The sequence below is a fragment of the Ictidomys tridecemlineatus genome, chromosome 14, assembly GCF_052094955.1.
Source record: "Ictidomys tridecemlineatus isolate mIctTri1 chromosome 14, mIctTri1.hap1, whole genome shotgun sequence".
In the NCBI taxonomy this organism is placed as follows: Eukaryota; Metazoa; Chordata; class Mammalia; order Rodentia; family Sciuridae; genus Ictidomys; species Ictidomys tridecemlineatus.
The window spans coordinates 45,241,537-45,313,625 of record NC_135490.1 but is presented as its reverse complement, the minus strand read 5'-3'; the positions used below and the strand labels follow the sequence as shown (position 1 = coordinate 45,313,625).

The 72,089-nt window shown below is 41.6% G+C and overlaps 1 protein-coding gene across 1 annotated transcript; it reads right to left on the bottom strand.

Moving 5' to 3' along the window:
- Positions 1-48,296: 48,296 nt before the first annotated feature.
- Positions 48,297-71,325, bottom strand: LOC144370513 (disintegrin and metalloproteinase domain-containing protein 5-like). Its single transcript, XM_078031325.1, has 9 exons — positions 71,165-71,325; positions 58,680-58,843; positions 57,861-57,940; positions 56,897-56,952; positions 54,211-54,289; positions 54,025-54,101; positions 52,326-52,503; positions 51,496-51,564; positions 48,297-48,416 (listed from the first exon to the last, which is right to left on the bottom strand). The coding sequence occupies exons 1-9, from the start codon at positions 71,323-71,325 to the stop codon at positions 48,297-48,299; spliced, it is 984 nt and encodes a 327-aa protein (XP_077887451.1).
- Between the last annotated feature and the right edge of the window lie 764 nt (positions 71,326-72,089).

Genomic DNA, 72,089 nt, shown 5'->3' with positions numbered 1-72,089 from the left:
ACTCACTTTATATGCAATTTCAGCAGAGGATGGGTGCAGAAGGAAGACAGAATCCCAATATCAGTTTTCAAATGGTCTTAGGGAGAATCTGATTGCATCTGGTAGCATAAAATTATAAGTCATTCTCTTAGAGATGAGGAAGTGACACTGAGGGAAGTGTCCCAACTGAACTAGAAGACATGGGTCAGGCATAGGTCTCCTCAGTCCTGACTGTGCTGTTCTCACAACCTTTGCAGCAAGAACACACAGGCAAGCTATTTCTTAGGGAAGGAAGAGCCCCACCTCTGCTGGGAAATGGGGAAGGAAGCATCATTCAGAGTTCTTGCTACATTTAAGGGGAATCCATTTAATGTTGCTGGATGATGTATTAATTGCAGATCTGTTGTAATTTCCATAAAGAAAATAAATTCTTTATTCCATCTATGGTACATTCAACAAATACTAACACATTCTCTAAATTATTGGATTATGCTACAAGGATACAGAATGTATCTTGAAAACTTGAAATCAAATAACTAAAATCTTAATTGAGCAAATAAGATAATTTTTTTTCTTTAGAAATGTTTGTCATTGCTTTCAGTATTCTGACATTACTATTCTAGTTCATATAACAACCAAGTACTGGAAAATACCATTAGTATATTTTTGTAACACAGCCCTTCACTCTGCAAATGCTAACTGAACACCTATAATGTGCAAGCACTGTTTCATCAGGAATTACAAAAGAGTAAATGAATAAAACTTTGTTTTGGTCCTTAGGAATTAAGAATTTGTTTTGGTCCTTAGGAATTTAGGTCTTTAAGAATTTGGTCCTTAAGTTATTACTTAAATCTAGAAAGACGATTAAAAACAGACATGAAAAGCCTAGAAAAGGACTAATAGAGGTGTATATATTTTCAGAGCAGGGATGAATTCCCCCAATTTTCAACTAGGGACTTCATATTTAATAAAACCTTATGTGTTTATAAAGCAATATCCACCAAAATTAGAAACTTCTTAATTTCAAAATAAATGGACTGATTCCCTCTTAGATAATTAAGTTCACATTTACTTCTTCCAATACTCGCTTCCCTCTAGACCAAAGAATATGGTCAGCCCTCTGGATCTGTTGTTTCTGAATCTATTGAATAGATTCAACTAATCACAGGTCAAAAGAACTTGGGGGTGGGGGAAGCCAGGAATTTCCAAAAAGCAAAACTTGAATTTGCTACAAGATGAAACTATGTCAAATCCATACAAACAATGATATATACAGGCATTTTATGAAGTACTGGAATCAATCTAGTGATTACTTAAAGAAGCATACAGGAGCCAATGTATATATTTTATTGCAAGTATTACACTATTTTATATAAGGAACTTGAGCTTTGGCAGGTTCTGGTATCCACAGGGGGCCCTGTAAAACAATCTCCTGTGGACACTGAGGGAAACTGTATTAATGTTTGTTCATGCTGACTTTAAAAGTTTTCTCCAAAGAGCAAGTTTTATTTGGCTTCATCAAAATGGTTCTGCAAAGGAGTTAATAATGGCTAATAACATAATTGCATATTTAGAACATTTTTCACCTTCTAAAAATTTCTATTTCAATAGGTCTCATTTAGTCGCCACAAAACCCTGAGGAGAAAGCATAGTTATTATCTTTCTCTCTGTGTATTTATGTGTGTGTGTGTGTGTGTGTGTGTGTGTGTGTGTGTGTGTGTGTGTTATTGTTGTTTTCATGGTACACAGAAGAATCTGAGATCCATAGGAGTCTTGTGAATGACAGTGACAACCAGCATTTGACAGAATCATCACACAAAAAGAAAATTGCCCTCCAATCTAAAATTACTTACAAGCTGTTACACTTGAAAACTCACGTTCCCATTGTATATGGACTCTGAAAGACAGAATATACCCTGCAGCTCTCAGCATCCTGAGACCCCCCAGATTCTCCACCCATAGTACCTCATTCCTGCCTGAGACACAACAATCTCTCTTCTTTTCCCAATAAAGGATCAAAAAGCAGCTGTCATTTCTTCCATCCTAAAGAGCCAAAGCCCCTGTATTATGCCTTTTAAGAGTATCTGGGCTTTCCAACTTTGTTATAAAACTGCAGGAGATGTCTCCATTTTGAGCCACATATTTAGGGCATTAGTTACCAAGTGGAAGAAATTTGAGGGCATGAAGTGGGCTTCACTCCCACTATCTCCTTCCTCTGCCCTGCTTCCCTCTAGTGATTAACAACAGCCTTTGAGCTTATCTTCAGGGTCACTAGTGGAAAGAGGAGCTGGAACTAATGCACCCTGCTGCATATCCCTGGACAGAACATCAAGGATGAGCAATGACAGATAAAACAAGTAGAGAAAGCCCACAGAATCTCTAGGAGATGATATGACCATGAAAGAGACAGAGAGAAGGAAAGAAATCAATCAATCAATCAAGAAAGCAGCTATGGTCTGAGAATGATGTCCCTAACCCCTTACTCCCCACCCCATATAGACAAGTTTGGTCCACCACAGCCTGACCTTATAGGCTCACACCCTGTAGTTCTGAAAATCCACCTCAAGTGCAGAAGGGAGTATGACTCTGAGGCCTGAGTGGGTAAAGCTGTCCTTACCTCGTAATGGGCCACGCGCTGAGATTCGGATATCAGTTGTGCACTGCACACCTTGCAGTAACTGTCTGTAAATAAATCCTGATCGATATCGGAGGACTTCATCAGGCTAAAGGAAATCAATAGAAAAGAGAAGAAAAGTGAGTTCACTGCTTTGATGTTGATGCAGGACATTCTACATGTGTAGTATGGGTTTCTCCACACCTTGAAGTTACCTTATGGACGAACTATAATAAGAGTACAGTTTATACTCGTTTCATAAATTCCCAATAGGGTTGCTGGTACCTTAAAAAATAATAATCTAGTTTTAGTTTTCCTGTTCAAACACACTGGAACTGTATTTAATGCTTAGTCAAGAATTTATGTGAGAGAGTATTTATATATGTGAGGTATATTAAGAAAATATTATAAATCATCCAACATAAGCAACAATAGGAAATAGCTCAAAGGAATTTTGTTATATCCACACACTAAAACAAGATATGACTCCCAAATCCAAATTCAAGTCAAATCCCTCTTTAAGATAATATTAACTAATATAGAAAAAGTTTTATCATAAAAAAAGATTTACAGTAAGTGTGAACAGCATTATACTGAATTTGTTTTTAAATATAGGTGCAAGAAAAACATTCTAAGAAGTTCTAACAAAATTTTAATATGTTATATTTCTGAGATTATAGATAAATATGCTTTTGAAATTGTCTTTATTTTAAACATTTCTAGAATGCACACTTCTTGCTTTTTAGTTGAGAAACACTTTGTTTCTTAATCAACACCTTTATAAGTAACACAATATTTAATTTTGAGTTCAATAACTGCATTTATGAAATTAAAAATTACAGACTAACTATACCTTTCCTTGCAGCTTCGTACCTTGTTACATTAGGAGACTGATTTATGCTGACTTACACATTTAGGAGTGTTGAATGCTATCAAAGCCACCTTTACTAGTAATCCATACCACAACTGAACCCACATAGGTAAATAAACATATCCTCCAATTACAATCAAAATGCAGCCAAGGATCCCATGCTTGTGAAAGTGATCTGTCAGAACTGTCTTATAGCAATGAAGGGTCATATTACCACACAGAAACATACACCAGGGCATCAGAGTGGCCACAAACTCCACCTCATTTCACCTCCTACCTGCCAGGCAAAAATTAAGGTCTGTGCCAGACAGCAAGAGAGAGGCAAGAGAACCCTAGACAGTAGTAATGTGGCATGCACACTGGCATTCTCATTCCAGTGCTTTGTCCAAGATTGCATTGCTGGCTACTGGAATGGGAGGAAACACTGCCTCTCTTGCATGATTCCACTTTCCATATATCAACTTCATTCCAGGTCTAATGCTACCAGGTGATGTTTCGTGAGTCACTCAACTGTCCATGCCTCAGTTTTCCAACACAAAAATCAAGATAATAATAGTTTCCATGCCTCCTTAGAAATTGCAATGAAGATGAAAGACAGAAATATGTAAGAAGGCACTATATAAATTCTAAAATTCTCTGCATTTGTAAGAAATAATTGTCACATTTTTAATGACAATCATAATGTTGGTAAAATATTGACGAAGACCTATGCAATGCAACCCAATGAAGAACTGTGGTCCAGTTAAAGTGATTTTTAAAACCCTCTAAATAGCTAAGCCATATAAGTTCAGTATCTATCTGCAATAAAAGGCTGTTTTCCTCAACAACTGAAAACTCTCTTTCTTTCTATGACTTCATTATAATGTTCCATGCATAGGGCTTTTGTTTTCCAAGAGTCAAAAAGATTTAGTTTCTGCTCCTGAAAGACAATAGTAAGTACTTCTGTTTTTTTTTTTCAATACTCAGAGCAACCAATAATCATGCCAGATACTTAGAACTACTGAGTCTCACAGATAATGTGGGCCTGTTATTTCTGGAAGCATCATTGTTGGCAGATGGCTCAGCTGGCCTAGAGTCCAGCACCTGCCATGCCTGAGGGTCACTACTCCCTCACAAGGCAACCTGTTCCAGAGAGGCTGGAAGTTCTAGCTGTTAGTTTTTTCTTAGGTTGAGTCAAAATATTTCCCACTGTAGCTTTCATGAATTCATCTTAGATTCATCACAGAATGATTCTATTCTCCCTTTTTCATGAGATATCTTCTCTCAAGTTTTCAAAGATGACACTCTTCTCTCTATTCCCAAGTCCTGCTCTGTTTCATCATCTTTGTCTGTATTTCTCCATGGCTCATCTTCAAAAGCAGTATCTAGAAGACTCCAGAGAGGGACTACCTGGGGCAGAAGAGCACAGATCCAAATGACCGGCGAAACATCACTTGCCATTTGTTATGGTCTCTATTCACAGACCAGAATGAAAATGGAGAAGAGGAGTTTTGATGATAGGAAAATATAGTACAACATTTTGAAATGTCAAATGGGAAAGAAAACTTAGTAAGGTGTATTTTTAAAACCAAGTTTCTATAAGTGGTTGTGTTTAAATATGATCATATTCCCTGCTATTTCTAATAAAGAGGAACACGAAGATAAATTCATGGGTGACCTGGTTAATAGGAATCTCCAAACTCCCTGTACACTCCTTCCTCATTATACAACCAACTGCAGAAATCAAACACTGTGAAAGGATATTCAAGGTATGCAATGGGCCAAGTGAGGCCCATAGGAGTCTGTGTCTCGGTGAAGCAGCTGTGCTGCAGAAATAGCTTTAAAGGAAGAATATAAAATGTGTATACTAAAAAAAAAAAATCAGAGGTAGAGAAAATATCATGGCTTTTTCCACAGTTTTATATAAGAATATTGATTTGAACAAGTCTATATGTAATAAAAAAAAGGCAATAAAGGCCCTTCTGAAACCTGAGACATGAATGAAATACTTGAGTAAGTTGAATTCTAGTGGGAGGCAATTAGTGGACAAGTGTCAGCCTAGTTTGTGCGTGAGACCTTCCTCCAGGAAGAGAACTCTCTGCATGTAGGTCGTTTTAGACAACCAGAGTCCGATTTATGACTCAAAGCCGGGAGTTCTCCAGGGAAGGTTGCCACTGGCTTCCCTCCTGTGGTTTGTTTGGAATAGGATTCTCAACCTCTCTGGTCTTCAGCATAGGAAAAGTGGTAAGAAAAAGGAAGGCACAACACGCAGTGCTTCTGTCCGTGGTCCTGACGAGTCCATGTCTTCACCAGCAGCTGGTCAGTCTACACTGTCCCATCACCACCAATGTGTGTAACCTTCACCTTGGGAACATGCTTACTGTGTAATGCCATAAGGTCTTGGGACATGCACATGGAGACAAGAGTGGCAAAAGGAAGGAGTCTAATTCCCTGAGTCTGAACTTGATATGCAAAAAATGCTTCCTCATTGTTGTCCAATTCCAGAACATTCCAAAAGTGCATTCAAAAGCAACCGTGGATGGGCTGGGGATATACCTCAGTTGGTAGAGTGCTTGTCTTGAATGTACAAGGCCCTAAATTCAATCCCCAGCACCACAAAAAAAAGCAACCGTGGAGGACTTGAGTAACCTCTATGGTGCTCTTCAGAATTCACAGAGGACAGTGCCACCTGTAATTTAGTTAGGAGGTCTAGAACAGAGTGGAGACTATATTAGAGTCTGATCAGATTCTCTTTTTCTGTCCCAGGGGTTTATACTTCAATAGATCCATTTATGTGAGTAGCAGTGACAGTGTAAAAGTCAAATGTGCACCTAGATACAATAAATAAAGTAAATATAGAGGGCGAGAACTATTTATTCCATAATGGTTACTAAGAATCTATTATGATTAAGGTACAGGGATAATACAAGGCACAGCTGGACTCCAACTTTTCATGGGCTTGTAAATCACACACACAAACACACACACACGTAACTAAGATACAGTGTTTTAGTCAGCTTTTCATTGCTGTGACTAAAGGACCCAGACAGAACAACTGTAGAGGAGGAACAGATTATATTTAAGGGCTCATGGTTTCAGAGGTCTCAATCCATAGACAGCAGCTCTGTTTTGTGGGGCTTGAGTGAAGCAGAACATCACGGCAGAATAGTGTGGTGGAGGGAAGCAGCTCACATGATGATAAGGAAACAGAGACTTCACTCTCCAGGTACAAAATACATACCCCATACTCCCACCCCATGAATCATTTCCTCCAGCTACACCCCACCTGCCTCCAATACCACGCAGTTAATCCCACCAGGGATTAATTCACTGATTAGATTAAGACTATAACCCAATCATTTCTCCTCCAAACCTTCTTGCATTGTCTCACAAGTGAGCTTTTGGGGGACACCACATCTAAACCATAATAGCTAGTGAAATTTAACAGGTGAAAAGTGCTAGAAAATTGGAGAAGGAAGGGATTATTAAGGACTCTTCCTGTCTGTTGTATAAGAGTTGAAAATTTGAGGATAGGTAAGATTAGAAGGGAGGGAAATGGGTTTCAACTCAGAAGCTAATTCTCTTCTATGGCACAGAAAAAAAAATCTTACTACCAGTAAGCATAAGAAGTCATACAAGAAGGGCAGTGGGAGAGCTAGTTTGGGATAAAATACAACCTAAGGGGGAGAGAGAATGAAAAAAATCACAAGACCAATATGGAGGAAGGAGAGACTAGGGGAGAAGAGCCAGATCCGAAATGATTCTAATACATAACCTATGGCCTGTTTCAGGGTTCTCACTTTCCTCTTAGCTCCTCAAGAGAAACCTGGGGCTTGATCGAAAAGAGTAATGTTCTTCTTTCTTTTCCATTTCTGGTGTGAAAATAACTTTAAACCAGAGAATCTCAAAACCCATGCAGGGCTCTTCAGAGGACAAACACATTAATTCCCATCCAGGTCTGGTTGCTTACCAACTAGGTGGTTCGGCAAATCCCATTCCCTCTCTGAGTTTTGGTTCCCTGGTTTGTGAAATGGGTTAGAAGTCCTCACAAGGTTATTGTGAGGATTAGACATGATGTACGTGAAGCATCAAACAGACGGTGGCATATGGCAGATACTCAAGAAGCCAATATTACAACCATTCCGCCATTATTAGTAATATTATTAATTTCACTTTATCATTCTTATTTTCAGAAGGATGCTGTAAATATTTAAGAAGAGAAATAAATAGAACCATATTGGAGGCTAAGAGAGAAGATAACAGAGCCGGTGTACTGAAATCATAGCTTTTATTGCTATTATAGTCTTTTGTATTAACGATGTAATCCTCAGAAGCGGCCTGTTTCCACTGAAATGCAGCTGGCAATGCCTCCTGCCAGCTGATACGCATGCCTTGTGCCTGTGAAGACCCAGCACTTCATAAAATGCTTAAAATCTATTTTTGTTTTCAGAAGGTTCTTATATGAGCAGAGTTTGACAAAAACCTTTGTCCCACCCTCTACCCCCCGCCATTAGTGCTCATATCCCTGAGACCTGCACCCCAAGGGCACACAGGGGAAGCACATGTCATCCAAGTTTGACAGAGGCCCATGCATTATAGCAATGTGAGCAGTCACTCATGCTTCCCGAGTAGAATCTCCACTATCCCTGTCCCTAGTAGGGAGAAGACCCTGGCTTAGGGACCCTGCTGAGTGGGCCTTTGTCATAGGCTGGGACAACATTTTTTTCACTTGGAAGTTCATCCAGGAGCTCTAATAACCTGCCTTCCACCCATTCTCTCCCCTCATTATCCTTTTAGGGATAGGATTGAAAACTCACGTTATCCTCAACCAGAGTTCCTTTTGCCATTAGAACAGGTTTTCTGAATTTCCCAACTACCACTCATTGTGACAATGTGAGCTCTTCAGTATCAGGTTTGTGTATCCTCTCAAGATGGCCTCAGAAGCAAAAATTCCTGACCTGCAAGGCATGAAGACTTTTCTTGAGTGCTGCCTGAGCCAGTCTCTGTGCTAAGGGCCTTATTATATACATCACCTGGTTTAATTCCCTCAGTGAGGTGTATAGAAACACCAATCTCATTCTCTACATGACAAGACTAAGGTGTAGGAGCTGAGTTATTTGCCCAAAGGTCATTCAACTTCTATGTGGTTGTCAGTTTTTAAAGCCAGGGCTGAGTTGTATGCAAACAGGTTTAACCTCTGCCCTGGGCTGCCTTCCTCAGTGACAGGTAGGCCATCAGTCTGTTTTCTACTACCTCCATCTAGGGACACTAAAAACTACTTAAAATGAAATTCAAGAGTAGACATCCTACATAGACTAGGCTGGGGCCAGAAAAGCCTGACTCTCCAGGTGAACCCTTGCATTCTGATCTCAGTGCCCAGATTACCCTCTCTGTGTGTGACTGAACCAAGCTGGAACCCATCAACATCTTCCTGAACATTCTGCTTCTGCTTGCATTTCCATAAAGATTGGACTTCTGCAAGCTGACCACTCTCAGATACTTACTGCTACCCTTCCACATGGGCCAACACTCCAAGAAGTCTCTGCACTCCCTGATCAGGCAGCTCTCCTCTTGTCCCATCTGGGACCTTCCACTACATACCACATGCCCAACACCAAACAGTTGTCCCAGAACCCTCCTCATCATTGACACATAAAAAGATAGACTAAAAATACCACTAATTTAAATGAACCACCCCGATTATAAATGTGAAATAGATGTGAAGCATTTCACTGCTCTTTAAATTTAGCCATATCTTAAAATTATTAATATCCAAAAGGCTTTTGAAATAATTTCTGCTTTGATTTATTGGAGAGGATAAAACTGCTTGGAAAGAAAGAGGGCTGGTCCATCTTTAGCACCTAACAAATAAGCCTTAGTCTGCTCCTTTGTTTTCCTTTTGAGCTTTTTATTTCCTGAACCCTGGAGCATCTTTTAGTGCTTTCATGATTATGGCCTAATTTTTGCTCCTTTCCCCTTTTGGGTTCCTGCCACTATCTTTTCAAGGCAAGTAAAAAATTCTTCCTTGCTCAGAACAAAAATTCTTCCTTACTCCCACACAACAAAAGGAGGAAGATTTGGGAGGCAAACAGGTGGCTTCAGAATGCAGCTCTGCACTGCCCACCTACAGCCTCCACTCATGCCCAACCGCCTGAGTAGATGGGCTGGAAACAGGACCTGCTCAGGCCCCTTCACAACTCCCTCCAAGTGAAGGTGGGTAAAACAAGCTGGTTGCCGTGGCAGCAGACCAAGCAGAAAAAAATAACTATGAAAATTACTCAAGAAATGAAAGCATATTGGTCTTCTTTAAAATCAGGCCAGAGAAAGGAGGCAAGTACACACAAGGATGTCTGGACCCTGATCTCAGTGCTGTGGATACCAGCACACACACACAGGTCAACAGATAGGGGAGTCCTCCATGAAGGGGCTGAAAGCAGAGTGAGGGGTAAGTACATGACCAGCTGAAAGAACCTATTTGTTTCCATTTCTCGGGATGGGAGCCTTTTTTCTGGTCTGGTTCTGCCTCCCCTATTGCTGAAGTTGCTCAGATGAAGGAATTTGGCAGTGCAGGCCCCTCACCATACATCATCCAGATGCAGGTGCATGCTCTGCTTTCTAGCCTGAGCTTTGTTTAAAGAGAAAGAGAGAAAGACACTCCCCATACCACTCCCTTCCCTTGCTTGGCATTGCCAGGAGCTGCAGAGCTGACTCACACCACTTGAATAATTGCCTTTTAATGGCACCATTTTCTTCACTTGTAAAACCAGGCCTGTGATTCCTGACTCAGAAGCATTTGTCACTGCTGGGCACACACACATCACCCTCAGCCCCAGGGTAGGGGAATCATATCTGTCAGTCTTGCTCACATATGGCACAGGCTGGCCTGGTAGCATCTGGAAAGGAGGGCAGCAAACATAGCGCCATAGGAGGACACTCTGGGCCAACCTCTTTGAGCATACATATGTGCCTGGTTCCTTGCCACCTATCCACTCTCTGGTCTCTTGTCTTTTGTCTGAATGAGCAACTCTGAATCATAGATCCCAGATGGCATGAATACAGATGGTACTGACCAGCCCAGCCCAAGGCTTCAGACTTTCTATGTAATTCTGTATAGATTCCTCTGATATTCTATAGCACTCACCAAAAGGCCTCTGCCTAAGAAATTACACATCCTCACTTTGATTCCTGCTTTATTCATTAAATGGATTTTTATCAAGTGATTACTATGTGCCTGGTGCTGATCTGAGCATGGGATGTACAGCTGTGAACAAACTTACAAAGTCCTGATCTCATGGAGGAGGTTCACATACTGGGATCCAGTAAATTCCGTTCTACATAAACACGGACAGGCTTCCCCTCTCCTTCACATAAATAAAATTTTCACACCAACTGGAACACATGGCTTTGGCACTCCCACAAATGTCAGTCACATCATTCCAGAATCTCTTCTTGCTCCCTAGGTCCTGGCTAAGATTCCAGTACTGGATCTTTGCCTTCCCCTATCAGAAAGACTGGGGATGCAAGTCCCAAAGGCAAGCCAGGGCTAGCAGAAAATCCAAAAGATGAAAACCATTCCATCTGAATTTCCTAAAGGTTTTTTCAGCATCAGCTTTGGGGAGATCCTGAGGGGTCTGACAGTAACAAGCCTGACAGCACCCAGCTGTCTGGGTCTAGGTGGAGTGATGGGCTGCTGTCTCAGGGAAAGCATCCTTCGCATCTGTAGGACACTATTGGATAAACTCAAGCACCTTCGCCAATCACAGTGGAGAAGAAGCATTAGCTATCTCTTAGTTTCAGGGAGGGAATGAAGGTGGGGGGGTGGAGATCTTGAATTTTCAATTGGGTTACCATTTGGAGTCAGAGCAAAACAGAGCCCACATTACAGGAAGAAAGCCAGAGGCAGAGAAAAACAAAACAAAACAAAACAACAACAACAACAAGAAATCACTAACCCACAAAGAGAAAGAAGGGAGGGAAGGAGAAAATATGAGGGAGTAAAACATGCTTCTTATGTTTTCTGTCTCTCATTTCATCAAACTGAAAGGGCTGTGCACCCAGGTGGAAAAGCCACTCACATTTTACAGAATAGGCTCCCACTCTCCCCCAGTCAGAAGCAGAAAACTAACGTGGATTCCTCACTTTGCAATACATTAGCCACCTGAATAAAGCAGGTGTATGCTCAAGACAGGTAGAGCTTCCTAACAAGCTGAAAGACCATACAATCTTCTTTTTAACAGTGGATGAAAGCCTTCAAAAATGCAGTTTATAAATAAGTATTCCATTACTGTAACTTGTTTACATGATTTATCTTCACAAGACTGCCCCTACTGAACCAGACAGATTGAGGGCAGATTTAAATGCAGCTATCACATCCAGGGCTTGGGTAGGCACAGTTCTACACCTGTGTCCAATGCAGAGGGAGGCACAGAAAAGACAGACTAAGCTGCTGCAGGGAAAACTATTACTTTTATTTGAATCCATACTCTGAGGCTGCTGCATGGGCTGTCAGTCAACCAGCAAACATTTCCAGCTCCCTTCTTTATTACCACACACTAATTTGACATGGCTTCTCCAGAGAATCCAAACTGCTGGGTTCTAATTTGTCTACTGACCTTCCTAAAATCAGAAAACTTGGAGTGGCATCCTGGAGTGGCCAAAGTGCAAGATTCGGGAATTAAAACATTGCAAGTGAAAGGGAAGGGACTACCTATTAATGAATTGAAAAATGATTGTTTGCAAGTCTTTCTTTCCCTGAAATCCTTCAACCAGAACTTCATTTGGTTTGAGATCTTGTGACACTTCCTGCTTGGGGGTACAGCGAGAAGCGGTAAAAGTAATGAAGGACTTCAGCTACCATAGAATAATAAGACTGCAAACTTTATTGTATACATATTATGCTTATTAGTCAGCAATGAGGAGATTAGTGACAATTAGAATTTCTGGCTATTTAAGTGTTGGGGAAGGTCTGGACACAAGACCTTTTATAAATTTTTGAGAGGACAATAAGTTAAAAGTGAACCATAATCTTACCAAAATGAACAACCCAGCAACCGCATTCCTAGTTGCAGGCATGAAAAAAAACTCTTGTTCATGCACAACATGAGGCATGTAAAGGAAGATAATAGTAGCATTATTCAAATAGCAAAACCTGCAATCAGCCTGCATCCACAGCTACAGGAGAGTGAATGAATAAATTGAGGTAAAGTCACAACATGAATGAAACACAACAACACACCGGAGTGTGACTGATCACAGAAAACTAATATTCACATGAGAAAAGCAAGTGCAAATAATATATCTATAAGTCTTTGTTATAAAGTAAGAACAATTACAATAAAAAGTATATACATCTTGGGGAAACAGATAAAATACAACCGTAAAACTGTCAAACCATGAGGACAGAATTCAGGGTGATGACTATCTCGGGTGGGGAAACCAGAAGGATGAGAGAGAACCCCATGTCTAGAAGTAAGTTGCTGCTCACTGTGTTATTGAAGATGGTAAATGATGAGAGATGATTGACTGATAGATGACAGAGAGACACTGTTTGTTATGGTTTGAACAGGAAGTATCCCCTAAGAGCTCATGTATGTGACAATGCAGGAATGTTCAGAGATGAAATGATTAGATTATGAGCTGTGGCCTAATCAGTGGACTAATCCATTTGATGGATTAATTTGAAAAGACTACTGTACTGGATGGTAACTGTAGGCAGGTACAGTGTGGCTGGATGAAGGTCACTGAGGGCCTTTGGAGTTCATAGTTTGATCCTAGTACATCTCTCTCTTCTCTCCACCCCCCCATCTCTCTCTCTCTCTCTCTCTCTCTCTCTCTCTCTCTCTCTCTCTCTCTCTCTCTCTCTCTCTCCTGAATGCTACACGCTGAGCAGCTTTCTCCCACCATGCCCTTCTGCTGTAAAGTTCTGCTTCTCCTCGGGCTCAGAATAATAGAGTCAGCCCACCATGGACCTGAACCTTTGAAACCTTGGGTCCAAAATAAACTTCTCCTCCTCTGAGTTGCTCTTGCCAGGTATTCTGGTCTCAGAGACAAAAAGCTGACTAACACACCACACAAGTACCAATCACGAGAGATGATTTTCGAGAAATGAACCCTTCACCCTCTCTGTCTCAGAGATGCAGGATACAGGGTTTTGTTAATTTGTTTTCTTTCCCCCATCACAAAAGAGTAGACTGGATGTCTCAACCTCCCTAGCAGTTAGTGTGGCATATAACTGGCTTTTGGCCAATAGATTACAGGCCTAGCCCTTAAAATCTGCTGCGTGATCTTGCCTGCTCTCTCTCTTCTGCAGCCTGGACACCACTGACCTGGTCAAACAACTTGGAAGCCAACATGTTGAAGCTGTCATACTCTCTGAAAGTCTCAATCCCTGAACATGGAGGAGAGTCCTATGTCCCCACTCTTGGTGTCCACTAACTTTATATGACTGAGAAATAAACCCAATACCAAGCCACTCTGATTCCATATTTTACCAAGCATTATCTTAACTAACTCAATTTGAATGTAAGTAGCTTGACATGACTGGAGAAAATTACACAGAAGGGCACTTTTTACCTAGTTAAACCTCTTATGTGCTTTCTGGGGGAGTTGGAGAAAGCCTTTTAAGGGTCTTAAACTCCAGAGCTTAGACTCCTACACTTGCCTCTTTAACTCTGTGCTCTGGGAAATAGCACTCAACAGCCCAGACCTCACAGGAACTGTTTACTCAGGCAGAAGCAATCTACTCTTCCTTTGAACACAGTATAAGTTATGGGGTCTGAAATGAAATGACTTATGAAAATAGATGGAGGCGTCATTTTAGGGCAGACCTGCATCATGGTGAACTGACTAGGAGGAAGTTTCTAGGTTCCCGTGGTACCTTCCAGGAAGGCCGCTCTCTTTCTCTCTTGTTTTGAACAGATTGGTCCTACTCAGCCCCTGGCACGGTGGTGCTGGTGTCTTGTGAAATCTGCTTCGCCATCTTGTGAGGGGGCAAATGAAGCAGATGGTCGTGACCCCCGGGATGCCAGGTAATGAGCAAGTGCCTCCCATCCGAGTATCCGGGTCTTGTCACCCAGCCAGAAGTGACAGCTCGGCTGTCTGGCAACAGCCCTGATGTTGGGGAAGAGGCACGCGTCTCACCATCCTGTTCTTAATGTAGCTGCACTTTCAAGTTCTTTCCCCAAGTCAATTATTCTCTGCTTTTCAGTGGAGGTGGGCCAGGGTGGGGAAATGTTTCCAGGAAAGGAGATTGTATTCATGTGGATTCTCATCTGGCTGAGCAGGTTTTAGGTTTGGGGGAAAGAATGGGCACATAGATATGGGCTAGGCAATGCCCTTCCCCTGCCCCTGCTCCTTCTCCCCGTCATTGTGCTCTGGTTCTTCACCGGCCTCCTCCTGGACAGGGAATAGCCAGCAGCACCCCCAACCCACCCTGCCCACCTACCAATGCCAGACTGATCTTCAGTCCAAGCTGCCAATCCTGCTGGCCTCTTCCCCTGTCTGCACTTGCTAGAAGGGAAGGTGGAGCTTCTCTGAGGAGGAAAAGACCAGTGTCATGGAAGAGCTGGCAAGGAAACCGAGAACATGTGGGTTGGCAGGGGAAGAAGGAATGAAAGGTGACGCAGGGCAAAAGGGAAGGAGACCCTGGCAAGCTGGAACAGAGTGGAGAGAGAATGAGGTCACATCCCACGACAGAGACAGAAATTAAAAACATCACCACACCAGACAGGGCCTTAGGATTTGTCCAGCCTAATCCTTTTACATTCACAAATGTAAAAAAAAAAAAAAAAAAACACCCGAGGAGGATGGGACTTATCCACATTCTCCCTGTAGGTAAAAGGGAAAATAGGAAGACCTAACTCCTAAAACTACATTCCTTCCTTACAACTTACTGCCTCGTCCAAAATACTTACTCCTTGCGTTTTAGGGATCATTTGGGGCTTAGAGTAACAGAGTGTAACATTTTCAGCTTTGAGAAATAAGACCCATGGAACTCTGCCCAGTAGAGGACAAGGATGCAGAGATGCCTACCGAAGACCATCTTCCAGGTCCGATCCAGAGAAGCTGGGGAGGAGCTGAGAGCTGGAGGAGCATCTGGGCTGGGGTGTGTGGCATTTGTCTAGAAGAGTAAAGCCCAGATACCTCTGACATGTGAAGATGTCAGCTTGAGAGGAAGAAGTAACTTTAAGTACTGATTCCATCTAAAACAGAGCACAAGCAATGAATTCTTATTGTAAGCAGTAATCCCTGTTCCTCACCAACCAAACATCGGAGGCCGTTCTCTCAATTCAATGAGCTGTGACTTGCTTATTGACTGAGTGGCCAGGACCCACAATAAGATGAATACTCAGAACATCTCATGGTGGACAGGAAGATGCATAGCCCACAGGCCCATTCAAGAAAGAACTCCTTTCAGGGCTTAGTGGTACACACCTATAATCCCAGGAGTTTGGGGGTCTAAAGTTCAAAGCCAGGCAAGCTAGCAAGGCCCTAAGCAACTTAGAGAAACCTTGTCTCAAAATTTTAAAAAATTTTAAAAAGGGTTGGGGATGTGGTTCAGCCTCTGAATTGAAAGAGGGGGGGGTATGGAGGGAAAGAGGGAAGAAAGAAGGAAGGAAGAAAAAGAAGGAGGGAGGAACAGAGGAATTACTGCCCTAGCTGATGGGATTGCAGTTGGTATTCACCCTTCAGCATTCAGCCCCTTCAGGAATGGCCTCCGCTGCCCAGAGCTGCCTTACCCACAGTCACTCCCCTACCCCAGAAACTCCACAGCCACTGTCTGATGATGCAAAGGTGGAAGGCCCAGCCTCTGCAGCTCAGCATGGGTTAATACCAACAGTCCATCTCAGCTCCAGAATCGAATTTACGCTTAATCAAGGCTCCCATACCTGAAACCCAACTTCTCCCTCTGCTCACCCTCTCCTGTCCTGCTTCTTCCCTCCAAGAGGCATCCCTCCAAGAACGCTCATCACACTCTGCAGAATTCATTTCCTGGAAAGCCCAACTGTGGCATGACTTCTTGCCTCCCTTCTTATGGAACGAACTTCACATGGTATTCCCACAGCGAACCCCATCACATTAGAAATTAACAATATGCTAAACCCTTTAGCCAGAGACTAGATCAATTCCCAAAGCCCCAGAACTCCTCCAGGAGTTCACACACTTGTTCTTGGAGTCGCATTTATTCAATACAAGGTAAATAATTGTTTGGGGTGATGCTGTATCCTGAGATAAGTTCTGTACTATTTAATAACATGCAAAAGAGAGAGGAGGGAGAGAAAAATATGCCAGCCCTGAATCCTAATCCCCATTCTTTTGATCTCAGTCCCCAGTGGAGTTACAGTTACTATCATACCATCTGACTCCAACTGATGCTTCTAAGTTCCATAATGTCAAATAAGTCATATTTCAGTAACACTTCCTACTCACTGCTAAAAATATTGTTTCTTCCCACACAACTATTCCTAATGAGATATTTCAAGCCACCTGGCACCCGGGGGAGTTCCTTGGCTAATTTTCTATGGATCCCCATGAAACAGAAACTGTACATAACAGAACCCTCCTGGAAGCTGGTGTCAGGGGGCCAAAAGAGCAACCTCACAGGTTACCTTGTCCTAAAGGAAGAGATGTCCCTGAGAGATGTCATTGATCCACAGTCAGCTGGACCCTACAGTGAAACTTAGTACAGTATAATGTGTTTTTCAGTGAATATAGCAAGAGAGGAGCTGGCCCCACTTGCTGGTTGACTTTCCCCTGGGACTTTGAGGGCTCTTACAGTTTCTGGTAAGAACCAGTTTGAATGCTGAATGACTGCTAACTCCTACTGAATGGAAATGCATTCTTCGGGGTTGCACTGCCGACCCTGAAGATGTGCCCTTCTCTCTCTCTCTCCTCCAAGTCTCCTAAAACATGAGACTGTGTTTCTGTCTTGGTTACTCAGAAATCCACAGGTGAGGGGGCCTTTCCCAGGGGAGTTTTTCCTCTAATCTCCCAAAGGCTGGGCCAGGACCCCTTTCTAGGTGCCTAGCTCTGTGTGTACACTTATATCTTGTAAGGTGTAGTCAGTTCCTGCTTCACTTATTAACTGTGCGTCCCTTAGAGGCAGGAACTCTCTCTCCTCTCTGTAGCCAGTATCTGGCACCATTCTAAACACTTTAGCTGGATAATAATAAATGATAAAAATAAAAATAAAATAAAATCTAATAAAAATAATAAAAGAAAAAATAAAATGCACTGGTCAGGTCAACTATGCCTAATAATACTTTCTGTTCTTTGAGTTTTGTCCTGAAAAAATGTTAAAAAAAAATCCCAAAAGGCTGTCCTAAAGAGAATAACTCCAAAGGCACAAGAGGGCATATCTCTGGGCTCTCTGGTGCTGGGCCTTCCCTGGGAGAGCCCAGCAGAATTCACCTGCAGACAGACACATGCCAGTGCCCAGAGTCAAAGTAAGGGGTCTGGTCTCCAGTTAGAAGAGGATGTCTCTGTGACCAAGAGCAGGATTGGGAGGAGAGGTCAGCGTAAGGTCTTCCTTCCCCTACCATGAGAGGGTCTTACTGGGTCTTAGCTGGAACTGGAGGTAACATTAAGGGAAAGAAGCAAACGAGTTCCCTAATGGGTAGCAGTGGCAGCAACATTTGGGACATGGAGTGATCTCACCAACTCTTCCCACCAAGAGTACCTCTGCTCTGAGATACACTACTCCATGGCCTTAGCTTAACCACACCCACCATTTAGACCACACCTGTGGTCCTGGGAAGATGCTACTAGATGCTCATCTTCATGGTTGACATTTTTACCAACTCTTAAAAGTTAAGTTGTGTTTTCTAAAAATAAAAAAGAAAACACCAAGTTGAATCCTACCTCCTAGAACTTGTAAATGTAATGGAAATAGGGTCCTTGTTGATATGATGAAGATGAGGTACCCTCATAAGGAAAGGGAAATGTGAGCACTAGTACATGGGGGAGAAAGCCAAGTGAGGACAGAGGCCGTGACAGGAGTGATGAGTCAATTAGCCAAGGAATGCTGAGGACTGCCAGCCAGCAGGAAGAGCTAGCCATAAGAGACAAGGAAGGATCCTTTCCTACAGCTTTCCGAGAAATCTCGGCCCTGTCATCACCTCAATTTTGGACATCTCACTTCCAAACCTTTCAGATAATTTATTGATGTTAGGCCAAAGTAACCCAGGTATGACACTAATACACCAACCAACCATTTTATGCCACTTTCTATAGTTCCACATAATGATTTTATTCAATCCTCACAACTATCCTGAAAAAATAGTTCTTGTAGCCATGGAGGTCTATGTAACATGCCGAAGGAAAGGTCAGGGTAAGGCCCATGTGACTAGCATAAATAGGTCAGGGATTCAAACTCCAGTGTCTCCAACAGTTTTTCCAGAGTTTTAAAGTCAAATTGTTGTTTCAGCATTTGTTTTAAGGGTCTTCTAATCCTTATTAAAACATGTAAGTTGCCAGGCACAGTGGTGCATGCCTATAATCCCAGCAGCCTGGGAAGCTGAGACAGGAGGATCATGAGTTCAAAGCCCGCCTCAGCAATAGTGAGGCACTAAGCAACTTAGTGAGACCCTATCTTTAAATAAAATAGAAAATAGGGCTGGGGATGTGGCTCAGTGGTTGAGTGCCCCTGAGTTCAATCTCTGGTACAAAAAAATTAAGTTATCTTCTTTCTATAATTTACAGTTCTAACAAAATCCCAGATCACCCAGTCATGAAAGGCAAAGTCAGTTGCAGCTGCAGCCTGCCCAGCCCAGTCTCAGGGCTGGTTGGAGTTGCTGCACCTGATTTTGGGGTCAGACAAAAGCAGTCTTTAAAAGCAGTCTTCACCTGCCAGTGTCATAAAGGGAGTCCATAGCAATTAGACACTTATAATCACTTAATTCCACTTTAAATCTGTGCAAGAAGAAGATAATAATTATGGAGCACCACTCTGACTAGTCCTTGGCTGGTCTTCAATCAACCACAGTCCTACAGAATATTATAAACCTCCTCCAAAGTATGTGTAGACCCCAAATTCAAGCCCTGGGCAGAGACAAGACCAGGAAACACTTTAGGTTTCTTTCTCTGTCTCCCTTCTGCATTAAGTTGAATAGTTCCAACATGGCTCATTGCTAGGACCTTGATTCTAAATGCGAACCAGGCCCTTTATTTTATCCCAGTTCATGTTGTGTGACCCTCCAGTTACTGCTCAGGACCAGACTCCTTGACTGAGGTCCCAATGAACAACTGACCAAGTGCTGGCTGGATCAGAGGTGATATCTCCTGGACCCTGTGTCCAGCTCACTTCAAGGTGGAATTTGTATGCTGGGAAATAGAACAGTACTAGGAAGGTACTGGAGACAGTGAGATCTTGCTTTTCCAGGGAGCAGAAGGCTTACCAAGGAGGTGCACTCTCCCTCTACCTGCTGAACTAATCTCTCCTCTGATCTTTTCCAAGCAGCAGCTGCAAGCTCTAAATATTTCAGGCCCTTATCTCCAAGTCCTTGACATGCCCCCAGCCATCATCACCCACAATTGTTATTCCATAGAAGGGCATTATTTATTCAACAGGTGATGGATGGCTCTAGGTACTCAGGTGTCACACCAGAGACTGCTCCTTGTCTATTTGCTGGGAAATTTGTGTCTGTAAGTCATCAACACACACATCCTGGCAACATGAGAGGCTCACATGGAGACCACCCCAAGAACTGTCAGAGAAATGAAGACTGGCTAAATGGGTTTGAGACTAACTTTGATTTTTGGTTGGTTTGGCAATTTAGGGCATGATGAGAAAATAAATAAATCCAGCAGAGCAATGCACTAGTTTTTATGGTTTGACCCTTTCTTCTTTCCCTTACAGTTTGCAAGCTGAGTACAGAGTACATCCGGAAAATCTGAACTCATATAGTTAGAAATGGAACAATTTAGCAAAAGTTCAACCAATCATTCTGAACATCTTCATTAGTCTTGTCTGGGGGACTCTGAAAAGTGCCCAAGGATTCCATCAGCAGACCTAAAAACTGAAGAATGATAGAAGAGGGTTAAAGGAGCTAAATGAAGTAACAGTTTATTGTGTGTGATGATTAATTTTATGTGTCAAATTAACTGGTTTAAGGGATACCCAGATAGCTGGTCAAACATTATTTTTAGTATTTCCAGAAGAGAATAGCATTTGTATTTGTAAACTGAGTACAACAGATCTTCTAATCAACAATGTGGGTGGGATGTAATAGAATAAAAAAAGCAGAGAAAGGGTGAATTTCTTTTTTATTTTCTCCTAGAACTGGGACATCTATCTTCTCCTACCCGGGCATGCTGGCACTTTAAATTTTCAGGCCTTTAGTTTTAAACTGAATGACACCACTACCTTCCTGTTCTCCAGTGTAAAAAGGGAGGATTGTAGGCCTTCTCTTGGACTCCATAATCTCAAAAGCCAATTACTGAAATAAATCTCCTTATATATGTAAAGTATATGTTTGGAATTTATTTTGTGCTATAGGGGATTGAAACTGGGGCATTCTGAACAAGTTACATCCCCATCCCTTTTTATTGTTTGTTTTTGTTTTGAGACAGGGTCTCACTAAATTGCCTAGGCTAGCCTTGAACTTGTCACTCTCCTGCCTCAGCCTCCCAAGTAGCTTCAATTATACAATGCCCAGTTATGTACAATAAATGTACATATACATATCTCCATATATGTTTTGTTTGTGGGTTTTATATGTGTATATTCATGTATTTATACCTATGTACATGTATATATGTTTTGGTTCTCTTATGTCACATTAAACAGATGAAGAAACGGAGGCCTAGGAAAATGAAGTGACCTGCCAAAAGTCACAGTCTATGGCAGAGTCAGGGTAAGAACTAGGGCACCCATAGTATCAACGTGGGTGGCAACCACAAGGTTCTTCCAGGAAGGAAGGTGACCTCAGTGTCAAAGGCTGTACACACTCAAACATCTCCGAGATGAAAGCAGACACTCGGTCCTCTGTCTCTTGGGAGATTCAGTCTGGAATAACATGACTGCAGGGGCCCAGTGAGCCTCCAAGCAGAATATCAATCACCAATAAATCTGGCATTGAAAACCCTTACTGTCTCACGTTTCAATTAGCTTAGTTCCTCTATTTCCATGGGACTTGGATTTTCTCCTGAAAGAAGTGTGTCCATGCCCTGGGTGTGTTCTCATATCAATATGTCTAAACAACTCTAAAAAGAAAATTCTAAGAATCTTCATTATCATTTCCCACAGCTTTCCTTCTCCAGAGAAAATATTCTCATATTGAGATTTGACACCTTGTTGATTGCCCACAGAATAGGACAAAAAGTTAAAAGTTATTAATGGGCATCTCCAGGCAATTAAAAATACACTGCCCTCAGGTATCTGGTCTCCCTCAGACTCTGCATGCCAATTGATGGCTTTTCTGCTTCTGAAAGATAATGTGGGCTTCAGTGCAGTTGGTGAAATGGTCTATCAACTGGCAGGTTGTAGCAGCCTTCTAAAAAAAACATAGCAGTGTTCTGTAATTTGACTGCAGGCAAGACAGTTGCTTATGTTCAGGCAAGATAGTCCTAACACAGCGAGAACCCCAGGAGACCGCTGGGAGTACATGGTGGAAACCTGTGTTCACTGTCCCAAGGAATCACAAAGAGCCTGTTATGAAATGTTTCAACCTCACAAGCTAAATGCACCTGCTAGTTAGAAGGAGGAGGAGGAGGAGGAGGAGGAGGAGGAGGAGGAGGAGGAGGAGGAGGAGGAGGAGGAGAAAAACAACTACAGTTGGAGGAGGCATTGAGGGTAAAAATGTATTTAACAAACATAGAGCCAAGCATCAATTAGGACCAGCCCAAAAAGATGGCAAGATGTCAAGAGAAGGACCAGCCAACTAACAGATGGGCTCCAAGCAGGGAGGAAGCAAGATTTTTCCCGGTCTGTGAACCCTGGAATTCAGGGGTTTGGACTTGGGCCTCTTTCAAACCCCATGAAGACCAGCTCCACAATAGCCTTCCTGAGGCATTAGGAGAAAGAGCAGCCAGATCTGTCAACATTTCACTAAACAGTCTGCAGACCAGTCAGCTAGTAATTACATATGAGGTTGCTCCAAATGGAGTTCCCCAAGTCACACTTAATGTTTTTCTTTTCTTATACCTTTTTATGTATTTCTCCCCCCCACCCCATCCATTCCACCATTGCTTCCTCAACTCAACACCAGCCCTGGAGAAAGACATGGCTTTCCCCTCTTTCCATGTATCCTGGAACATGCAAGGAGAACACAGGTCCTGGAACTGGTGCATAGGGACAGTGGAACCCTGCTCCACTGAGGGTGTGGACACCCTGAGCCAGGTGGCAGCCACTACTCAGCTCCTGGAGGCACCTCTGAGCTGCCTGGCTCTGGATTCAATAATTAAAGTCTGGATGTTTGATCACCTCCTCGATGCAGAATAATTGAAATTTCTGTACTGTTTTTTTTTTTCATTTCCTTTGATAAATGGCGAAAACCATTAAGGAGCCAAACCAGCCTTGTTGACTGAATCAAGAAATGCAGATGTAGGGGCGGCACAGAGGGAGGGTGGAGATTTGGCATCACTCACCCAAAGAGCTCTGTTGGAGGATGACCTCCCAGGGAGACCTGACACTGTGCTCTCAACTATTCCAGGACAGAAGAGGTCCAGGCAGACCTTGGTTTTACAGGAAAAACTGAAAGTGTTAAGTTCTAGCGGTTCTATTTGGCCTTTAAAGACGAAGTGTCCTTCCAAGTCCTGTGACAAAGAACTGGGGACAATCAAGTCCCCTTGGAGAAAACAGCCTCTCTGTTTCAGTCTCTCCATCTGTAAAATGGGATACATGCTCTACTTGCCACACTAAGTTGTTATGAGAGTTAATGTGTTTTACATGAAGATTCCCCTCTAACTGCAACAGAGTGTAGGCTGTCCGTCAGTAGCTGGCATGTTTTGCCCTCCCAGCCTCCTAAGACTGCAGAAACAGCAAGCTTGGCTGGTTCCCAAAGCACTTTGGTCTCTCCAGTTAAAGCAAGGAACACTGAAGAAGGACAGGGAAGAGGAGGACATGGAAGGGTAAGGGGTGTTCCAGGGAAATTTCCACACCTTCCTCTCCAGCACACAAGATGCTCCTGAAGGCCTCAGGCCATGGACAAGCCTTCCCAAGGGTCTCCCCTTATTAGCAAGTGTAAGTAAAATGCCCTCCCCTTAACTGATGTGTTCCCTCCACCTGGGCTGTGAGGGACAGGAAGACACCTGCAGAAGTGACCTCTGTCGGAGGAGTTTTCTCTGAATTCCTGTGTGGCAACTCCAGCCCATGCACCGAATGTGGACTGAATGTGCTTCATTCAAGCCATGCCTGCAGGGCTCTGCCAGGAGAACTGAGGTCAGCCCTCCTCTGCCTCCAGAGAGTAGTGCTCACATACCCGTGGATTATGTGAAATCGTTTCAGAACCACACATGATGCGGCCTCTAATTTTAAGCCTCAGTCTTTGTCTCAGACCCACGGGGACCAGGCATCATTCCAGTAGTGGATAATTTTGAAAATGATGAGAGGAACTCCACTGGAACTCTGGATTTAGTTTCCCCTCTGTCTACCTGCTCGTGCCATTAGCTCTTCTGGGTACCAGCTAGTAATCCTAATAGAAGAAAATGAAATCCAAAGGACTAGAGAAACCAGGAGAAAGGACTTCAAGTGGTAGAAATAACTCTTTAAGAAAAAAAAAAGAAATCTGTCTCAAAGCAACAATGACCACAAGGAAAAACGCAGCCCTGATAGTAACATGTCCCCTCTTCTCTATCTGGATGTCATACTTTCTACTCTCTGACCCTGAGTCTGAACTTGTGTCCAGTGATTCCTATACTGTACTACATTTGCAACTTTTCTTTAAATGTAAATTATCTTAAAATAAAAGCTTTATTTTTAAGAGTATATTTTTTAAATAGTAAGAAGAATGACTTTTTTTTTTTTTTTTTTTTTTAGATTTATAAGTCTCTTCTCTGCCTGGTTTAGTAAACAAGAGCTGGATTTTCATACAATCTGTTGAGCTGTCATGTTTTAGTTGAAGTAAATGAAGAAAATCCATCCCCACCTAGAAAAATACTTGGAAAAGAGAATATTTAATAGGTTTTTCAGATAATTATGAATATTTTTTCTTTGCTACTAAACCAAAATTTAAAAAGAGATTTCTTCTTAAAAGTTAGCTGTTACATGCTATCTGAAACCATACTAGCAAACTTACTGCACTCTGATAAAGTAATTTTTGATGGCCCATGTTGCACTTTGGATGGATCTTTTACCTATATACGATTTTGTACCATTATATACTGATCATGTAGGAAACTGTTCACTGAGTCATATAGATCTTCTAAATGTTGAGACATTTTCATATTTAAAAAGTACATTCATTATTGGTGGGAAAACTGTCACACTCATCATAATGGATACAGATTTTCTAAAATTCTAATTTTTGCTTGAATGCTGAAATAGATACATATAGATATGTAGATATTAATATAATATATTAAGTAATATATATAAGATATATAGATATTAATATAATATATTAAGTAATATATATATTAATATATTAAGTTTTAAAAAATATCTCCCGACTTTGTAAGTCTGAGTAGCCATAGTTTACCTACAAGTTAAAATCAGAATATTAAAAAGACACTCAGTCCCTCACAATCCGTGCCACTCAGAATATTAAAAAGACATGTGTTTACTGAAGGGTTGACATACAATGCAATAATTTCTGCAACTTTAGCAAGGAAATCTCTCTCCCCCCACCTTTTCCCCTCCCCTCCCACTTCTCCTCTCCTCTCCTCTCCCCTCCCCTCCCCTCCCTCCTCCCTCCTCCTCCTCCTCCTCCTCTTCTCCTTCTCCTTCTCCTTCTCCTTCTCCTTCTCCTTCTCCTTCTCCTTCTTCTTCTTCTTCTTCTTCTTCTTCTTCTTCTTCTTCTTCTTCTCTCTCTCTCTCTCTCTCTCTCTCTCTCTCTCTCTCTCTCTCTCCCCCCCCCATCTCTTTCTCTCTCAGTGCTGTGTATGGAACCCAGGGGGTCCTTGTGTTTGCTAGGCAAGGACTCTACCAGTGAGCTACATTCCCAGCCCAGTAAAGATATTCTTATTGAAAGTGGAAGATGCATTTTCAGAGGAAGTTAGCTTTTAGTTTTTAACCAGCCTGGTAACACTGACTTGATTTGGTTTTAAATACCAACAATTTTATCCATCCTTGCTTTTTCCTCATCAAGGAAAATGTAAACATACTGGAAAAGTCAAATAGCATTTTAACACTATTATGAAAACGATTTTGACCTCAGAGACCCCTTGTAAGGGTTTTAGGAAACCTCAGTGGTCTGCAGGTCACATTTTGTGAACCACTGTTTTGAATGATTTACCAGTAATATACTCTAAAATGCAAACACATATTGAACACCAACCTTATGTAAACACAATTCTAAATTCCTATGAATGATGAAGCTCGAACAGCACAAAAGAAAAAGTTCCTGCCCTATATAGTCATGTAGATAACAGATGCCAAAAAATAACTCTGAATAATATAAGGGCACACATCAGTGATAACAGAGGAGACGACAGTGAGAATTCAAAGTGGTGAGAGAATGCAGACTGTGGTCCTCAGGGAGGCAGGTGAACTAGGAAGGCAGGGAATTGAGAAGGTCAGTCCTCTGGCAGAATTAGCTCAGGCCTCTAGATTTCTCCTCTCACCTCAATCCCAGGTGCTTCCACCTCATGAGGACTCTGAAGACCAGAGGCTCTGCTAAAAACTTCAGGGGGGGTCAGAACAGACAGGGAGAAGGGATGTCAAAAGTAAGTGCAAATGATTCTGGAAATTCAAGCAGGACACAAGAGCCAGGTGTAAGATGCTGGCTACACACCCAAGGTGGACAATTGATACATTTGGGTAAGAGAGAGAAAGAAGGAGAGGAAACAGTGTAGGATGCTCTACAGGGTAAAATAATAAAGGACTAGTTATTTCTTAAGGAGCTAAAAATTTTAAAGGCCAATTATTAATAATTGAAGGGTAAATCATTCTTTTAAAAGGCTAATTTTCCTTAAAAGAAGGGCTATTCATTAACACATACCCAGGCATATGCACACATACATACACACACACTGCACCTAAATCTGTAAAGTTTATTCGACAGAAGATCAAAATCCAAGGACAGGTAGGACATTTTGGAGATGAAGTTCATGCCCAATGACTACTATACACCAACTCCATTTGAAACTCCCACAGCTAATTTGAACACGTTGGCATTCACGGTTTTCTGCTGTCGGGAACTGGAAGGAAATTCTCCTTCAAAGATTAGCCTGACAGCCCCCTGGGAGACATCCTGCCTGAAAGTCATCCTGCAGCTACCTATCTCCCTGGAACATCCTGCGATTATCAGGATCATCAGACATCTTGCAGCTGGCAGTTTTACCACCCACATCCAGCAATTGCTGATTGGAGACTTTCCCCATCTCCAGCATATGAACACCCACCCATATCCAGCAATTGATGATTAGAGAGCTTCCCTATCCCCAGCATATAAATACCCCTGTGTGAACAATAAAAGTTCTCAGCTTGATCGGAACTTTTGTCTTGCTGTCACCTTTCATGTCTCTTGTCCCTTCATTCCTCCCCATCTAGGTTTGCTGCCTACGTTGATGTGTCCTGCTGGATGGGACATTCTGCCATCCCCCACTGTTTGTGTTCATTTCAAATGACACTAAACTTCAAAACTTGGCCACCTGCCCACTTAACTTGGGCTCTTTGTAAATGGTTTGTCCAGACCACAAGCCGCTTGAGCCTGTATTATTTTTCTGACAAGCTGTGGTATTTTACCCTGCGGAGCCAGGATGTCCTGAATCCTAATGGAGCCCACTAGAGCCCATCAGAGGTGGTTATAGGCTTTTCTGCTGGCTGCTTTTGGCTCCGATGCCAAATGACTCAAAACCCCTCAGGCTCTCTGTTGTTAGGCTCAGATGATTCCAAGCAGAGGGCCCAAGATAACTCTAGCAGAGATGAAAACTTTCCCTCCCCCAAAAAGTCCACAGGCTCAGTAGGGGTGGGGAACCCATAGTCCTCCAGCAGACAGCCAATGGACCCTGATAGAACCAATTCTCAAGGAGAACCCTCACCCCACTCCACCAGAGTTGTCCTTTCTGCAAGTCCCCATGCATGGAGTGGTATAGCAGCCAGTAAATCTCTGTCTGCACAGGCCAAGTGGGACATGGAGACGGGATGGACAATGAGGCCCAAATCATGTTGTCACCAATCTCTTCATTTGTATTTGTCTTAACTCTCTACATAGATGGCAAGCTTCTTAGAGGTGGGATTTTAGCAAAGGCATGAGTGTCAAAGGAATTTAGAGACACTAGTATAATTCAGAAGAGAAAGAGCAAGTGGTTTCACAGAGGAGGCAGAATTTGGGTTCCAATGCAAGTTGGAAAAGATTGGAGAAGAAAAAGGAAGAGGGTATTCTAGGTGAGGGAGGACATTCTGGGCAGAGATGTGGAGAGAGTCCCTTAGATAGTGTAGTGTGTGTAGCACTGTGGCAGGAGAACAAGGTAAAACATGCAGATTAGTGGAGCTAATGTAAGAAAAGTAGGTTGAGGCCATAATATAAAGGAAATTGAATGACAGACTGCAGGACACAGTGAAAACGAAGATGATTACAAGTACTGCAGAAGGGTATATAAAAGGTAGACCCAGCAAGGGTGTATACAAGGATGGTGGTAGTGAGATACCAACCCTGAAGACTTTATGAAGGACAGATGCTTCAGCATCTTGGCCTAAAGGACACCATATTTCCCAGGCGGACACTAGGAGATGAGCAGAGATGTCCTTCCCAAGGACAAGGACAGCATGAGCAGAACCTGAGGCTTGGAATAGATTTTGCATTCAGAAGAATTTATCATTAATATGGAACTGGAAGGAAAGGTGAGGGAGATGTGGGAGCTGTTATTCCTGATGTGGACAGGTACCCGGTCAGGGAGGGTCTGGTCAGTAGGTGGTTTTCAACATATGCTCCCCAAAGCACTAGGAGTTTCACAGAGGAACTTCAAGGACTGCAACTGGAAGGGCAGGGGCAAATTGGAGTGATGAGTGAGCTGGGTTCCATTTCCCATCAGATGAGCTCTGCTCTAAAGAAAGAATAGATTTTTTTTAGTTTCTTTAATCATAAATAATTAAAAATTGGGAAAATCCAAATTGGTGTTAGCTATTACTAGTTTTCAGCAGCGAAGGACCAAGGGAATGAGGAAGCTATCCAGTCAGTCCTGGTAGCCTGGTTTCTTGAAGAGACCATGGCCTGGTTCAGACGAACTGATCAAAACTGGGTTATGACTGCAAAACTACAGAAAATGAGGAGGAGCGGATCCAAGAGAAAACATCAAGAAAGGATTCACTGGGATCTGATGGTTAATCTTGCTCGAAGAACCAAAATGAGATTCAACTATAAATCTACTACAATAATTGTAGTTAAAAAGGCTGACAATACTAACGGTTGGGGAGGAAAAGGTAGAATCTCTTGAACTCCCATGCATTGCTGATGGGAATGAAAAATAGTGGGCTGGGGATGTGGCTTAAGCGGTAGCGCGCTCGCCTGGCATGTGTGCGACCTGGGTTCGATCCTCAGCACCACATACAAACAAAGATGTTGTGTCTGCCAAAAACTAAATAATAAATATTAAAAAAATTCTCTCTTTATCTCTCTCTCTCTCTCTCTCTCTCTCTCTCTCTCTCTTTAAAAAAAAAAAGAAAAATAGTACACCTCCTCTACAAATAGTACAAAAGGAAATCAAGGGAAAGACAAGTCACAAGTGACTCAAGAATTTAACTAGACAAATAAGAAGAAATTGGTCAGTAATAACACAGAGAAATAGATGAAGAGAAATGGATGAAAACTGTATGATAATTTTATTTAATATGTATAATAGAGTTTAATTAACATTAAACATATGCCTATCATGACTCAACTATTTCACTCCTAGATATTTACTGAAGGAAATAAAGACACATGTCCCCCCCAAAAAGACTCATGTAGGAATAAACATAGCAATGATGTTAAAAAGAAAAAAAATAGAAATATCACATATGCTCATCAACAGGAATATGAATAACCACATTTTGGTATATTTATGCAATGGGGCAATAAAAACATTAGCAATTAGAAGGAATGAACTACTAATAGAAGAAATGATCTTAGATGATACCATGTGAAGCAAAAGAAGCCAAACACAGAAGATGCATACTATCTACCCCATGTATATAATATTGAAGACCAGGCAAGACTACTCTTCAAAGAGAAATTGGAACAGTTGCCTCTTGGAAAGAGGTATTGACAGGAAATGGTGCAGGCCACCTGTTAGAAGTATTAAGAAGGTGTATATTTATCTGGATGCAGGTTTCCTAATGTAACATTTATCATAACTCATTTAACTCTGCGCTTAAGATCTATGCATTGTATGCCTCAAAGTATGTTTCCATAATTTTTTCATCCAAGGAAATCAAGGGAAAGGCAAGTCACAAGTGACTCAAGAATTTAACTAGACAAATAAGAAGAAATTGGTCAGTAATAACACAGAGAAATGGATGAAGAGATGGAGTAACTCATTTTTCATCTCTTCTGAAACTGAGTCTTTGTACTTTGTAATACTTGTTTGTGTCTTTGGCCTCCAATTAGATCATAAGCTCCCTGGAGTCTCCTTAAGTGCAAGTTCTTGTGCAGATTATCAGTAAGTGGGTGCTGCCTTGCAACTGAAATTGGGAGGTAATTTCTTCTCTTCCCTCTGGACCTTAAGATTGACAGGTTTAATAAGCAAATGTAGATGCATAATGAATGTTGACAGGTGAAAGTGCTACCTCCAGCTCTGTAATTCTTTAAGAGATTGAATGCCATGACCCATAGACATGCCGGAACTAATTGGAGGAGTTTAGGCTCTGTGGAAGGCCAGCATCAGAGATGGTATGAGAAGGGTTTCCCACACCCCTCAGCCCATTTTATCTAGTCCATCAATAAAGACTTGTCTCCATCTCCAAGGTACTAGCCAACTCCTCGCATCAGAATTCCCTTCTTGATTCTCGTCCTCTCTGCTTCTCCTCCATGTTCATCTTCCTGCTCCTTGGCCTTCTTGTCAACATGATTAAACATAGGACATCTGTCTGCACTCAGTATACACAGGTCCCTGCCATTCACCTGCCCTGGGAATCAATAGGGGCCCTTCAGGACAGCCTTGTTTATGATCAATGGCAAAGCGTGTCTTATCATCTTCTCATCATTAAAATGTACTTCACTTGCTCCTAACTAAACTGGGGAGACTCCAAAGGCCCAGAGAAAGCCTTTGTAATTATCCTTGAGTAGAGAATAAACGCGACGTAAATGCTGTTTCCTCCCCAGCTGGGCCAGGGCTGCTGGAGCAGCCTTACTGGTCCTGACCTCAGCAACTTCAGAAGGATTGTGTTTTCCCCAGAGAAATCAGATTTATGCAAAATACCCATAAAGTCACATGACTGCCTTCATGACCTCGCTGCTTTTCTCTTGCCTTAGAAACTTCCAGGTGGTTCTCTCACGCAGCAGGGAAGCTCCCCACATCAAAGGATAAAGAGGCTTACTCAGGTGACACAAATCCACAGAAAGAAAGACAATGCGGGTTTCTTTACCTCTCCACTTCCTGCCCTACCACAAGCAGTACACTCATACCCAAGTCTTCAGTCCCTCACAATCCGTGTCAGAACATGCACAGGCACACACAGACCCACACCTTAAAGATTCTGAGTTTATTGTCAGACAAGAACTACAAACGTGCTTTTAATAGAAGTAAAACAAGCCTGATAAGAATAGAAGCTCAAATAAAATAAAGGTATTCTGTCCAGCTACAACTACAAAAAATATTTTTTTAAAAATGTATCTTGCTGTCATATACCTAATTAGAATAAATAAATAAATGATTTTTTTAAAAAAGAATAGAAGCTCAAGATAAGATACAATGACTCTACTACGGGTTTAAATGAGTTACATCAGATGTCAAAGCAAAAGCTGCACCTATACATGAGAGATGCACCAATTGCAACCTGGTGGAGGACATAAATTACCCTGGTATGAAACCAAGCCTTGTAACTATGAGAAGCCCGGTTTAGTCATGAGGGTTAAATGAAGGACCAGAGTAGGAGGGACCACCGCCATGTGGTGATCCCTGTGGTGATGTCATACAAGCTCTTCCAGATTGACTCTCCAGTCTCACTACTCAAAACCACTTTAAAATGCAGATGGAGTTGGGGTATAGTTCAGCATGGGCTTAGCATGTACAAGACCCTCAGCAACCCTCAGCACCAAAAAATAAAACACCAAGAAAGATGGTGAGGTTAGTCGGAAGGAAGAGGCTGTTAATTCTATTTACTGAGAAATAATCATAAACTTCTATGAACTTTATCACAGAAAAGACTTTTGTGTGTAGAAATCGATCAAAGACTAACCCCAAGTCTGAGATCTGTGCCTGGAGTAAGTCACAGATCTTTTCAGCCTCAGTTTACACATCTGGAAATATGTATAACAGTATATTCGCGTGTGCGCGCGCATATGCTCACACACACACACACACACACACACACACACACACACACACACACACACACACCAGTGTTTGGAAGTGTGTGACACCTGCTATAAAAACCTTTTTCATGAAGGTGTTCCAACCAAAAGAAAATCATGGCCATTGGCACAGTTTCAGTACAGCCTGAAGCAAGGCAAGTTATCCCTAATGACCAGGGTCATTGTTGCACTTTTTCCTCCAGAATTCATATGTATAATTAATTTATCAATTAGAACAGACATGTTTTCACCTTATTACAATAGCTAATATCACTTTAGGTTCTTCAAAGTATACTATTCTTTGGCATTAGGACATTGTTACATTTCACAATGGCAACAACTTCTTCCTACTTGCTTCCAGGGCTACACATGAGTCTCTCTGAAGAGCCTCAGATTCAGAGTAGTAGCACTGCCTTAGAAATGTGGGCTCACATCTTTGGAATTAGGATAATAACTCCCAAATCTTTTCAGTTCATGAAGAGTTTGGGCAGAAATGGCAGACTATATACTGCAGTGTGTCTCCCTTTGCTAGGAAGGGTTTCCAGTATTACCCAAAGCTGTCAAGAGATATTTATGAGCAACTACTTGTGTGCTTCAAAAGAGAAGTCTGAAGATGGAAAGATAGCTGCAATGTAATAGGGCAAATAATCTGATAGGGGTTTTACCTGGTTCTATGTGAGCCCCAAGGAGGCCATTTGAACCAAAAGCTAGAAAGCCAAGAGAAACTTCCTGGAAGACACTCTGGGAGAAAGATGGGAATGAAGAGCAGGTTGCAGGTTCAACATCACTTCCTCAAGGAAACCCTCCTTGACCACCCCTCCATATCTACATTAGGTCCTTCAGGTACTCTCTTGTCATCCCTGTGTTTTCCCTTACTTATTCCTATTTGTATTCACATATTCAGAGTGTATACTCACCCTCAACTAAGACGCTATAAGGGAAGGGACTCTATTTTGCTTACCAACAGTTAGTCTAGTACCTGGCACTTGCTTAGTGCTCAGTATGTATGCACTGGGTGACTTATGCCTGAGAAGAGTGTTTTAGGCTGAGAGAATAGCCTGTGCAAAGAAGAGATTGAGGATTGGAAGCAGAGGATGCAATGGAGGAACAGGAAGTCATTCAGGTGAAGAGAGATCATCAGGGGGCCAAGATAGTAGCAAGAGCTGAGTCTGGAAAAGAAAGCAGGAAAGGAAAAAGACAGCACCATGTAAGCCTCTTGAAAGAGTGTGGGAGATAGTAAAGAATATAGATGAACAGCCAGAGGAAGAGGACATAGGATAAGGTTTATAAGAAATGGCACAGTGCTTCTGTGCCATCTCTGAGCGAACCACTCTCCCAGCACCTTAATATTTTCCCCACCCACGAAGATCTCTGAACCACATAGTTGAAGGACTTTTATGGAGGCTTCTTCATACAGGCACGATTGATTATTAACTGAATTGCTAGCTCCTCTCCCCTTCCTGGAGAGGAGATGGAACTGGAAGTTCCAAACTTCTAATCAAGACCTCTTGTGACCAGCCCCATCCTGAAGCTAACCAGGAACTTACCAGTACTCACCTCATTAGAACACAAGATCCTCCTACCACCCAGGAAATTCCAAGGGACTTAGGAGCTCAGTGTCAGGAACCAGAGACAAAGACAAAGATTATAACAAAATATAACCAAAGATGCTCTTGTTACCCCTGACACTCAGGAAATTAGAAGGGCTTTAGTAGGCAAAGATCTAATATATATTTCTCACTCAAGAAAACCTATGTGTTTCCCAGCATTCTGTGATCCACTGTAGTGAATGACTGAGCCTAATGAAAACAGTCCTGACAAACCCTGATCTACAGACAAACCAAACTGAAGTGTGGGTAACCTGGGAATTCACTACTTGCTATTGGTGCTGGAGTAGGAGACGGTTTTGTGGGACGAATTTCTTAACAAGTGGAGTCTGCTAACTCCAAATAATTCATTTTAGATTTGCTGGATATGACAGAACCACACATTTGGTGTCAGAAGTGTTGTGTGAGTAAAGAAAAATAATTTTTTTCTTTTTGATAATGATTAATTTGAGAATTGTTTAGTTGGCAAAAGTATGAGGAACTGAATAAGGGTATATATTAACGTTTTACATACATCAATAAAATGACTAGAAGGCTATCATAAAAAATGTTTATAAATGTTCATTGTAATAAAAATGCCAATTTCTCATAAAAAAAGAAAGAGTGTGGGAGAATTTTTGAGAACAGTGTGGACCTCTGAAGAACTTTAGGAGGGAAGTGAGATGATTTGGTTTATATCACTCTTTCTACAGTGTGGAAACTGTTTAGAAAAAATTATAACTGGAAGTGCGATTTCTGAGCACATCTCCAGAGGAAATGAAATCAGCAAACCAAAGAGAAACCCTCACACCCATGTTTATTGCAGCAGTGTTTACAATAACTAAGACATGAAATCAGACCATATGCCCAGAAAGATGAAGAAATGATCTCATTTGTACACACACACACACACACACACACACACACACACACGTATTATTCAACCATAAAGAAGAATAAAATACTTTCATTTGTAGCAAAATGGATGGAATTGGAGGACATTATGTTAAGTGAAATAAGCCAGACATAGAAAGACAAATACTGTGTGTTCTTCCTCACGTGTAGAAGCTTAAAAAAAAATATCTACCTGAAAGTAAAATAGTGATTATTAGAAATTGAGAATGGTTTGGAGAATGAGAAAGATAGAAAAGGGGAGGTAGGATTTGATTAGTGTACACTTCATGCATGTATGGAAGTGTCACACTCAACCCTTTAATATGTATGATTATGTGTTAATTTGAAAAAAGGAAGTTTAAAAAGACTGAAAATTTGAAAGTTGACTAGGAGTATAGGTATGAAACCATGAAAAAGATTATTGTGGGCTGCTCTGAAATTGGAAGAGAGTTTGGAGAAAGTGGAAAAAACACAGAAATCAGTACAAAGTAGAATCTGCATGCTTTGGGCATCCCTTGCTAAAGAAAATGAGTCAAGAGCCATACCCTGGCAATTACTATCACTATGGCAGAGAACAACCCAAAAATAAGTGATAGAAATACCTAACAGTTAACTGAGCAAAAAAAGTATAGAACAAGATTTAGACAGGAAATATAGATTTGAGGAAAATTCATAAAATGGCAGTCATTGAAATAGAGAAATATATGAAACTCCCCCCAATAAATCAGTATAATATACTTTCCCAAGACACCAATTATAGAAGACCTTGTGAAAATCATTATTTCGTGTCAGAAATCAAAGTAAAGCTATCCATCACCAATTCTCATGATCTAGTATTTATATAAAGATTATTTCCCTCCACTTGCATTTTTATTATAAAACTTACCTAAATAAAATAATTATAAAATATGATTACATTGTCAATTTGATCATAAAGTCCTAGAAAACAGGAATATATCTTTGTATTTCACTTATTTTGTAACTTGTGCCTTGCGTGATGTCCAATCTATAGAACATGATTCAGTCAATGATCATGCAGTGCATGGAAAGGAATTCCTTGAGTAAATAACTTTCTTAATTCCCTTCCAAAACAATGGATGCTTTTGACTTTTGCTGAGATGAACATAAACCAGTGTTCTGTTGTCCCAAGCCCAGGAAATCTGGCCATATCACACTGAAGCAGAAAGAAAAGCATTTGCCCATCTGCCAATGCGGAGAAAGTCAGCATGGATGATCCAGGTTGGAATTCCTCTTCCCTTTGAGAGTTCACCCTTCTCCCCTTACTACACTGGATACATGCCCATATATTTGTCTCTGAGCTTTGCAAAAGCTTTGCAAAAAATGAAAGAGTTTCTATTTCAAAACAGACTGCAGAGAAATTGAGAAAATGGACATCTAATGCTAGAGTGCCAGACAAGGTGGCTCTGGGAGGGATGACCAGGCTAGTGCATCCAAGATCCTCTCCATACAGGTGGGCAATGGTGATTCTGATGGCTAAGGCACCATGCTGGCAGAGACAAAAGAGGTCAAGAGTCACGCTTACCTGGGGACCCACCTCAGTTTGTGGTAGCTGTGTGCTGGCGATGTCATCATGACCCCAGGTAATACAGGTGGTAGAATGTCTCAATTTTAAATTCTTTGTCTCTGTTATTATAGTTGTGGTCATGACTTACCCAAAGGACTGAAATTTTTATGCACTGTGGTGGTATAGCTTGAATTTGAGGAAAAAAAAAATAATTATAAAGACGGAGCCTCTATCCAGCATGTTAGGAGATGACTGTAAAAAAGTCTAGCAAATTATATTTCTCAAAAACTGAACTTTGTGTCACAACATATCAAAAATTGAAAATGCACTGAAGCTGATTTGGATATGAAATTCCAACATTTATGAGGTATGGGGTTCCTAAAAATATAAAATCTTGAACACTTTTATTGAAATGCTTATTGAAATTCTTTCTCTACTTAGGAAGTTGGTTCTTTAAATAAAAGAGCGACATTGTGAATGAATTCTGAACAGGGTCAGGGGAAAATATGAAATTAAATCATATTGGCATATTTTCATTCAAAGTTCCCTTTTAAAACATCTATCTCTCTCGCTTTCTCTCTCTCTCTCTCTCTCTCTCTCTCTCTCTCTCTCTCTCTCTCTCTCTCTCTCTCTCTCTGAATAGATAGGGCTCAGCAAAAGCAAGGGCTGAAAAAAAATCAAAAAAATCAACCGTTTGCTGAGATCACACATTCTCAACGAGTGGTAGCAAGAGTGACAAATGCCATTTTCTCCCACTTCTAAGCTTTACACAATGTTTTGAGGTAAAAAGTCCATGGCAAAAAGAAGTCATGAATGCAGGCTCCAATGTGCATGTACAAGCCAAGTCTGATATTCCTTAGAAAATATCCCCTTCAAAAAAAATAATCTTTTTTCCAATGATTTCACCTTCATCCCTACTGCAGTACATGGAGAACTAGGGGGTTAGGAGGGGGCGGGCGTTGAGTGACAGGGAATGATTGGTGGCAGAGAGGCCTCCAGGCAGGACAGAAATTCAGCCCCCCAGAGTAACCCTAGTATTTCTAGTATGGTCCAGCTTCTTTTCCATGCTGAACACTCATCGGGGTGATTTAAATACATGTTTAAATACTCTCCCCAAGGACATTTCTGGGAGAGATTATGACTTTCCTTTATTATTTTCCTGGGACTCGGAGGAAACCGGAACTCAGAAAGTTTGTCACCTCCAGCCTCAGTTTACAGAGCTAGGATGCACCTGTCTTTTGACTCCATCCTCTTTTTTCACGGCCCCAATCAGGTAGAGTGAGGGAACACCTGGGCCCTAAGAGACATCCCTTATTTATACCCATTTGCTAAACATGTTTCTGATTGTCCCTACAACTTTTTAGACCCTAAAATGTTAAACCAACACACTTTCCAGCTGCTCAGAAAACAGGAGAGACTTGAAGCAAGCAAATGGGTACAATAAAATCTCAGCTGCTAACCAGATCCCTGCTTCTCAGAGTCTCATGGACGAAAGCATGGATCAACAATTTTGATTCTCAGCATGCCCCAAAATATAGCACTGCCAACCCTGACTTTTCAGGGGCACCCAAAAGAAGGTGATCCTTTATAGTTCTCCCTCTTGAATTTTAGTGTATTACTACACCAGGATTTTGTCTGTAGCTGCTTAGCTTTAGTCTTGCCTTCCTGCTTTTTAATGGTTGGTGGGCATCAGAGCATCCAGGGCTACGGGTACAAGGGTTCTGCCTACCATGCACAGTCCCAGGACTAGAAACCTCAAGTGCCCCATTCTGAGCAAATCTATTTCCACTAATAGCTGGTGGATGTGCATTCTGAGCCCGCTGGCACCCCAGGCACATTTCCACCCAACAATGTGGCACACACAGGAATTCATCCGAACCCAGCAAAAATCACTTAGCTTAATAACGCTGCCCTGATTTAATTTTAACTTTTCATAAAGCATGAGAGATGAGTGGGGTGTGCTTGGTGTTTTATAGATTACTGATGAGACTGGGCTCACATCTGGCTGTTCTCTCTCTCTCTCTCTCTCTCTCTCTCTCTCTCTTTCACAAGTTCCAGAAAAAAGGGGGTTAGGAAAGGAAGTTGATGAATAATTAAGAGGAGGGCAACACCTGCAAATGTGCAACCAAAATGCAAAGGATTTTTTTTTGTTTTCCTTCTCTCTGGTGTATAAGTTGCTGGCGAGTGCCTGGAGAGTCCAGAGATAATGGCCTCAATTAGTGGATTTGATGTTGTGGTTGTGGGTATCTGACCGGAAAGGCACTATGTGTATTAGCATACCCATGCATGCACACATACACATATGAGTCACATATGAACCTATTTATATACCTCCATATGGCACACATTGGAAAAATAACATTATATTTTGTCCACCTGTGCTGCATTTAGGCAGCACACTCAGGGCACAGTAAACTTAATGACTACTCACAGATTATGTATTTGTGGTTTCAGATTAGATGTTCTAACAAATCGCCCTAACTCTTCTTCTACTATCACTTCAAAAACACTGCAGCCACCACTGTTAGCAGACACCATTGCCTCTACCCATATTATTATGACAGCTTTCTCCTTGGACATCATGTCTTCTTCTGACCCCCTTCAGTTTGTTCTCAAAAGAGCATCTAAAGGGATGCTGTTGTGTTTACAAATTAGATCATGTGTCTTCTGTGCTCAGGCCTTCCCACTGACATCATTTATTTATTTTTATTTATTTATTTTTTTTTTGGCAGTGGGTGGATACCAGGGATTGAACTCAGGGCCACTCAATCACTGAGCCACATCCTCATCCATATTTTGTACTTTTATTTAGAGACAGACTCTCACTGAGTTGCTTTGCACCTCACTTTTGGGGAGGCTGTCTTTAAACTCTTGATCCTCCTGCCTTAGCCTCCCAAACCACTGGGATTACAGGTGACTTCTCATTTTTATCTAAATTAAAGCCAAGTCTTTCCAGTGACTGCCAGATCCTTCCTGCATGATTTGTACCCCTCCACCCTCTTTGCCTCCTTGTCCAAATCACCAGAAGTTCATCACAAACTCCTCTGGTCCCTAAAACTTGCCCATGAGATGTAATACTGAATTCTTCACAAGCTTTTGGGAAATACCTGTTTATTCCTCTCCATTGCCTATGCTGCCACTAAAAGCAGACTTCAGGCTCTGTTTGTCCAATCCATACTGCACACCAGTGCCAGGACTTGATCTTTAGACTCCATCACACTTAGGCAGCTGTTTTCTATTAGAAAACCTGCAGAATTAGCCATTCACCAAACTGAAGCAGTGCTTCCTGATCTCCAGTCCTGCAGAGATGGGCTGGGCTCTGCCTGGCTACCTCTTTTGCAGTACTCATCACACCTCACCTGTGACAACATGAGCATGCTTTTTCTCACCTCTCATTCTTTATGTTCCTGTCATTCCCTTTAACAGGAAGCCCAACCTCTGGCCTCTCAAGCACTAGCCATGCTTCTATAAGATGCAGCCCAACTTTCATCTCCACTGAGAAATCCACGTCCTCTTATGAAACTTTTCAATACCTTCAGTCTGTATAACAGCACTGGACTCAGATGTTACCGAGTGTCCATATGGAAGCTCTCCAGTGATACTATTTCTAATTCCCTTATACTGATACGTTTGCAGGGAGGTTATTTTGTTTGGGTTTTGTTTTTATTTTGCCTATGAAAAAGGAACAGTGTTGGGCTTTGATAACCAGACATACCTGGATTTAAGGCTCCAACTTGCCACTTACTATATCTGAATTTGACTAAACAACTCAGCTTTTGTCAGTCTCACCTTGGTGCCTGGGACAATAATGGACACATCACCATCAAAAATAAGAAAGATGAGTAAATTATGTGCAGAAAATTCCTTGTACAATGACGAACATGTGGCAACTCATCAAAAATTCAACTACTACTGACAGTCTTGTCTTAGGCAAACTAAAGATGAATGCACAACCACTCTGCTGCACACGCTTGGCATTGGCAGGGTGCCCTCCACCTGCTCTGCTCCCGGCAGGCCCTTCAGCCCTTTCTCAAGCCTATTCCCTAACCTTCTTGTAGGCCTCCTTGAAGATTTTTCAAAGTGCCACATGTTGGGGCTCAAGACATACCACACTGAAATATGACAATAAGAGACAGAATGTGCCACCCCAAAATGTACTTCTCTGGCACACTTTTTTTTTTTCTGAAAAACTGCAGGCACTGGAGTAGCTCTGAAGAGCTATGCTTTTGTAAAAGAGATTTATGTCTCCAAAGAAAAGCTGCCTTACTAAAATATCTGGATTAGGAAGAGGGCTACTCCAGGCATCTTTTATTACCTGAGAGACTTTTTAATCAATCTCCACTCACCAGCTACTTCTTCCCCTCACCTTTCCTAACTTTTGTGGCCACCACCCCACCCCAGGAAGCCCTAGGTCCTCATTCCTTTCTGTAGCTCTGGACGCTTATATAAGCTCCAATCAGCTGGCCCTTCTTCAAGTCTCATTTGTAAGACTCCTGTGCATATGTACATAATTAACATGGCTTATCTCCTGTTCATCTGTCATAGGTCAATTTAACTCATAACCCTGCCAAAGAACCTCAGAGGGTGGAGGGAAGCCATGTTTCCCTCCCTTCACGCACAACATACTGAGAAGTCTGGTTAATTCTGAAAGGGAAGATCATTCTTCCTTAGAAAGTATTTTATTTCATGTATATCTCTATGATGTTACTAACGTCCTCTGTACTCTTATATGCCATGTGTCCTCCAAACTGAGCATGGATTCATAGGGCCACAGAAAATTTCTGTGTTTATTTATCCCTCAGACACCCGGTAGAAAGGGATGCTAGCGGAAAAAAATAAATAAAAGAATTGATGAGTAATGAATGAAAGGGCTGATTACATAACACTGCTTTTATAACTGTGGATCTTAGAACTTTGTGACATAAATAGGCCTGGATTGTAGTCTAGCAAATTAAAAGATTTCCTTCCCAGGCTAAGGAAAGCAGGCTGAGACCAGTCACAGTCTTAAGAACCACTTCTCTGTGGGAAGGAGCTGCCACTTCCAAAGCTACCTGCCATTTTGTACAGTGGTCCAGAGGCAATGTATGTCACCTTTCCCTCACCCTATTTATAAGCAAGACCCTTGACTTTTCCATTGACCACCCCAGGAGATTGGCTGATGAACGAGAGAGTTCCCAGGAGACATTCTTTACTCCCAAAGAAAAGGGTTACTAGAAGGAAGTGATTATGACACCACTATCCATTCATAAAGGGAAAAAAATGGAACTTATGTGGTTATTTTCAATCAACAAATATATGAAAAAATGTTCAAAATCTCTAGCGATTAGAGAAATGTAAATTAAAACTACTCTTAGATTTCATCTCATTCCAGTGAGAATAGCAGTTATTAAGAATGCAAGCAACAATAAATTTTGGCATGGATGGGGGGAAAAGGTACATTTGTATGTTTGCTGGTGGAGGTGCAAATTGGTGCAACCATATGAAAAGCATCATGGAGATTCCTCAAAAAACATGGAGTCGGGGTGCTGGGGTTGTGGCTCAGTGGTAGAGCACTCGCCTAGCACATGCAAGGACCTGAGTTCGATCCTCAGCACCACATAAAATAATCAATAAAATAAAGGTATTGTGTCCAACTATAACTAAAAATTAATAATAATAATAAAAACATGGAGTAGAAATGCCATTTGACCCAGCTATTCCACTCCACAGTTTATACACAAAGGTCACAATTAAAGTCAGCATACTACAGTGACACATCCTCATCGATGTGATGTTTATAACAGCTCAACTCACACTAGCTAAACTACAGAACAGACCCAAGTGCCCTTCAACAGATATAATGGATAAAGAAAATGCAGTATGGATACACAACGGAATATTAATCATCCTTTAATAAGAATGAAATTATGGCATTTGTCAATAAATGGATAGAACTGGAGAATATCATGCTAAGCGAAATAAGCCAATGCCGAAAAACCAAAGGCCAAATGTTTTCTCTGATATGTGGATGCTAATTCACAATAAGTGAGGAGGTACTTTGGTCTAGGGAGAGGGGTGTCAAAGGAGGTGGGGTATGGGAGTGGGAAAGACTGTAGAATGAGTTGGACATTATTACCCTATATGCATATATGACTACATGACCAGTGTGAGTCTACATCATGTACAAACAGAATAATGAGAATTTATACTCCATTTATGTATGATGTTTCAAAATGTGTTCTACTGTTAGGTAAATGTGTTCTACTGTTATGTATAACTAATTGGAAAAAGTTTTAAAAATGGAACGTGTGTCTTCCTGAACCAAGGAGACACCAAGCAAGTATTTCTATTTCACACTCGTAGCTATAACATTTGATTCAAGGTATTATATTGCAGATAAAGAGGATGAAAGAGAGAAAGAACTTGAGCCAGGTGCTGCCATGTTGCACACCTGTAATCCCAGCAGCTCAAGAGGCAGAAGCATTGAAAATTCAAGGTCAGCCTCAGCAACTTAGTGAGGTCCTAAGCAACTTAGTAAGACTCTGTCACAAAATAAAAAGTAAAAAAGGGCTGGGATGTGGCTCAGTGGTTAAGCAACCCTGGTTCAATCCTCAGTACAGAAAGAAAGAAAGAAAGAAAGAAAGAAAGAAAGAAAGAAAGAAAGAAAGAAAGAAAGAAAGAAAGAAAGAAAGAAAGAAGGAAGGAAGGAAGGAAGGAAGGAAGGAAAGAAAGAAAGAAGAAGGAAGGAAGGAAGGAAGGAAGGAAGGAAGGAAGGAAGGAAGGAAGGAAGGAAGGAAGGAGGGGGAAGAAAGAAAGAAAGAAAGAAAGAAAGAAAGAAAGAAAGAAAGAAAGAAGGAAGGAAGGAAGGAAGGAAGGAAGGAAGGAAGGAAGGAAGGAGGGGGAAGAAAGAAAGAAAGAAAGAAAGAAAGAAAGAAAGAAAGAAAGGAAGGAAGGAAGGAAGGAAGGAAGGAAGGAAGGAGGGAGGGAGGGAGGGAGGGAGGAAGGAAGGAAGGAAGGAAGGAAGGAAGGAAGGAAGGAAGGAAGGAAGGACGGGGAAGAAAGAAAGAAAGAAAGAAAGGAAGGAAGGAAGGAAGGAAGGAAGGAAGGAAGGAAGGAAGGAAGGAAGGAAGAAGGAAGGAAGGAAGGAAGGAAGGAAGGAAGGAAGGAAGGAAGGAAGGAAGGGGAAGAAAGAAAGAAAGAAAGAAAGAAAGAAAGAAGAAAGAAAGAAAGAAAGAAAGAAAGAAAGAAAGAAGGAAGGAAGGAAGGAAGGAAGGAAGGAAGGAAGGGGAAGAAAGAAAGAAAAGAAAAGAAAGAAAGAAAAAAACAAGAAAGAAAGAAAGAAAGAAAGAAAGAAAGAAAGAAAGAAAGAAAGAAAGAAAAGAGAGAGAAAGAAAGAACTTTTGAAATGCTTACTCCACCCTCTTCTATGAGGGTCCAAACTTCCAAAAAGTCCCTCTCACTTTTTATTATTCCACCTCCCCCTTCTCTTCATGGAGAACCAAAGTGCCTCTTGTCTCTTTTCTTCCCACCTACTCTCATTTCCCATGGGCTGGGGAGAAAATGGACTCAATTATGGGGAGCTAGACGCTCCAGAGAAAAGACCCCATATTTCTCCAGAATTATCATAAGTAAGCATTAAGTCACAGTATGCAGGGCATCCTCAAAACCTCCACTGAGCTGCAGAGAAGTTGAAGAGGAGTGGAGGAGAGAAAATGATGGCATGAGGATGGGGAAAACATTCCCAGGCAGGATGTGGGGCAATGAAGGATAACATCAGCAATAGGGGATTCAGTCTGCCCACGGATAACTGAGAACACCCCCAGCAGCTGGTGGCATTGCTAATGTGCGGACTAAACCGTCCTCAGCAACAGCCCTCTCTTGCTCTTAGCAATTATCTTGTTCTGCAATGCAGGGCTGCCCCTTCCATTGCAGGACTCCATTGTCTTGTGCTCTTTCTGCCGCCATAAAAATGTCTTCCCTGGACAAGATTTGATAAACTACCTCCTGATGACTCTAAAATGATAATAAGGACTTTTGAATTACCCCTCCTCTATATATTGGATTTTCAGTTCAGATGAAAGCCTAATGTAAAAGAAATTCATCTCAAATTCTGGACTTTCAGGGGAAAAAATAATATATGTGTGACATGATTTCAAAACACAATAGAATATTTGAAATTGAGGCCAACTTTGCCAAGTTCAGGAGTTCTGGTTGTTGCAAGCCACCAGCCTCAGGGGAGAAGTTTCTACTTGAATGTAGCAGGCAACTTCCAAGACCTCTTAAATCACATATGGATGGTGAAGCTGCTTCTGCTGCGTCTCCACTCCCTCTCACCTCCCTCACCCTCACGCATGCACAGTCACACACGTATGTGCACACGCACATTCAGCAGGGAAACCTCTATGCAATGCAGCAGAGGCATCCCACAGGGGGGATTTCAACGGGGCAACCCAAAGAGCCACCAAAAGCTCAGCAGCTGGGGAAGAGGCACAGAGAGGCTCTCCAGGTGCCAGTGGAAACATCTTTCCTTCAGACACAAGTCGTGTCACAGAATGTGGCTGTTGCTAGGTAACAGTGATTCCCCCTCCCTTCTTGCCTCCTGGTCCCCAGGTCCCCCCACCCTGGAGACGAAGAGTAAACAACCTGGTATCTGCCTCCAACATACCTTCAAAGCTCTGCTCCCGGGGAGGTGGGCATCTGTCCCTCTGCCATAGTGAGCTGTGTGAGGAGTGGTCATAGGGCTGGAGGGGCAGAGGGCAGCAAGGTGGGTCAGGAATGGCTGTGACCATGTAGCACCTGCTGCAATCCCTCACTCCATGTCCCCTTGGATAACACCTGATGTCTGTAACATTTGGGGTGCTTAAAATTATAAGACAATTGTCAGATTTAATTTTGGGGAGAGGGTTGGTGCTGCTTGGAGTGAAGGGTAGGGGAGGAATTCAGGGGATTTCATGAGTTTTTAGTTGGGGGTAGCTGTCTGAGGATTAAAAAGGGGCTTGCAGCTCTTAACAAAGCACAGACCACTAGAGCAATCAGCAGGGGCCAGCCAGCTGAACTCTCTGTGGACCGGCACAGTAGAAATCGTGGCCTCCAGGATTTTAAATAATCAGGGCTTGTCAGTACCAATAAGCCTCTGTCTCTGAAGCCCCAAGAGGTTAAAAGAAATCCTCCATGCAAGGTGACAAAGAGATTTAGATGAAGAATCCTTCAGAGGAACAAAGGGGGCAGCTGCAGCTTTGAGAGATGGGTTGCCTTCAGCCCATCTGAGAAACCCCCAGCGTCACCTGACTGGCAACCCAAGCCCCAAATCAGCCTTCCTTGGATGCACCGGCACATGCGCTCAGAAAAGATAATGTTAATGTCGCTCCTTATTTGTTTTTCTGTCTACAAAAATGCCCACTTATCAGGATTTAATGGCTCTCTGAAATAAAGCTATTTTAAAACATTATCCAAGATGCAAATGAATCACTGAAAGCTGTTGCTATGACCTTTCCCCGTTGCTGTGGAAATGTTTCCAAATCAACACCAGACTTTCCCAATGGCCTAACCCAGAGCATGGATCCCCTGACTTAGTAGAGAAATGTCCTCCCCTCACCTTTGCTCTGGGGAGTGACAGATCCCAGAATGGTACAAAGGTCCCTAAAGGGCCACTCTCTTTTTATAGAGAAATCCTTGTAGCCTTCCTAGACAAATGTTATCTCCCTCCAAATTTGTCTCTGCAGACTCCCATCATCTAATGAGAAAGCCTAGTGGTCTAGCCACAGAGAAAGACCCACATAGAGAGAGCCTGCCCCTGCCCTGCAGCCTTTGAAAGACACAGATATACAGCACCCAGGCAGACAAGGTTGCTCCAACGACGAATCCTAGAAAGTCTCAAAACAGTTCTACTTTATTGGGAATTAGGGAATGTGGTCTTTAAGAGACCATCAGCCCTCCTTACTGTTTTCAACTTTTGTTGTTTGGGGTGATGTAAATTCCACTCTGACAACCCAACTTTCACCTCTGTATCAGTCAGTTGTCCATCACTATGACAAAGCACCTAAGATAAATCAACCTAAAAATACAAAAGGTTTACTTTGGCTCACAGAATGAGAGGTTGACTATCCTGTTGTTTGGGCCTATGGTGAGGCAGCACATCACAGTGGGAACCTGCGACAGAGGAAGCTGTCACCTCATGGCATCTGGAAGTGAAAAGAAGAAGAAGGGGCTGAGCTGGCACACCCATAGGAACCTAACTTCCTCCCACTGGGCTTTACCTCTTCAAGGCTCCACCACTTATGGTGCCATAATCTGGTAAACAAGCCTTCAATACATGGACCTTATGTGGACATTTATCTAAAACATAGCCCTGTGCAATGCTAGTGAGAAGGAGTAAGGAAGTTTGATAGTATCAGAGTGAGCCAGGCTTGCAAGAGAGTTTTGAAATCACCACAACCTACTATTCCCATTCTCACATCAGGGGAAGAAAAAGACCGCATGGGATTTGACCTGTATTTTCTCAAATTGAAGGTTGTTCCCTTCAGGAACTCACCCATCTCCACCCCAGGTGGAATCTATTATCAGTGGGCACTTTCTTCACTTAATCTTCTCAACTACTCTGCAGGGTAGGTACTTCCACCCCTGAGGGAAGACTTGGGCCTGTGAGCAGCATGTTCCCATTTCCCCATAGGAGAGACTCCCCATGCCAGACCCTGCCCTCTTCCATACTTCCCAAAGACACTTTTCTCCCTTCAGTCCTTTTCTCCATGATCAGGATGGTCTTGCCTCTCTGGGAGGCGATAATCATGGTATGGTGTGGTTAAGGGCATGAACCACAAAATCAGTACTCTGGTTATGTGAGATCTTGGGCTGCTTAATCAAAACTATGCTTTAATACCCGTCATGCATAGAATGTGCTCATAACAGTCCCAACCCACAGGGTGGATGAGAAGATTGAGTGAGAAAAGTGCCTCGCTCTGAGTGAATTATCGTTATGACGATAGTGTAGTTTTAACAATCAAAAGAAGCCAGGTGGAAAAAGGCAGCATGCCTTTCTAATTGGCCCCTAACATTAATATACTAATCTGGGATATTATCACCTTTGTCTGGACTACAGCAAAAAAAAAAAAAAAAAAACTTTAGTTCTATGACTTCAGAGTTCCACCTTTCAAATCGTAGGGACCAATATATCATCGTTTCTCTTTAAAAGCTTTAATATCTATCTGGTACATGTTGGATGAAGATCAAATTCCTTGTTAAGGTCTACCGGGTTCTTCAAGACAAGGCCCTGTCTGCAAGGATTCACCTTCCACTATGTACTCCCATCTCCCAGGAACCCCTTCCCCTTTTATCTGCAGGAACCACACCCCACATCCTCTTCCCCACAACTCAACCACCATCTCCTCTAGAAAGCTCCTCCAGGTCTAGCTGGGTAACTCACCTCTTCCTTTTCTGGAGCCCAATTCTACCCATTATTGTTCATGCACCTTCCTCTTGCAACAGACATAATGCTAAAGATAGGAATGGGGTTTTCAGGCTTTGGTGAATTCTCCTGTGCCTGACATAATAGCAGGCACTAAGCAAATATTCCTCAAGTTCCTGTGGATTGACATAGACATAGACATAAGCAGGTATAATGTCAACCAATTCTCATGACTGGTATAACCCCACTGGGAATATTTCAACTAAGTTGCCCCTGCCTCAGCCTGGGTATGCTTTCAGCCAAATCTCTCCAACCAAAGCAGCAATATGACCAGAAACCTCTGAAATCGGAGGCCATATGTAAAGCCAGATGTACCCTTCTCCTCGTCCTCCTAACCCCCACTTCACTCTCCCCAAATTCCAAAAGGAAGATTTAATTTTTAACAGCACTCACACTCTGTTTTCATACCAATTAACACCAATTAATCATCTCCGTTAGGTGTGATAACGACTGGGAGGAAAAGATCAGAAAAAGATTTTGCCATCAAAATATTCTGTGCCCACATCGAGGGTTCTGGAGGCTCATGGGATTACAGATCCAATCCTCATCAAATCAACCCTGCTCCACTGGCAACCTGTCACTGACCCTCTGGATGGTGTCAAAGAAGCAAAAATCTCCAGCTGGAAAATCAGCAAGACATAGAGACTTGACCTAAACCATCAGGAAATTAATTGACATCCTCCCATAGCAGGGATTCTCTGTAACCATAACAGCCTGGTGCATCCATCAGTTATAATTCCTGAGTCCCTAAGGAGGCAGCAAAGATGAATCACATGGCAAACCTATTCCTACGTAGTTTCCAGTCCAGTGGGCACCAGTTCAAAACTCTTCATCTGCCAGCTGCCCCACTCGGAGGCGTCCATCATCATCTCTAGCAACTCCAGCTTTCCAGTGGTTCTGTCCAAAACCCCCGCAGTTATTCTCAATTTCTTCCTTCCTCTATATATCATAATCTATTCATTAACAGTAAAAGTCATGGTACATGGAGAATCTGACTGCCTTCTCCCAACTTCACCCACCCAGACTACTGCAGAGGCCTCTTGACTGGTCTCCTGCTTCCTCTCTTCCTTGTTCAATCTATTCAAAACAAATACAGTGAAGAAGATCAAGCAGCTTAACTCAAATTGGGTTCTGAAAGCTATGCTGGGCACGGCAACCATTTTGCAGTGACCACAGCTAGCCAGCAACCCTAGAAGAAATTAAATCAATATAGCTCCTCCCCACCTTCAGACAGCAACAAATAAAACCATCAGGACTACTTCTGAAATTGCATATCTCAATGATCAGTCTAAAAGAAACTTGCAGAGATAACTACTGTCTGAAAGTTACTGAACCCCCTCCCCATCACAGCAGACTAAAGGAATAGGAAGCACCAGAGCTGAGAGCTCATCACTCCCAGGGAGAGTTAGCCCTGACCAAGCACCCAACACAACCTGCATGGGGGCTCAGACAACCACAGCTGACATTCCATCTTCATCAATGATGACAGATAAAAAGCCCGTGAGCTACACCACACAGAGGCTTCTGTCACCAACAGAAAAGAAAGAAAATGTGGTGCATATATACACATTGGAGTTCTATTCTGTCATAAAGAATAAAATTTATGGCATCTTCTAGTAAATGGATGAAACACCATGCTAAATGAAATAAGCCAGACCCAGAACTCAAGGGTCAAATGTTTTCTTTTTCTTTCTATTTTTTTCTTTTTTTGGTACCAGGGATTAACTCAGGGGCACTTGACCACTGAGCCACATCCCCACCTCTATTTTGTGTTTTATTAAGAGACAAGGTCTCACTGAGTTGCTTAGTGCCTCATCATAGCTAAGGCTGGCTTTGAACTCACAATCCTCCCATCTCAGCCTCCCAAGCTGCTGGGATTATAGGCTTGTGGCATGATCCCAGCTCAAATGTTTTCTCTCATTTGTGAAAGCTAGAACAATCTAAGGGAGAGAAAGTGAGGGAATTCTATGGAAATAAAACAGACTTCAGTAAAATAGAGGAAGTAGATTGATAGGGAGATAGGAGAGATAGGGAAAGAAAAGATTTGATAAGCTGTATCTTCAATTTTTAATATCTGATTGTTTTGTGGATCTAAGTCCACTGTTTTTCTGGGCTTGGTGGTTCACGCATGTAATTCCAGAAGCATGAGAGGCTGAGGTAGGTGGATCATAAGTCAAGGCAAGTTTTAGCAATTTAGCAAGGCTCTAATCTTACTTAACAAGATTCTGTCTCAAAATAAAAAATAAAAATAGGGCTTTATGATATGGCTCAATGGTTAAATGCCTCTGGATTCAATCCCTGGTACTAAAAAAAAAATCCATTGTTTTTTGGTTTTGCTAACCACTTTTCAAGGTAAATTATTTCCTTATGGATTATGAGTTCATATATTGCTGATACTAATCTGTAGGAATCATGAGGTATCCTTCTTAAAAGCTGCATTTTTAAAAAATCATTAATGTCATCAGTTGTAGGCCAGAAATTCACCTGGGATTCCTTGGCCAGCTTCTCTCAAGGTCATACACGAACTTTTTTTAAAAAAAATATTTATTCTTTTATTTTCAAGAAAAAAAATACAATTTTCTTCCATCAGACGCCCTCAGTTCTTACCAATCTTGGAAAAATGTAACCTCATGGATTAATATATAATCAAAATCTAAATCTATATAAGATTTGAAGTATAGTCATGAATTCTCAATATGAGAATTTTGTTCATTTGTTTTGCTTTTCCTTTAATATATCTAGAACTAAGAAGAAAACAGATAACTTGTTTTCTCCCTTTGCTTGAAATAAGTGGCATATTTGTTGTGTAGACTTCTCTTCCAATTAGACTAATGCAGTTAAATATTACTATTAGGTAGGGGTTGAGAGTTTTGAGGGAGTTGTAACATATCTGTTCCTGGAGGGTATAATCCTATGACAAAAGAAAAGTAGCCAATTATTTTTAAAAAGAGTGCTGGGAGCCCTAAGACTCCAGAGGCTGAGGCAGGAAGATTACAAGTTCAAAGCCAGCCTCAGCAAAAGCAAGACACTCAGAAACTCAGTGAGACCCTGTCTCCAAATAAAATGCAAAATAGTGATGGGGATATGGCTCAGTGTTCGAGTGCCCCCTCTGTTCAATCCACAGTGCAAAAAAAAAAAAAAAAAAAAAAAACACCCAATTTGAAATAACAGATCAGTAGAAAAAAGGGAAGGGAACATAAGAAGGGGGGAGGGGAGGAAAAAGGGAAGCCCTGGGAACTGAATCAGAACAAATTATATTTCATGCTTTTATACTTACATCAAAATGAATCGTATTGTCATGTATAACTAAAAGAACTAATAAAAAAGTAGCCAACAAGCTTCAGGAAATAAGATGCTTATCTTGCTATAATGAGAGCAACCATGAACAGAGCAAGGAGGAAGAGCAGGAAGAAAAGACTAACATTTAACAGAGTCATGAGATGGGAGGGAAAGGGAGAGAAAAGGGAAATTGCATGGAAATGAAGGGAGACCCTCATTGCTATACAAAATTACATATAAGAGGTTGTGAGGGGAATGGGAAAATAAACAAGGAGAGTAATGAATTACAGTAGATGGGGTAGAGAGAGAAGAAGGGAGGGGAGGGGAGGGGGGATAGTATGGGATAGGAAAGGTAGCAGAATACAACAATTACTAATTGGGCATTATGTAAAACTGTGGATGTATAACCCATGTGATTCTGCATTTGGGGTAAAATTGGGAGTTCATAACCCACTTCAATCTAATGTATGAAAATATGATATGTCAAGAGCTTTGTAATGTTGTGAACAACCAATAAAAAAAAATATGTACATAAAAAAAAAGATGCTTATCTTGCAAAAGTAACAGATTCTATCTATATATTCAAAGTAGATTAACAAAAACTGCTTACATATATTTTTTAAATGAATTAATTAAAATGCAAAATAAATGGATGAAATTTTTCACAGTTATCACTGAACTTAAGTTAAAGATAAATGTCAAATAATTTGAAAATAATAATGTATAAAATAGGACATACCAGATTTTTATCCACAACAATATGCAATTCAAGATACCGAGGGAATAATGATGAGGCATATTCATTTTTCTGAAAAACACACAACATGAGTCTTGAGAAACTTATGAAACTTTACATTGCACTGAAATTATATCCAGAGGTTATAATGTGTAACTGCTAACTATAATGTCAGGCTCAGTTTACAAATGGAAAATTTATGTACTATTCAGAGGATTACAGTTCAAAAAATGTTGTGATAGCAAGAATTTTCAGTTAGACTTTCCAAGCTATATTTTTAGGCATCTTACTTTTGTAATAATTAAAATGAATATATAGGTCTATAATGTAGAGAATTATTTTTCTTCTCCTTGTGATAATTATCCTATTAACCATCAATGTGGGCACATTTTCTACTACCAATTTTTAAGAAACTACTTTTAGTTTAGAAAAAAATTACTAAAGTTTACCATCAGTGGCAGTTCACTACAGCCTCTTGTGTTATTTGTGGCAAGTTTATAGGTCTCTGTGGAGGAAAAATTCATCACTTTGTTTTACATGTACCTTATGTAAATCACTAAAATTTTCCATTTTGAATTCTCTTGAAACAAAGACTTATGTTTTTATCTAAATTGTCTATAATGGAGGAAACAGCATATTTTATATTACTTATGTATAAGCCCATGAATGAAAATTAATGTTTTCAGTCCTATATTCACATTTCCCTTTTTTCAAGCATACCAATGAACACAAATTCATTCTCTAATAATTTTTGCAAGTCACAAATTCAGCTCTGAAAGCACTTTGTAACAAAATTATATGAAATAAGTGGAAATAAAAGAGTTAACACTTACGGGTATAGCTTTTTTTCCTTCATGCGGTGACTCATCGGACTCAGCGTAAATGACTCTTTTTCCTGAGTGAGGAATATTAATTTGATTACTTTTTTCTTCATAAATCATGTGTATAAATCCTGATAGAGCATCAATTGGTTCAATTCCATACGAAACATCTTTGAATTGCATTATTCCCCTGAATGTTAAAATAATTCAAAGAAAGTCTGAAATTATTCTACCAAAACTATAATTCTAATGAGAAATTTTGGCCAGACTTGTTTTTCGATTTTTTTTTTAAGATTTAAATGTCACCTTTGTTTTTCAACTTTATTCCTTTGGTCTTTGAGGTTTCATATCAGAAACAGACTACTATATCACAGTGTATTTTGCTTTCTGTTACAAATATTTTTTAATTATTTTACCAAAAGCACATAGTGGCATGGATTTGTGTTCTTACACAGGCAAGGGACCCCCTTTCTAGTGTGTAGATTTTCAGAGCATATCTGCAGGGTCTGTTAGTCTTGTGTCCCTTTTCTCCGAAACACTAACTCTGATACCTAATGTTCATGTGTACTGAACTGAAGGTACTACATGTCTAAAAATTATTGCATGCAGAGCCAAACTGTCTATTGGTCTAAGGCATTGTACAATTGGCAATTATTGTAGAAAATTAAGAAATAGGTATAGACTGAGGAGTGGGATATAGCTGGGTCAAAGGTGGTTCTATTCCCAGTTTTCCAAGGAATCTCCATACTGTTTTCCATATTGGTGGCACCATTTTGCAGTTCCACCAGCAATGCACAAGTGTGCCTTTTCCCCCACATCCTCCTCAACACTTATTGTTGTTTGTATTCTTAATAGCTGCCATTCTGACTGGAGTGAGATGAAATCTTAGAGAAGTATACAGCCACATCAATGTTTATAGCAGCACAATTCACAATAGGTAAACTGTGGAACCAACCTAGATGCCCTTCGGTAGATGAATGGATAAAGAAAATTTAGCATATATACACAATGGAATATTACTCAGCAATAAAAGAGAATAAAATCAAGGCATTTGCAGGTAAATGGATGGAGTTAGAGAAGATAATGCTAAGTGAAGTTTTAGCCAATCCGAAAAAACCAAATGCCAAATGTTTTCTCTGATATAAGGAGAATAATTCATAGTGAGGTTGGGAGGGGGGGCATGGGAAGATTAGACAAATTCTAGATAGGGCAAAGGGGTGGGAGGAGAAGGGAGGGGGAATGGGGGTAGAAAAGATGTTGGAATGAGATGGACATCATGACCCCAAGTACATGTAAGAAGACATGAATGGTGAGAATATACTTTGTGTACAACCAGAGATATGAAAAATTGTGCTCTATATGTGTGATATGAATTGTAATATATTCTGCTATCATATATAACAAATTAGAATTTTTAAAAAATTTTAAAAGGACAAAAATGGAATTTGGGCAAACTAAAATTTATGGAGAGACCAACACTCCCTAAACTCCAGACTCATCAAAGTCAATAAGCATCAGGTCCTTTTGGTATCAACAAAGCCTCTCATCAGGAAGCAAAGCTGCTAGGGTCCCAATGTGGTTTTATTAGTTATTCTGATTCATCCTTAGGGAGTTGAAATATAAAAGTGATTATAGAGTGAGAAAACATATATGAAGAATTAATTTGTAATTGAAAGAGTGGCAAATTGAATATCTTTAAATTATGAACAACCTGAGTCCTGAACAAGTGTTGAGTGTCACAAGAGAATTTATAAAACCTGCAACATATCCATTATAATTGCAGTTCATCTGAAAAACAAAAATACATAAAGTAAAACAAGTGGATAAATTCATTTTTAAAATTTATTTCCCAGTATGACATTTATACTTATTCATATTAAAAAATGCTAAGACTTACCTGAGCTAACAAAGGCTCAGAATGTTCAGTGCCATTTTTGTCATAAGAATAAATAAGAGATGATGGAGATAAAAACGATCTAGGCAAAAATAAAAACAAGCTCAAACGAAACAGAAAAAGTAGAAAACATACTCTTCATATGCAAATTGTCTATGGGTTGAGGAATTCAAAGTATGACCAATCAACTGTTTATAGACTGTTCTCCAAATATTTCCAACTAGAGTTATAATACTAAAATGCAAGTCCATGAAAAAACAAATCACTAAACATATAAAAGAAAAATCATGTAGGCCCCATTTCTAGCATAGAACTTTTGAATCTATGTCTTTATCATTCATTGATTTCATATGTTACTCTTGAATCTCAAAATTGAAATGTAGCATTTTAAAAGATTTGTTTTCTTTCACTACAAATTCATATAAACTAAGCTTAGCTATGCACAAAATTCTTTTAGATATTGGTTAAATTTTCTTTTATTCCTCTCAGTAATCATTCAAAAACTCAACACCACTCCTATCAATCATTCCAGAAACACTCCATGTGCCAGTCCTCACTCCTTCACTTCCAGAGGATTACTTCTTTTTATTTAAAGCAGTTCTTTAGGGGCTGGGGATGTGGCTCAAGCGGTAGCGCGCTCGCCTGGCATGCGTGTAGCCTGGGTTCAATCCTCAGCACCACATACAAAACAAAGATGTTGTGTCCGCCAATAACTAAAAAACAAATATTGAAAAATTCTCTCTCCCTCTCTCACTCTATCTTTAAAAAAACATCTATTGTCAGAAGTGGAATATGGCATTTTCAAATCATTACCATCCTAAATAACTCTCCCTTGACCCTTTGCCCTATATTTTTCAATTCTTAACAAATTTTATCAAAAGAATAGTTGTTATGGTTTGGATGTGAGGTGTCCCCAAAAAGCTCATGTATGAGACAATGCAAGAAAGCTTAGAGGTGAAATGATTGGGTTATGAGAGTCTTACACTCAATCAGTGGAATAATGCCATAATAGGGATTAACTGTGTGTTAACTGTAGGTAGGTAGGGTGTGTAGGTGGTAGGTTTTTGGGTTCATGGCTTTAGTATATATAATTTGTCCATGATGAGTATAGCATTCTCCCCATATCTATCTATCTATCTATCTATCTATCTATCTATCTATCTATCTATCTATCTCCTCCTCCCCCCTTCCTAATTGTCTTGTCTGACCTGTTTTCCTTCCCCACAGTCTTCTGCCTTGATGTTCTGCCTCACCTCAGCATGCCCTCCCCCCACCAGAATAGGGCCAATTGTGTATTACTGAGACCTCTGACACGTGAACCCCCTAATAAACGTCTCTTCCTTAAAATTGTCCTTGTCATGTCTTTTGGTTACAACAGTGAAAAAGCTGACTAAATCAGTAGTCTAACACATATACTCCACTTTGTCAATTATTAGTCACCCTGAAACTGCTCTGTAAAATATTCATGGTCATGTATAGGTCAAATCCAAAAGATTTAAAATGCACTGCCATATTCAACTTCTGACTTCTATTTGAAAATCAGGACCACTCAGTCCAATCATTTAATTTACATTCACTTCATTCTTCTGCTTCTCTTCCTACTTCACTGGCTGCTCCAGTTTCATCTTCCATGTTAGCTACATTTTTTTTCTACCTTTCACAGAAATATTGGTCTTTCCCTAGGCTTAGACTTTAGCCTCTAATCTGTTCATAGACATAACTCTCATCAAAAATTTCAATATAGCCAAATTATCACTTACTGGTAAATCTATATCCCTATGCCTATATTTATCTGTCCGGTAGGAAAAATCCACTTGGATATGTTATAAGCACTAAAGCTCACTCTTTCCTCATACAAATATCTCCCTTGTTCATATCCTCTGTTCATATCCCTCATTTGGTTACATCATAAGCTATCCATTAACTTGAGCAACAACTAAATTATATCTGAGGTTCCCCACTGTTTCTCAATCGTTCTATCAAATCTGTCTTGAGGTTCACTGAATATTTTTTTGCAGTGCTATAATTGGTGATGCACCATCATCACTCACCTAAACTATTAGTTACGTTATCAGTCACCCTACCTTTGGTATTTCACCCCTATAAGACTCAATTTGACTATACAAGTACATGAGTAAAGCTATTTCTGTCTCCCAATATCCTCAAACAGACTCCAACCTTATTTTTCAGAATCTGTTACCTCTATCCTTCAGAAAAATTTATTATTTAGTAATTCACATTGACTTTTTGCATATCAAAAACAACAATACCACTACTCTGTCTCACATGTACTTATTTTGAAAATGATTTTCTCTCTTTATGGAATGCCACTCCCGCACCCCATTCCTACTGCTATTCTTCATATATATATAGCTATATATCTTCTCTCAATGCACAAGTTATCTCTTACCTCTTTCTAATAAGATTTCTCTGATTTCCAAACAATATGACTTATACATTTATCATAATAAAATACTATAATAAAATTTTTTCTCTATTAATGTATCTCCTTGAACTATATATTTGACTATGTATCATATTTTATTCTTTTTTCTGCCTAGTACTTTGCTCAATACCCCATTTACAATAGGTATCTATATATTTGAATTGAAATGATTCTAATCATAACTAAGTTTTACAATCAAGAAAACAAAGAATTAAAATTTGAAAAGATGAAATAATTACTTACTGCTTTTTAAGATGAACAAAATATGGTTTTCCTTCTATTGTAATGATATAAGCAATCTATAACAAGAGTATCCAAAAATTTCAGTTAGATTTATAAATAATATGTGTTAAATTATGTACTTTTTAGTACTTATATTTTTTTACCATATGATTTATTTTTATTTTTTTTAGTCATACATAACAGCAGAATGTATTTTGACATATAATACATACATGGAATGTACATACATCAGTCATAATGTCTATTCTATTCTGTTCCCCTTCCTATCCCCCCTACTCTAGTACTTACATTTTAAAAGATTGACAGAATTAACAATAATATGTAACCATTTTATTTGCTTCCCTATGTGTATATCTGAGGCTTCAGGAGTCTGAACCAGTAATAAAGGACCCATTATTTTGCATCATTACATTTCTGGGGGAACACTTACCTGATGTCAACTGTTATCTTTTGACTTAGAATCCACCAGTTCACCCATGCCAAAGACAAATTTCATGATTCACTTCACTCATATTACCTTAATCCTGTCTTGGGGGAAATTCAGTTTTGTTATCCACTTAATTTCCATATTTTTGGATTGTTATTCCTAAAGTCCTTCATCTTCAAAGAAATAAAGTTTCATGCATATTCACACACATTGAAATGTTCTGCTGTGAAACTATTCTAAGCTGTCATCTCTGCCTCCTGCAGCAGTGGTGTCACATTAAAAAGGCAACTTAACATAATCTAAGGTTTAAAAATATTATTCCCAGGTCAGTAGAGTACAGGGAAGGGAGCAGGGGGAAAGAGGAGAGGGAAGAAAAAGTAGAAATACTTTATCTATTACTGAGACCTGTTATAATTCAAGTAAATTATATTCCATGCTTTTATAATTATGTCAAATGCATCCTAATGTGTAACTAAAATATTAATAAAATTTGCATATATAATAATATGATATAATAATTATATAATCCGCAATTACTCTATTTTCTCGATCGTGTTTTGCATCTGTTGATGAAATCCTTTCAGGAACAGTGGTGTGAAGAAAGCTTTTGTGCGACTCTAAAAATAAAAAGAAGTGATTTTATTTTAGTACCTGTGATTTTACATTATTTATTCCTAAGTCTATTTCTGCATTTCTTTCTCTACATTAAATAATCTACACATCTCTTCCTTTTTACCATTTTTCTAGTCCTTTTTATCTCCAAATTTCTAAACCCTTTCTTGTCAATATCTCAAGTTTTATTCTCTCTCTCTCTCTCTCACTCTCTCTCTCTCTCTCTCTCTCACACACACACACACACACACACACTTCAGCAGTTTGACAGCTAGCTAAAGTACTTAGTACCAAATTAGTGTTGTGACAGGAGCAGAAATGAGAAAACAAACTGATTAAAAAAGGGAGGTCATTTGCAGGAAAGCATGTAGATTATCAGATATAGGAATAATCTGCAATTTCCAAACCAAAAAATCATTGAGTTTCTTCATGGTGATTAGCAGAATTTTGTATGGGAAGGTGGGTGAGGGAGGCACAGTTTTGTCCATTTTGCACATAAGAACGCTGTCCCAGAGAAGTGAAAGTATTCTCCACCAGAGGCAGCCTTTCTGGTTTCACTTTTTGGTAGAAGCAAGTGGCAAGGAGAAATCGCGTGGGAGATCATGGAGCCACACCTCCTGCCTGGATCTGGGATGGGAAGGGAGACCCCCCACCTCCCCCCCCCCCCCCCCCCCCCCCGCTAAATGAACACAGTCCACACTCAGAAGCCCAGGCTGGGAGAGGGGGACAAGTGTGTGCACTCACTGCGGCCTGCGTGCAGCCCACCAAGTCCGGTGAGAAGCACCACAAGAAGTAACATGGCTCCGGTGTCATGGAGCCCGTCTGTGTAACAGCAGTTGAGACGTTGAAGCAAGTGCAGGAGCAGCTCGCGCCAGGCAGCGGCGCGAGAAGCCCCACAGGAAGGTGATCTGAGAACAGAGACAAGGAAACCTCTGCGGAAGGACGCGCTGCTGGTGGCTGCTCAGTGCTGCTAGCCCTGAGAAGGCTTTCAGAGGTTTTTTTTTTTTTTTTTTTTCTTGAGATTCAACAAAGATATTTAATAAATTTATTTGATACATGGCTATTGAATTAGTAAACCATTAGTGTAAAACCAAAATAACAACTTTTCTAAGAGAGACAATGTACATCACATTAGTCCAACACATTGAGCACAATTCAAGATGAAGTGTTCAAAAATTCAAGAGAGCCTTTGCCTGAGTCACGGAGCCAGATCCCTGGAAACACTTTAAGGCTCCAAAGCAAAGTTTTCAAAATGACTTAGTGACAGTGACATAGGAGAAACAACTCAAGAATTTGTTAGAAATTAACAAAAATCTCTTCATAATATTGTTTATGGAATTTTGTATAATCACATCCAGAAAAAAAAAAAACTGGCAGGTAGATATGATCACCATTATCGTAACCTATGAGTTGTCCATTGGTCTTGTTTATTTTTAGTGGTGATATCTATTGAAATCACTGAGAGAGAAAAGATATAACCTAACAATTATAGTTTTGTTGAAATCATCTCTATTTTTTGCACTGGAGATTTAAATTTTTTTTTTCAAGCTTTGGGTGCAGTCCGATTACAAAAATGTTGGACATACCCTTGCTAACAACTATAGTTTCGTTCTGATTTTTAGGTGAACTCAAGTGAAAACTTATATTAAAATGCAAAAAATTCACATCACATAGTACAGAGAAGCAAAAACCACTTGCTTTAAAATGAATCTCACAAAAAATTTATAATTTTCTGATAGATCTTTTCCTGTCATCTTCAAAGACTGTCACTGAAACTTTTATTTTCATCATTTTTAAGCAAAAAAAAAATCCTTAATCATTATCAAAAGAATTTAAATTCGAGATACCCATCTGTTGCAATTTTTAGAGGCTCCAAACACCCCTCCTGGAGAGAAACCTTGGTTTTGAACTTCAGTGATGAAACAGTGGTCTCCTTTGTGCAATCTGCTCATACTGCTGTTAGGTAGCAAGTATTTCAACACCAACCTTCAGTCAAGAGCCTCTTGTCCTACAAGACACTCATTATTCAAGAAAAAATATCATCTACATTTAAAAAATGAAAGGACAGAATCTGTGCTCATGCAAGTGTTTTATGTTGTATTTTTTTTAATCTCTAATGCAGAGGCTCTGCAATCACCAGAATTGCAATTTTTTTTCCTGTCTGAGATAATAAAGGGACCACTTAATTGTCATCTCATGGTCATTTTGCTTGCGACGCGCAGATTTGAAATCCAATAACAACTCTAATGAAAAGCATTTCTTCATGGCCACAACCCTTTCACACCTGGACTATCGCTTTCAGAAGATGATTATATGGTTGCTACAAGAAGGTCACCATACAAGGCCAAAGTTATCGTCAGATGCCTGGATTCCCCACAAGCACCTTACTAACATAATGCAGAATGAATGGCTCCAGAGGTTTACAAAAAGAGACTATTTTTCAATGTCCATTAGTGCTTTGAAAAGACAATTTCAAATAACGTAACACTACAATGAGGTTAAGGTAATGGACTAACCTTCTAAAATGTTAACCAGCTTGTAGTTTGAATTAAAAATAATGGTAAAAGAAGATGAAACTAATATTTTACAGCAATTTTCACTGAAGTAAATGAAGCAAGGCTTACATAGGAGAACCTCGAAGAATATAGAATTCTACCCATCAATTTGCTTCAAACGACAGCATATGTTGTTTTATTTTGAATTCTTTGATAAATGAATGTTTATCCTGGGATCAGTGGCTCTAGGTGAATGGCAGATTGCAGCAGCAATTGCTTTCTTACCAAGAGAATTATCTTAAATCAGATCTCCTTTGTTTGATGAAACCTAAATTGCAGGGGGGATTATTTAAACATCTAAGGAGAAAATTCATAGATAAGTTAACACATGGCTCCAAGATGCATTTAGCAGAACTAATTGTCTCTATTATTCTTTTATTCTGGAAGCTACAGATAGAATATATAAGTGAAATAGCAAAATACTCTATCATTGTGCATTCTCTGATAAGGGACAGTAAGCCACCAAAATAGTAGATTTACTTCAAGTGGGTGCTGGGACCAAAGAGACAATTACATCTGTAGCAAGTCCAGCTAAATAGCTGGATTAAGAATAAAAACTCCTTCTTTGTGCTGTGCTTTTTTTTGTGAGGCGGAAAAAACCTGGAATCTGGTTCCTCTGTGGAGTACCTGTGGTACTCTGCACTCTCGACTCAAATATATCAAGAAGACTGGCTAAGTGACTGCACATGTGTGGTGGTAAAGAAAGTGATAGTAAAACCACCATGATAAAGAGCTCAAGGGCAGACATTCCTGCATTTGACTCCTGTCTTTGCCACATACTAGATACATAACCCCAGCAAAGGTCTTATATCTCTCTAAAGTCCTTTTAAAAATTTTTGGTTAGCTAGAGAATGATAAAATATAATCAAGTATCAAAAAGCCATCTGGGGCTTGGACTGTGTCTCAGAGGTACAGCATTTGCCTAGCACAGGAGAGGCACTGGATTTGATCCCAGCACCATATTAAAAAAAAAAAAAAACAACAACTAAAACAAAATAAAGGTATTGTGTCCATCTACAACTAAAAATATTAAAATAAAAAAAAGCCATCCGGCAACCTATCAGACATTTCTCAAGCCTTTCCAGGAGAGTTCCTTGCCTCCCCAACCCACTGAAGCTATCTTGCCTGAGCTTCTCCTTGACACTGAGCCCAGTAGCTCCATTCAAAGCCTGCTGGGTTCTAAAGGATACCTCTGCAACCTCTAACTCTGCTGGCCATTCCCCTCTTTGGGAATCACCTCCTTCCCTCAATACAGAGAGAAAAACAGACACAATTACAGAAGAGAAGCCACTGTTCTGGGAGAGACAGTAGCTGCCTGAGTTTCGTTCACCTCTTAGAATTTGGTTTTTGGTCTTCCTGACGCTAGGTTCTAAGAATGTCTCATTGAGCTACTTAAAACATCAGAGTTTAAGCAATGTTAAAGCTAAATGTTCAAGACAAGTCAGAAAGCCACTAAATTTTTCAGGTTAAGACAGTACATGGTGAAGATTTTGTTTAGATGCTTTGAGAGTCACAAGGGCCTCCTGGCTCATTGGCCACTCGCTTGTCTTAAACAGAGATGGAAAGCTACATTATCTTCCAGGTCCCAATCTATACATGTTCCCACATCCACCCCCCAGTAATGATGACCAGAAGTGACCTAGTGAGCCCAGGACACACAGTGCTTAGCCCAGATTCTCAGGCAGCACTGGACCATGCTGTTCGATGGGAGATTACATTCCATACCATGGTGAAGATGAGGCTTTCCTCTAAAATATGTGGTTCAAATTTAAGAAATAAGGGAAAGGGACTTAAAAATTATTAGTCAATCCAGGTGTGGTGGTGCATTCCTATAATCCCAGTAATTCAGCGGCTGAGGCAAGAAGTTGTTGAGTTCTAGGGTAGTATCCCAAAAGTAGTGAGACCCTGTCTTAGAATAAAAAGTAAAAGAGTTTTGTAAAGCCCAATGGAAGAGCACCTTTGGCTCAATCTTCTGCACACACAAAACATGTTGTTATTCCAAATTTGCATAATGTCTAGCTCCACACATTACCATGAACATATGTCACACCTTTCTTTGACATCTAATCAGAAAGCAAGATAGGTGCATAAAAAGAGTCAGAAAAACTAGAAACAATAAAATTTACATACATTTGCGGGGCAAGAGCAAGGCCATGGAGGCAAACACGTGAGTTTTTAGGAAGCCCCTTTAGCTAGCAATGAATATCTTAGCCAGGTTGAAGGTCAGGAAAATTGCCCAGCTCAGATCAAGCAGGTTACCATCAAACCAGAGTGTGGGTTTTGTGATGGTGTCAGGTCAGGCATACATGCAGATCTCCTCTATGCTCCACAGTGAGTGTTTTAGATGCACAGTGTTTAACCCTGGGCTTCAGTGTGGACCCCAGGACTTGAATGAGCACTTCAAAACCAGCTTTCCCTCCAGGCCCAGCAGTGCAGGTTTCAAGACCACTTCATGCCTGAGAGGGAAGCTGGCAAATGGGAAGTCTGGATATGATGTCCCATATCCAGCCCACCTGTGACAAAGTCCAAGCCTGTCCTGGAGACTCGAAACCCCTGCACTGCACTATAGGAAAGCCTAGCCAGCTGTTGAGTGATGTGCACAAGAACATCTGGGTTGACATCATATCCACAAGACCAAGCAGCCCATTGCTGCTATTCAGGGTTGAAGGGTTGGTGAGTTCAAGCCCACCCTGGGCTGAGCTTCCTGGGTGGGTTACACTAATTGAATGTGTTATGTCACTTTGTTTGGATTGTATTTATACACACAAACTCAACATAGACAATGCAGTGAATGATGACTCCACTTAGGAGGAGTTAACTTAAGAGACTATAACATATATACAGTGAAAACTACTTTCGTCATACGCTCTTAACGTCCCATAATTGTGCTAACAAGTTCTTTCTGAATTCTTTCTAAGTTTTAGGTTCCCAAGGTCCACAGGCATGATTCCTGATCTTTTGGAAGTTTTCAGATATTTGTATGTCTGTTTATATTCCTTTCTCCCTAGTAGCATTTTCTTTTCTTGTATTGTCTAGTATTTTTCCTTAAAGTGATCTCTTTTAGTTACATTCATTCAATTTACTGCTCTCCCAGAGCATTCTTTATAACTGCAGCTTAAGTTTTTAGGTTACACCTCAAACTTTACATAGTTTCTATCCTTCCTGATGGAAATCACCCCATTAGTTAGGAAAACCACAGTATTTCTATATCCCTTATTACCTTATTGTCCTCTGATGTCTCCTAACATAACCACACTTTTATATATGAAAATTAGTTACTTCCTCCAAACTAAGACAAAAAAGATCTTTATTGTCTCCAGTCTCTGTCCCTGTCACCAAGGGAATTATGATAGAGTGCTTAAACACTGCAATTCTTTCAGACTTTTGTTTCCTAGAAGCATTACCCTCCCATTAGTCTGAAATTACTTGAAAGTAATGGCCATATTTATTTTGCTCATCACCAATTTATAGGTAGTACCATGCAGAGAATATACTCAATAAATACTTATGAATGAGTAATTACTCTTGACCTTCACATTGCATATGGAGTTAGTGTTGTAACTACTACTCTAGTTGTATCCTCACATTTTATCATAATCATCCTTTTCCAGAAATTATATATATATATATTCAAGAAAGACTTTTGGTAATTGTTAAAACAAAACATAAAATAGAATTTAAACAGATAAATTTCTTTTCCCTCACACTTTGAAATGGAAGAGAAAGAAATTACCATAAAAATAAACATAACTTTGACAGATTTTATTATAGCAATCTAAAAATATTACTTCCTTATATATTTAGATCAAAATCATAGGGAAGCACCCAAATATATAGTACTAAGTAAACTAAAATGAAATTGACAATGCACAATTAATTCCTAAGTATTGATTTGACAGATGAACTGATGAAATCTTATTATTAATCTGTTTTTTATTCAGGTTAGTAGTATTATCTTAAGTTTATTGAGCAGTTATTCTCGTTGTCAGACTGGAATTAAAGAGATGAAGCTAATAAGATGTAAGATCTATGAATTAGTTTATAAAACACACCCATATTTTATTAAAAGTGAAGAATGTTAACTTTTCTCATTTGCAAGTTCCCCAGAAATTAAAAAAAGAAAATCATAAAGGGAATAAATGACTCATGGCCAAAACATGTAATAAAAATTGTGATCATTCTTTCAAGAATTCTTTTTCCTGACACATGAATTTTTCATGTGGTAGTACTCTTTTTGTGCACTTTACAGTGGAATGGAATTTGAGCATGAGTATCTTTTCTTCTATTCCGCAGTGACCAGAAGTCTCTTCAGAAGACAATGAATGATATCGAGGGTCTCACTGAGACAATAAAACTACCGTTCCTCCTTTGGTTGAAGCTAATGCAAAAAATAAACAGTGTGGACCAGTCCGCATGCCAGTGTGTCTGATTTTCTTTTCCCCTTCCTCCACTTGGGTGGTCTCCATATGGAACACCTCTCCACCTTGAAGGCTTTGTTTCTTTGGGGAAGTTTGAGTTTCCTGATGGGCCAGTCCAGGTGGTGACTTGGGTCCTATGGCCAAGGAGGTGGGGCCTGCAAATGGGAAGGAGTAGAAAAATCAGAGTAAGAAAGACACTTCCAGGGAAAAGAACATTGGTTCATAGTATTCTCTATTGGGTGCTTCCATCTTGCCCTCTGTCGGAGCCAGCTGCTCAGTTATATTTATTCATAGTTCAAAGCTAGTTGAGGGCAAGTATCAACAAATATTCAACAAGCCTTAGCCTAATTCGCCAATGGTTAGCTGAGTCAAGAACCCCATTCCCTTGGTGCTGCAGTGCTCTGCTTTCGACCTGTGATGGGCTGAGTTCTCTGCTGCTTGGTACTGACCCTGAATACTGATCCTCCCCACAAGGTCAACTGCTATATTTGATGACAAATACGCCACCTGAGGATCACAAGGCCAGACCCAATGTGACTACTCATGTCCCACATGTTAGAAAGGTCTTCCTTTAATTGAGATTAAATTTAATCTTTTTGAGAAATAGAAAGCTGCTCTACTCCAGCTTCTTCAATATAGAGAATGTGAAGCAAAGCAAAGCATAGTGTACAGAGTCATGGAAACGGGCACCTCAGGGTTCTCATGAGGACACACATCATGGAACAGTTTTATGATCAACGTCATGGTGCTATCAAACTCTTGACAACTTACGTAACTTCATTGCTGCCCTGTTTCTGGCCTGCTCACATTTCCTCCTGTAAAGCCCAATTGTGTTTTTCTATGTAAACACAATCTGCAGTCATTGTTACATCAGTTCCAATCCATTGTTATTTACTCTTTATAGTAATTTTAGATATTTTTTACTCTGCAGGATTTTCAAACTTTAGAAATACTGTTAAGAGAATTCCATATGGGAATTCTTTCCTAATTGATCTAATCAATCTTGTTGAAGTAATCTTGCTGAGCAAACAGCTTTTACAGATTTTTAACACATCATTAATGAGGGAGACAGGTCTATATTATAATAGTTGAAAGATTCATCTATACATGTGAAATATTGAAGTGTGTTTGCAAATGAATGCCAAACTTTTCTTCCTAGTGGGGGAGGGAAGACCACTGAAACTGCCTGGACAAACTTTATTTCCTGTCTCTCCATGAGAGTTCTTTGGAATGTCTAGGAGGAGTCACAGACTTTTCACATTTTGCCACATGTACTTTATCTTGCCTCTTTCCCTAATTCAACCTTTCTGAACAGTTTGAGAAGAGTATTTGTGTCTCCTACCCCTGTGCACTTAATGCCTTTACTGTGCTGTGAATTGTCCAGGACAGCACATTCTCTCCCATAACCCTGGAAAATTCCTACATTCAGGAAACTAACATTGACACAATACTTTCCTCTAGTCTATAGCCCAGTTTCTTAGTTGTCCTGTTGTCATCCTCCATGCTTGATTTAAGTCCAGGCTCCCACAGTTCATACACTTATCACATCTCTTTAGTCTCCTTTATAGTTTCAGAAAATTTTCAAGTTTGCCCACTTCTGAAACTTAGAGACAAAGACTGTGGCATTTCTGTGTATGTGTGTGTGTGAGTGTGTGTGTGTGTGTGTGCACGTATACATACGCACTGCTTCATTGGTGATTATGTCTTCAGCTATTATGTGAAAAGCCAACAAATCGCAAATATGTGGCACCAGGCCTACAATATAGAAATAGCTGTCGACGTGTCTGCCCTGCTTACCAAATTGAGTCAGTGTAAGAACTTGGCAGGCAGGAGGTGACTAGAACTTGACAGCCTTCGAAGGAGGGGTCGTATCCATGGGCTCTTCACTGGCAGCCTGGGAGGTTGGTGGTGCTGATGCCCTCTGTGCCAGGGTGGAGGCCGGTGAGTGGTCCTGCACTGGCAGTGTGGTAACCGTGGGGGCATTGGGAAGAGAGGCTCTTTGCTGTCCAGCAGGGTGCCTAGAAGCAGGCTGAGGGGCGGGTGGTGGGACAATGGAATGGGACAGATTGCGGTTGGGTTGAGAGAACTGAAGGGTTGGGGGGCTGGGGAGGACTGGTCCCTTTGCTGGCTGCCTGTGCTGCCTATGGCCATGGACATTGCTGTCACTGGATGCAGGAGAAGACAAAATGACCGCCATGGAAGGGGGAGTGGTGTCCATGGCCATGTCCTCAGGCAGCACAGCGGGATTCTGGGGAAGGTGAGCCGATGACATGGCTATTAGGGTGAGAGGGACACTCCTAGTGGAGTGCTGGCCCTGGGTATTGGGGTTTGGGGTGGAAGGGACAGGAGTGGGTCTTGGGAAGGAATGAGGAGGAGGAGGAAGAGGAGCAGCAGGGCTGGGGAGGACTTGTCCCTTTGCTGGCTGCCTGTGCTGCCTATGGCCATGGACATTGCTGCCACTGGATGCAGGAGAGGACAAAATGACCGCCATGGAAGGGGGAGTGGTGTCCATGGCCGTGTCCTCAGGCAGCACAGCGGGATTCTGGGGAAGGTGAGCCGATGACATGGCTATTAGGGTGGGAGGGACACTCCTAGTGGAGTGCTGGCCCTGGGTATTGGGGTTTGGGGTGGAAGGGACAGGAGTGGGTGTTGGGAAGGAATGAGGAGGAGGAGGAAGAGGAGCAGCAGGGCTGGGGAGGACTTGTCCCTTTGCTGGCTGCCTGTGCTGCCTATGGCCATGGACATTGCTGCCACTGGATGTAGGAGAGGACAAAATGACCGCCATGGAAGGGGGAGTGGTGTCCATGGCCGTGTCCTCAGGCAGCACAGCGGGATTCTGGGGAAGGTGAGCCGATGACATGGCTATTAGGATGGGAGGGACACTCCTGGTGGAGTACTGGCCCTGGGTATTGGGGTTTGGGGTGGAAGGGACAGGAGTGGGTCTTGGGAAGGAATGAGGAGGAGGAGGAAGAGGAGCAGCAGGAGGAGCAGCCAAAGGAGAGGGAACACTAGGAGGAGGAGCAGGAAGAGGAGGAGGAGGAGGAGGAATAGGAGCAGGAGGAAGTGGAAATGGAGAAGGGGGAGAGGGAAAAGGAGGAGGAGGAGGAGGAGGAGGAGGAGGAGGAGCAGGAGGAGGAGGAGGAGGAGGAGCAGGAGGAGCAGGAGGAAAAGGAGAAGGGGAATGAGGAGGAAGAGAGGGAGTAGGACTAGGAGAAAGACCAGGGGGAGGAGGAGGAGGGGGAGGAGGAGGGGGAGGAGGAGCAGGAGAAAAAAGTGAAGGAAGAGGAGAAGGAAATGGAAGAGGAGGAGGAGGAGGACAAGGAGAAGGAGGGGGAGGGGGAGGAAGAGGAAAAGGAGAAGGAGGAGGAGGAGGAGGATCTATGCACATGGGGGTTGGGGATTCCATTCTGGAAGAGGTAGGATTGGAGGGGAAAGGGACCTGGGTAGGAGGTGTGGGAAGGTGAAACACATTCGGGGTAATTCCAATATGGGGACTGGGGCTAAAGGGAGAAGGAGGTTTCCTGGGAAGAGGCAGTGGAATATTAGATGAGGGGGAAGGTGGAGGGATGGGTAGGTTCAGGGGCCCAGCAGGCTCCAATTCCATTGGGATGGGGGAGGGGTCAGTGGGTGGGGGGAGGGGGCCTGCATTCCAGGTAGGGCCTGCAGGTGGGGAGGATGAATGGACAGTGGTGGTGCAGTCCTCCAGAGCCTCTCTTCCGCCCTGGGCGACCTGTGTCTCAGGCTTCACGTGCTTACTTCTGGCACTCTGAACCCTCCTCAGGGTGCCTTTTGAACATAAAAGTGGCCGCTTTGCAGGTGGGGGCAGCCCATCCTGATGCCAGGCAATCAGTGATGGCAGGGCCACTGGCATGAGCAGCTTTCTTTTATGCGGCCTCCTGGAAGCAGCAGTTAGTGAGGGCCAACCCTGGGATAGAACACAGGTGGGCTTCAGGCCCTGCTCTCCCTGGATGGATGGGGAGGCAGACAGGCAGATCCACTTCTTGGGCGACACGGGGGGCCTCTGGAGAACACTATTTCTCTCTGGGGGCCAAGAACTGGCCTCCAGGGCACTGAGGTCTCCCCGAGTGACCTCCTCCGTCTTCTTCTCCTCCTCGTCCTTCTCCTCCTCCTTCAGCTTCTCCTCCTTCTTCAGCTTCTCCTCCTTCTCCTCCTCTTCCTCCTCCTCCTCCTCCTCCTTCTCCTCTTCCTCCTCCTCCTCCTCTTCCTCCTTGTCCTTCTCCTCTTCCTCCTCCTCCTCTTCCTCCTCGTCCTTCTCCTCCTCCTCCTCCTCCTCCTACTCCTCCTCCTCTTCCTCCTCGTACTTCTCCTCTTCCTCCTCCTCCTCCTCCTCCTCCTCCTCCTCCTCCTCCTTCTCCTTCTCCTCCTCCTGCTCCTCCTCCTTATGGGTCTTGCGGTTTTCTGGATGTTCCTGGGCCCTGAGCTCGGCTTCCTTAGGCGCACCAAGAGGGCAGCGAGCAGCTGTCATGGGCCCCTCAGCTTGGTGGATGAGCTGAGGAACTGGAGGCAGGAGGAGTGGCCAGCGCCCAGGAGGGGGGACCCTTACTGCTGTCCAGGGGCCGAACATCCGGGAGTTGTTCCTCGATAGCACCGGCTTTTTGGGGAACGGCCCCCAGGACGCGGGCAGCAGGATCCCCCGACAGAGGAGCGGGCCTCTGTCCCTGCCAGCAGCAGGAGGCCCCCGAGGTGAAGGTCGGGGATCCTGGAGGAAGCGCCTGCTGGCAGGGCTGGGGGGAGCGGCAGGTGCAGCCGGGTGGGCCCTGTGAGGAGAGGGAGCCTCCCGGGCGAGGCGCAGGGGAGTTTGACGGGCCACCAGGGCCCTGCGGCGCAGCCTGCGACCGCACTTGGTGAGAAGACTGCCCATGGAGGGCATGGGGGCTCGTCACTAGGCACAAGTCCACACTAGTCCAACGCTGGTCAGCACAGAGCAGCTTGGCTGAGAAGCCAGCTCCTCCTTGGACCAAAGGCTGAACTGGAGTTTAGCCTTTGTGACGTGTGGATGGAACCTGTGACGCAGAAAGGACTTGGGCCAAGGCGGTTGGTCAAAGGAAGGCTCCAGGGTGAAGAGACCCCCACCCCCACTTGGTCTGAGCTCAGGCTCCTCCTGACTCTGCGCTGCTTCTTCTCCCACACCCACCGCACAGTTATTCTCACCCTCCAGAGGGTCATTCTGAGGCTGCTTTCCTCTGGGTTACTTAGGCAGTCATTCCACGTGGCTCCAAAATTCTCTCCAGGGTTCTACTGGACATGACTGTACCCATCCAGAGTCGATTAGTTTTATATGACACTAGATGGTATTTGGATACATCATACATAAATGGAGTATAACTTCTCATTCTTTTAGCTGTACGTGTTGTAGAATTACACTGGTCATGTAATCATATATGCACATAAGCTCATAATGTCTGATTCACTCTACTATCCCTCCTACTCCCATGCCACCTCCCCTCCCTTTGTCTAATCCAAAGCCCTTCTATTCTTCCTTAGGCACCCTCCCCCGTTTTTGTGAATTAGCATCCACAAATCACAGAAAACATTCAGCCTCTGGTTCTTTGGGATTAGCTTATTTTGCCAATGTCATAACTTTGTTCTTTTTTATGACTGAGTAATAGTCCATCGTGTATCTATACCACATTTTCTTTTCCATTTCATCTGCTAAAGGGCACCTAGGTTTCTTCCATAGTTTAGCTATTTAGTGAGTTGAGCTGCTATAAACATTAATGTGGCTGTGTCACATTAAGTCATTCAGGCACAACTCGAGGAGTGGGATAGGTGTGTTTCATTTTGCAATTGATGGTTTTGTGTTTGCTTTTCTCTCCTGGTCACTCCATATCCAAACATAAAGCACGTCCAACATCCTTGTGTTTTCTAATTAAGAAACAGTGGAAAAGGCACAATTCTGACTTTGACACTCACATTGGCTGCTTCCACTGTGGACCAGTGTAGGGACATGCTCTTCTAGGTGCCCCATGGTGCATGGTAGTCTGCTGTCCCTGCTGCCTATTGCATCACTGTGACCACACCCAGCTGTGACCTCTGCTGGACCCTGCACTGCAAAGACCCATATTGCTTCCACCTTGGGATCAGGAAATGGAGAAGGCAGGCTAAGGATCAGAGGGCACACACCCCATTCCCTCTGGAAAGGCAGGAAACAAAGGGACAGGTGTCTGTTTGTCACTGCCACAACACGCTCCCCATCTTCTCCTGTGGGGTATAGTGGTCCACATGCTGGACTTACAGTGGCCAACACCCTGTCACACAACCAGGTAGCCAGCTGCTATCATCCTGTGGAACCTTGACAGGGCTTAGATGTGGCAGCTGCCACCACCCTGCATCCTTGCTGGGACACTTGTCCACACCTTTGGGACTATTGGAAGTAAGATTATCTGTGGAAACCATGTCCCACCCCACCACCCAATGCTGCTTCTGTCACCCCCTCCTTCGGTCCCTGCAGGTGTCTTGGTTGCCCAGAAGACTCTGCTTGACCACTGCAACAGTGCAAAATGGGGTCCAGCAGGCAGGCAACTGACTATGTGCACAGACCCACCCTCCTGTCATGGACCACACAATTCCTCCTGCGCTCATTGGGCCATTCTGACACCGCTGTTCCATGTACTGCCCACCCTGTGATCCAGAATAGGCCCTGGTAAAGCCTCTGGCAGATGGATTTTAAATGTTTTATGTTCTTTTTACTTATACATGCCAGTGGAATGCATTTTGACACATTATAGGTACATGGAGTATAACTCCCCATATTTTGGCTGTACATGATGAGGATTTACACTGGCCATGAATCCATACGTGAACATAGGAAAGTTACATCTGGTTCATCCTACTATCTTTCCTTTTCTCATCCCTTTTCCCTTCCCTTCATTCCCGTTTGTCTTATCCAATGAAGTCTATTCTTCCCTCCCCACCCCTTTATTGTGCATTGGCACCCACATATCAGAGAACATTCAATCTTTGTTTTTTGGGATTGGCTTATTTCATTTAGCATGATAGTCTCCATCTCCAGTTCCATCTGCTTACCAGCAAATGTCATAATTTCATCCTTTATGGCTGATTAATATTCCTGTGTGTGTGTGTGTGTATTTTTTTCCATTCATCTGTTGAATGCCACCTAGGTTGGTTCCAGAGCTTAGCTATTGTGAATTAAGGTGCAA

Bases quoted from the DNA above. Each gene is read 5' to 3' on its own strand.
- LOC144370513 (XM_078031325.1), bottom strand. From the start codon at position 71,325: ATGGTTTCCACAGATAATCTTACTTCCAATAGTCCCAAAGGTGTGGAC. The intron at 54,290-56,896 runs GTAAGTAATTAT...ATTTTTGCCTAG, and splicing joins TTTGTTCATCTTAAAAAGCA to ATCGTTTTTATCTCCATCAT. The intron at 52,504-54,024 runs GTTGTTCATAAT...TTTAACATTCAG, and splicing joins AACACTTGTTCAGGACTCAG to GGGAATAATGCAATTCAAAG.